Below are 69,590 nucleotides of genomic sequence, written 5' to 3'. Positions count from 1 at the left end.
CCTATCGGCCCCCCTGGCTAAACTTTGCTAGATCCGCCCCTGCACAGTTACCAGCGTCAGCTACGTAGAAAAAGATCCTGGTGTAGAAAGTAATATTAAATACATTCTAACAACAGCTGATCAAGCTTAAACGTGCTGCTGTTGTTCAGCCGCTGGTTTCCTCTTTCTGGTGCAAAGTGGGCCAAAAACAAACAAGAGACGATCAGCTGATCATTGATCATGATTGAAGCAGCAACAGGAGAGGGAGGGGGAGGCAGTCGCTCCATATATCAGTTGTTAAGCTTAACGCTGGAATGCTTTACAAACATTCAGAGATGAACTTACTTCTCTCGGGGATGAAATGCTGGTTTGGTAGCGAGGCTACAAATACACAAAGCCGCTCGATCACGTGACCACACTGCTCCCACGTGCTACGGTTATGAGCTGAGTTACGCTGTATTGCAAGTTTTGTGAGGTGCTTTTCTGATATTTAATGGATCGAATTACATTTTTTATTTCTCTCCGTTATCCGATCCAGTAATTTAGGTCAGTATCGGACCGATACTGATAGGTAATATCGGATCAGTCCATCTCTAATTTAAACCAAATAAATTTGAAGGTTTATGAACATATACTGTGATATCCAGCAGGGGGCGACTCCTCTGATTGGACAGAAGTCTCTGACGAGGTGTTCCTCCTGCTCAGCTGATCTCTGAGCTCAGTCCTTCCGTCCTGATGGGTTTCTGGTCTCAGTCTGACTGAAGTCCCTTTAGCGGGACTTCCTGTCTACTTCTGCGGTCGCTACCACATGACTCTGTCCTGGTTTTTAGTTTAATCCACCTTTCGTTCATCACGCCAATATGGTGAGATTTCACTAACATAAGAGACATGGCGGCGGTCGTGTTCACCTTATAAATTTTATTTTGGCTCCATGAACAGGTGACGATTAGAGGACTTTGGTTTATCTCAGATGAAGGACGCCAAGGCTCTTTCAAGCCACAAGGACGGACGTCACTGAGCCCAGAGATCGGCTAAGCAGGGGGATCACCTCCTCGTAGACTTCTGTCCAATCAGGCTTCAGAGGAGTCGCCCCCTGCTGGACTTTAGAAGGATGCAGGAGAACAGCACTGAAGCCTGGCAGGTCTCTGCTCGGACCGTCACCCTGAACTGCTCTGATCCAGACTCTGGATGTTTGTTTGGACTGTTTCTTCAGTCAGAGTCGTGCAGACTGAGCTCACCTGTGTCTTTGTGTTTGTCCACAGGTACGTGATGAACTACTACCAGACGGGTCACCTGCACGTCATGGAGGAGCTGTGTGAGATCTCCTTCCTGCAGGAGATCGAGTACTGGGGCATCGACGAGCTCTGCATCAACCCCTGCTGCCGTGAGCGCTACTACCGCCGCAAGGAGCAGAAGGAAAGCCTCGAGGTACAACGGGAGCTCGATGCCGACGATGGGGATGAGGACTTTGCGGGCGTCGCTTGCCCAGGCACTCGCCGCCGCCTCTGGGACGTCCTTGAGAAACCCGAGTCATCGCGCGCTGCTCGGACCTTTGGCTCGCTCTCGATGTTCTTCGTGGTGTTGTCGGTCATCAACATGGTGCTCATCTCGCTGGACTTAGGTGAGGACTTTGGAGTGGGCGGCCTCGGCATCGGCGCTCCGCTGCTCTTCGACGCCCTGGAATACGTGTGTGTCGTGTGGTTCACGATCGAGCTGGTGCTTCGGTTCCTCTGCGTTAGGGACAAGTGCCGATTCAGTCGGAGCATTCCCAACGTGATCGATCTGCTCGCCATCCTCCCGTTCTACGTGACACTGGCGGTGGAGAACCTCCACGGAGGATCCACTGAGCTGGAGAACATGGGCCGTGTGGTGCAGGTGCTCCGCCTCCTGAGGTCGCTCCGCATGCTGAAGCTGGGCCGGCACTTGACAGGTAAAAACTCCTCATACCTGTTATTAACCTCTGTCTCTCTTCCACAGCATGTCTTTATCCTGTCTTCCTTCTCTCACCCCAACCAATCACAGCAGATGGCCCCGCCCCTCCCTGAGCCTGGTTCTGCTGGAGGTTTCTTCCTGTTAAAAGGGAGTTTTTCCTTCCCACTGTCGCCAAAGTGCTGCTCAATCGGGGTCATATGATTGCTGGGTTTTCTTCAGACACCTTTCAGATTCAAATACTCTAAGAAAGGATCAGTCTCACTGACTCTTATCACATTTCCAGCTGCTCTGTCTTTTCTTTAAACTCAAATATCTTAACAAAGGAGAAATGAAACGTGTTGGATGTATTCCAGCCGGTCAATGATAATTGTTAATGAGTTACTTTAAAGGCTTTCCTGCTCTGCATGTGCATCGCAGCAGCACTAGTTATCTTTAGGTTTTAGCACAAAATACCACATCAGCACCTGAAAGCCTTCATTTGCACTGTTTATGAGACAGTGGTGAGGGTGCGTATGAGTGACAGCTGGGATAAAGGTGGAGGTGGGAGTACATCAGGGATCTGCTCTGAGGCCCTTCCTGTTTGCAGATGATGTCAGGCAGGAGTCTTTATGATCTCCAGTGAGAGCTTAGAGCAGGTGGAGGTCTGCTCTGCAGAGGTGGAGGTGAGCCTGGAGAGAAAAGGAATGAAAGTTGTAGAAGATGAAACAATCCATGTGTGCGAATGAGAGAGAGGCAGGTGAACATGCTGGAGCAGAGGATGAGTTTAAATACCTGGGCTCAACCGTCTACAGAGAGGTGACGAAGAGAGTGCAGGCAGGTGGAGCGGGTGGAGGCAAGTGTGACAGAAGGACACCGTGAAAAGGGAAGGTCAAAGGATGGAGGTGAGACCTGCTGTGATGGGTGGAGCCGAGCTGAAGGTGTTCAGGTGTTCAGTGAGCAGGCTGGACGTGAGGGACGGCTCAGAGTCAGAGAGGCTGAGATGGTCTGAGCTGCAGGCAGGTGGAGGTTCATGGATGTAGTGAAGGAGGATGTGCAGAGGGTTGGAGTGTGAAATCAGTTCCTGTAAAAGTAGGTGTGAGATCAGACTCGCCTGAAATGGCAGTTTTATTAGAGCGCTGCATGTGACGGATTTAAGACATGATGCAAAGATCCGGGGGGAGAAGAAGAAATGGAAATCCTGTCAGAGCGAAGCCGCTGCTGTGAGATTACAGCCGGGAGGTTCTCCGAGGACAACAAAGACCAGAATATATATAGATTCTCATCCTGGCGAATGAGCGAGGAAGTATGATTACGTGAGCCCGAGTGTGTCAGGCTGACGTACGAGCGCTTTGATCTGAGTGATTTGGGGAAGGCTGATCATCCCTGGACTCAGCTCATGAATAATAAAAGGAAAAGGCAGAGGGAGGAACTTTAATCATCTTAAACTATTGAAATAAATAATACAGAGAAAAGGCAAAGACTGAAGTCGGGCTGTAAAACTGAGAGAAAAATAGGTTACAAGTGTAATCTGCAGGTATAACAGCTGAGGGTGACTAACGGTCTGCTGCACAAACACACTCACTGAGCACATCACACGCCAGAGTCCTGAAGAGGCTTCATCTCCTGTGACCTAAAAACGATCGGGAACCACCGAGGGAACTAAAGATCAGGACTGAAGATCCAACAATATCACCAGGATCTCCAAACCCTGACGTTGTGAAATGAACATTCCAGAAAGCTTTTTATATATATATATATATTTTTACCATATATGTGTATATATACATATATATGGTAAAAATATATATACATACATATATATATTTTTTTTTTACCATACATATATATATATATATATATATATATATATATATATATATATATATATATATATATACATATATATATATATATATATATATATATATATATATATATATATATATAGGGACATGGAATGTCACCTCTCTGGTGGGGAAGGAGCCTGAGTTGGTGCGTGAGGTTGAGAGGTACCGGCTAGATATAGTTGGGCTCACCTCTACGCATTGTCTGGGCTCTGGAACCAGTCTCCTGGAGAGGGGCTGGACTCTGTCTCAGTCTGGAGTTGCCCCTGGTGAGAGGCGGCGGGCTGGGGTGGGTATTCTTATATCCCCTCGGCTTGCTGCCGGTACGTTGGGGTTTTTCCCGGTGGACGAGAGGGTTTGTTCCCTGCGCCTTAGGGTCGGGGAACGGGTCCTGACTGTCATCTGCGCTTATGCGCCGAGTGGCAGTTCGGAGTACCCAGCCTTCTTAGAGTCCCTGGGGGGGGTGCTGGAAGGTGCTCCACCTGGAGACTCTGTTGTCCTGCTGGGAGACTTCAATGCTCACGTGGGTAACGACAGCGAGACCTGGAGGGGCGTGATTGGGAGGAACGGCCTCCCTGATCTGAACCCGAGCGGTGCTTTGTTATTGGACTTCTGTGCTAATCACAGTTTGGCCATAACGAACACCCTGTTCGAACATAAGAGTGTCCATAAGTGCACGTGGCACCAGGATGCTCTAGGCCGTAGGTCGATGATCGATTTTGTAATCGTATCACCAGACCTGCGACCATATGTTCTGGACACTCGGGTAAAGAGAGGGGCTGAGCTGTCAACTGATCACCACCTGGTGGTGAGTTGGATCAGGTGGCGGGGGAGGACGCTGGACAGACCTGGTGCACCTAAACGCGTAGTGAGGGTGTGCTGGGAACGTCTAGCAGAGGCCCCAGTCCGCGAGATCTTCAACGCACACCTCCGGCAGAGCTTCAACAGCATTCCGAGGGAGACTGGGGACATTGAGTCCGAATGGACCATGTTCAGCGTCTCCATTGCCGAAGCTGCTGCATTGAGCTGCGGCCGCAAGGTGGTTGGTGCCTGCCGTGGTGGTAATCCCCGAACCAAATGGTGGACACCAGAGGTGAAGGGAGCCACCAGGCTGAAGAAGGAGGCCTATCGGGCTTGGTTAGCCTGTGGGACTCCGGAGGCAGCCGACAGGTATCGACAGGCCAAGCGGAATGCGGCTCGGGCAGTGGCTGAAGCAAAAACTCGGGTGTGGGAGGAGTTCGGAGAGGCCATGGAAAAAGACTTTCGGACTGCCTCGAAGAGATTCTGGCAAAATGTCAGGCGTCTCAGGAGGGGAAAGCGGTGCTCTACCTGCACTGTGTATAGTGCTGGCGGAGCGCTGTTGACGTCGACTGAGAAAATTGTCGGGCGGTGGAAGGAATACTTCGAGGACCTCCTTAATCCCACTGACACGTCTTCCGGGGAGGAAGCAGAGTCTGGGGATGAGGGGTGTGACCCACCAATTTCCGGGGGCGAGGTCACTGAGGCAGTTAAACAACTCCTTGGTGGCAGAGCCCCTGGTGTCGATGAGGTCCGCCCCGAGTTCCTGAAGGCTCTGGACGTTGTAGGGCTGTCTTGGTTGACACGTCTCTGCAATGTTGCGTGGAGATCAGGGGCAGTACCTGTGGACTGGCAGACCGGGGTGGTGGTCCCCATCTTCAAGAAGGGGGACCGGAGGGTGTGTTCCAACTACAGGGGGATCACACTCCTCAGCCTCCCCGGGAAAGTCTATGCCAGGGTGCTGGAGAGGAGGGTTCGTCCGCTAGTCGAACCTCGGATACAGGAGGAACAATGCGGTTTTCGTCCTGGTCGCGGAACACTGGACCAGCTCTTTGTCCTCTCGAGGATACTTGAGGGTGCATGGGAGTTTGCCCAACCAGTCTACATGTGTTTTGTGGACCTGGAGAAGGCATTCGACCGTGTCCCTCGGGGCGTCCTGTGGGAGGTGTTGCGCGAGTATGGGGTGTCTGGCCCATTGCTACGGGCCATTCAATCCCTATACAACCGTTGCAAGAGCTTGGTTCGCATTGCCGGCAATAAGTCGGACTCGTTCCCGGTGGGTGATGGGCTCCGCCAGGGCTGCCCTTTGTCTCCGGTTCTGTTCATAATTTTTATGGACAGGATTTCTAGGCGCAGCCAAGTGGCGGAGGGCTTTCGCTTTGGTGGCCTCAGAATCTCATCTCTGATTTTTGCGGATGATGTGGTTCTGTTGGCTTCATCGGGTGAGGGCCTCCAGCTCGCACTGGAGCGGTTCGCAGCCGAGTGTAACGCAGCGGGAATGAGGATCAGCACCTCCAAATCTGAGGCCATGGTTCTCAGCCGGAAAAGGGTGGAGTGCCCACTCCGGGTCGGGGATGAGTTCCTGCCCCAAGTGGAGGAGTTCAAGTATCTCGGGGTCTTGTTCGCGAGTGATGGGAGAAGGGAGCTGGAGATCGACAGACGGATTGGGGCTGCGGCTGCAGTAATGCGGACGCTGCACCGGTCAGTCGTGGTGAAGAGGGAGCTGAGTGTAAAAGCGAAGCTCTCAATTTACCGGTCGATCTACGTCCCTACCCTCACCTATGGCCACGAGCTGTGGGTAGTGACCGAAAGAACGAGATCGCGGATACAAGCGGCGGAAATGAGCTTCCTCCGAAGGGTGGCTGGCCTCTCCCTTAGAGATAGGGTGAGAAGTTCGGCCATCCGGGAGGGGCTTAGAGTAGAGCAGCTGCTGTTCCACATCGAAAGGAGCCAGCTGAGGTGGTTCGGGCATCTGGCAAGGATGCCCCCTGGGCGCCTCCTGGGCGAGGTGTTCCAGGCATGTCCCACCGGGAGGAGGCCCCGGGGCAGACCCAGGACACGCTGGAGAGATTATATCTCTCGGCTGGCCTGGGAACGCCTTGGTATTCCCCCGGACAAGCTGGAGGAGGTGGCTGGGGAGAGGGAGGTCTGGACCTCTTTGCTTAGGCTGCTACCCCCGCGACCCGACCTCGGATAAGCGGATGAAGATGGATGGATGGATATATATATATATATATATATATATATATATATATATATATATATATATATATATATATATACACGAACGAACGAACATCCAAGAATACATTGGGAAGATGGCCCCAACTGACCCGAGTGCTCAGTGAATACCTCAGGCAGCAGAAACCCAAGAAAGAGGAGGGAGACGAGGAACCACCATGGAAGGACAGGCCCCTGCACGGTATGTACCACCGGCAGATAGAGGAGGTGGCTGATATCCAGAAATCCTACCAGTGGCTGGACAAAGCTGGACTGAAAGACAGCACAGAGGCACTAATCATGGCAGCACAAGAACAAGCTCTGAGCACAAGATCCATAGAGGCTGGGGTCTATCACACCAGGCAAGACCCCAGGTGCAGGCTGTGTAAAGATGCCCCAGAGACAATCCAGCACATAACAGCAGGGTGCAAGATGCTAGCAGGCAAGGCATACATGGAACGCCATAACCAAGTGGCCGGCATAGTGTACAGGAACATCTGTGCCGAGTATAACCTGGAAGTCCCGAGGTCAAAATGGGAGATGCCCCCAAGGGTGGTGGAGAATGACCGAGCTAAGATCCTGTGGGACTTCCAGATACAGACGGACAAAATGGTGGTGGCTAACCAACCGGACATAGTGGTGGTAGACAAACAGAAGAAGACGGCCGTAGCGATCGATGTAGCGGTTCCAAATGACAGCAATATCAGGAAGAAGGAACACGAGAAGCTGGAGAAATACCAAGGGCTCAGAGAAGAGCTCGAGAGGATGTGGAGGGTGAAGGTAACGGTGGTCCCCGTGGTAATCGGAGCACTAGGTGCGGTGACTCCCAAGCTAGGCGAGTGGCTCCAGCAGATCCCGGGAACAACATCGGAGATCTCTGTCCAGAAGAGCGCAGTCCTGGGAACAGCTAAGATACTGCGCAGGACCCTCAAGCTCCCAGGCCTCTGGTAGAGGACCCGAGCTTGAAGGATAAACCGCCCGCAGGGGCGTGCTGGGTGTTTTTTTTTATACCTATATATATATATATATGTATATATACATACATATATATATATAGGAGGAGTTTGCACATTCTTCCCGTGTTTGCGTGGGTTCTCCCCGGGTTCTCCAGTTTTGTCCCACAGTCCAAAGACATGCTCTTTGTGGGGACAGGTGAATTGAAAAATCTAAATTGCCCATAGGTGTGAATGTGGGAGTGAATGGTTGTCTGTCACTGTGACAGACTGGCGACCTGTCCAGGGTGTACCCCGCCTCTCACCCTATGACAGCTGGGATAGGCTCCAGCACCCCCCGCGACCCTGAAAAGGATAAGCGGGAGCGAATGGATGGATGAATTGTCACATTACATATATATTCAAAGAACCATAACAACTTGCCTTGAGGATCTTTATATTGTGAGGTAGGCCCTGCAATAATCCAGAGAATCAGACTTTGGCGACAGCGGGAAGGAAAAACTCGCTTGGAACAGGAAGAAACGTGCAGCAGAACCAAGCTCAGGAAGGGAGCTGTTGGGTTAGGGGGAGGAAGTCGTGAGAAAACAGGATCAATAATAGTAAGAGGTGTATAAACGCCGTCTGTGACCTCCGTCTCTCTTCCTTCCAGGTTTGAAGTCTCTCGGTATGACCATCGCGCAGTGCTACGAGGAGGTCGGCCTTCTGCTCCTCTTCCTCGGTGTGGGCATCTCCATCTTCGCGACCGCAGTCTTCGCCCTGGAGCACGACCTTCCTGCCACCACCTTCACCAGCGTTCCCACCGCCTGGTGGTGGGCGACCACGTCTATGACCACGGTGGGCTACGGGGACGTGCGGCCCGACACGGCGGTGGGTAAGGTGCTCGCCTTCCTCTGCATCCTGTCTGGGATCCTAATCCTGGCGCTCCCCATCGCCATCATCAACGACCGCTTCTCTGCCTGCTACTTCACCCTGAAGGTGAAGGAGGCGGCGATACGACACGGCGAGATGCTGAAGCGGCTGGCCCGTGGCTCGGTGGGGGAGGCGGGGCCGGGCGTGAACCTGAGGGACGCCTATGCCCGGAGTGTGCTGGAGATGATGAGGCTGCACGGGCGGGAGAGGGCGAGCACTAGAAGCAGCGGGGGTGACGAGCTATGGTGGTAGCAAGAACAGCCCCGCCCCTATGACCTCTGACCCCTCTGAGAAACGCACACACGATGACCCCAGCAGCAGCACGCTGTACATTCGGTGTGTCACGTATGTGTCCAGCAGCAGCGTGTTCCCGTTTAACTCATGAATTTATTTACAAAACACATTTTCTCTCTGAACATTAGTCCCACCCCCAAAGTAAAGCAGGTGGCGCAGATGTCTTCCTGATGCGCAGTGGGTGTAACTCTGCAAGTCTGAACAATACTCAGATGAGCGCACTCAGGCTTGTTCTGATTGGCTGTTGGGTTTGTCTTACACGTCTCAGATGTCTAACATTAAATCTGTGCTTTGATCTTAAGCTACATTCACACGTTTCCCTCAGAGGCAATGAACCTTGTGTTCAATCATCATCGTCACGATCAATAAAGCTTTATTCAAGGATGGTTTGTGATTCATTTCTGTCATGGTGTCGATGTGGAAGGTAAATAAAATACAGACTCGGGGGGAGGAGATTAACTGAAAGCTAGCCATCATTATAAAATTACTCATTACTAACGAACATTAGTATATCATCATCATCATCATTATTATTATGTCATCAGCTGTTATTATAATGTTATTACACTAATATTATTATGTCATTCAATTCAGCCATCTTCAGCAAACACTTCTGCTTCTACACCTCTTTTCAGCTCATCTTTTTGCTTCTTTACCTCTTTTCAGAAGAAATTCTTCTGATTCACCTCTTTTCTGCCAAATGTTTAGCCTTTTCACCTCTTATCAGCACAATTCTCAGCCTCTTCTGCTCATTTGCCATCACCAGTGTGTGAATGTGTGTGTGAATGGGTGGATGACTGGATATGTAAAGCGCTTTGGGGTCCTTAGGGACTAGTAAAGCGCTATATAAATACAGGCCATTTACCATTTACAATTTCAGCACAATTGTCAGTCTCTCCACCTCTTCTTTGTGAGAAAGAGTTTGGCGCAGGGAGATGAGAACCTGCCTTGCGTACCAGAAGGGCCAGGTTCGAATCCTGCTCAGGGCAACATTTTTTTGCTTTTTTTTTTTTCAACTTTTTCAGCTTTTTTCAGCAAATATCTTCAGCCCTTAAGGCATCCACACAGCATTTTCGCAGGAAATGCAAATTTTTCTAGTTATTATTCCTGTCGCTTCCGTACGTTTTTTGAGTCGCAACTACTCCCACAGTTTTTGTGCTATTTATACCGTTCAAACTTTAAAAAAATTCTGCTATTTCTGCTAATGACGGCTATATCTTTTGGTGCTCATAACTTCTATACTTTTTGAGATATTGAATTTTTTTTTGCAATATTTTTTGCCCATTTCTGCCATATTATCAGTGGCCTCACTGATTTTCCTTGCCGGGTTGACCTGTGTTTTAGCTCAGTGAGATAAAAATCCGTTCTCAGACTGGGAGGCCGGGGTTCAAATCCCGCTTATGGCAAAATTTATTTCAGTTATCAGTAAAACTTTTTTTTTAACTCTCTTCAACACAAATTTCATCTTTTTCACCCCTTTTCAGCAGAATTTTCAGTTTTTTCACCACTTTTCAGTACAAATCCAAGCTTTTTCAGCTTTTTTCAGCAAAAACCTCTTTTCAGCAGAATTCTGCTCATTGAACTCTTTTCAGCACAAATACCAGCTTTTCAGCTCTTTTCAGCAAAAACCTCTTTTCAGCAGAAATTCTGCTAATTGAACTCTTTTCAGCAGAAATTCTGCTGATTCACCTCTTTTCTGTAAACTTTTTAGCCTTTTCACCTCTTATCAGCACAATTCTCAGCAACTTCTGCTCATTTCAGCAAAATTGTCAGTCTCTCCACCTCTTCTTTGTGAGAGTGACATTGGAGCAGTGAGATCAGTAGCTGCCTTGAGACCAGAAGGGCCAGGTTCAAATCCTGCTCAGGGCACCCTTTTTTTTCGACTTTCAACCTTTTCAGCTTTTTTCAGCAGAAATCTTCAGCGTAAGGCATCCACACAGCATTTTTGCAGGAAATGCAAATTTTTCTAGTTTACATTGTTGTATTTTGCACAACTCTGTTGCTTGTGAAGCTCGCACACAAGAATTTCACTCACATGTGCTGTACCAATGTACCTGCACATGTGATGTGACAATAAAAGTGATTTGATTTGATTTGAAATCCCCACAACAGTCACCTCGGGGCACTTTGTATTGTAAGGTAAACCCCAAAGAGAAAACCCCAACAATCACATGACCCCCTATGAGCAGCACTTTGGCAACAGCAGGAAGGAAAAACTCCCTTTTAACAGGAAGAAACCTCCAACAGAACCAGGCTCAGGGAGCCTAATCTTAAAAGTAGAGATAGTGTCTGTCTCACACTCAGGATAAACTTAACGTGTCTGGACTATCGTCTGCTGGAGGTCAGAGGTGAGGGTGGACTTTCTCCTTGTGCGCTTCCTCCAGCTGAGAACGTGTTTCATGATTGTTGACAGGAAGCCTAACAGGAGCACTCGGGTGATGCTGTTAATTTGGACACATGATCTGAGTTGTGTCAGCTGACAGTTGTTCATCATGGAAATGTTTCCTGGGATGGTCTGCAGATGAGGAGACGTCCAGGAACACGTGAGCTCAGCTCTCATTGGACAGATTTATTGTTTGTTTGAATTAACGAGCTCTCAGCAGTTTTCTGCTGAAGAATAAAAACTTTCCTGTTCACAGGTGGGACTCATTGACTGAGCCTGGTTCTGTTGGAGGTTTCTTCCTGTTAAAAGGAAGTTTTTCCTTCCCACTGTCACCAAGGTGCTGCTCATAGAGGGTTGTCAGATTGTCGGGGTTTCCCTCTATTATTGTAGGATCTTTACCTTACGATTTAAAGCACCTTGAGGTGACTGTTGTTGTGATCTGGTGCTGTATAAATACAATAGAAATGAACTGAGATGATTGGTGGAGGCTGTGAGGTCAGCACGGTGAAGGTCTGAGTGAGACGTGAGATGTTCACGCACCTCCGTGATGGCTCTGACCTTCCTGTGGCATCATCTCACAGTGGACGCACGCCTCAGCGGCTGCAGCAGGAGGACCCCCGCGGTGTTTCTGGTATCCTGCTGCTTCCTGTTTCCAGGCCACCGCTCTGCTGAGGTCACAGAGGTCGCCTCAAATACCACGGTAACGCCTGAAGTCGTGAATCCAACCGCTGGGTGTTTAAAGCAGCTCTCATTTCTCTGATCTCTGCAGATGGTCAGCATCCTCTGTCAGTGTGACCCACCATCATCATCTCCTTCACCGCCATCAGCCCGCCCTCACTGTCTGTTAGATCAGGGTAAGTCTCTACATTTTTCTTACCTGACTTTATTTTCCCACCTAAAAACCTCCAAACAGTCTCTCAGTGTGACCCAAGTCTGTGCCACAGATGCATGCTTCGCTCCCAGTGTCTCTAATTTGATCTAATTTCATTCCAACTCGCCTGAAGCTGCAGGAAGCCTGCTGTGACTGGTTGAATGCATGCCGTAGGCCGAGAACACCGCAGCATGAGCGTTCAGAAAGCTCGCCACGTGGAAGGTAAACATGACAGTCTGAACACGTGAACATGTCTGTGTGCAGGTGTCTCAGAGGACATGTGAAGCTGCTGCGTTGTTGAGGACACGCTGATGCTGACGGAGGGTTGTTTCTGCAGCACAGGTACAGATCACATGACCTCCTGCTGGCTGCATTCATGGCTGACCTGGATTCTCGGTTTGATGCCAGCAGCAGTGCAGTGACACAGAAACTGGAACATCACATTTGCATTTCAGGCATTTAAGGAGGAAGATCGCAGACATCCACAGAGAGCGGGAGAGACTGCAAAGGGAGAGCAGAGAGACACGGGGTCCAGGAGGGCAGAGGTCACAGCGTTGGGGTTCATCTGAAAGTCTGAGAATTCAGAATTCAGAGAAGAAAATATCCACCCTGCCCTGATCTCGCTGTGACTTAAAAGTTCATCAGTAGCTGAAGTCACGTGGGAAACGAACGAGTGGTAATGAGGCTAAAAGCAGACAAGACCTGACCTGCAGCTCACAAAGGAATCTCTGCTGATGTGATCTGACTCCATGAAGCACCTGAACACCTTTTCAATGTCATCACAGCACCCCGGGTACTCTGCCTGGAAATGTCCAAGGCTAACCAGGCTCAGGGAGGGGCGGGCCATCTGCTGAGAAGGAAGACAGGAAAAAGACATGCTGTGGAAGAGAGACAGAGATTAATAACAGATATGATTCAATGCAGAGAGGTCTGTGAACACATAGTGAGTGAAGAAGAAACACCCAGTGCATCATGGGAATCCCCCGGCAGCCTACACCTACTGCAGCATAATTAAGGGAGGATTCAGGGTCACCTGGTCCAGCCCTAACTATATGCTAAAGTTTGAAGCCTAATCTTAAAACAATCCACGCTGATGATGGTGGTGATGATGATGGTATTGTTATTGGTTACCGAAAGGCTCATTTTTGTTCCTTCATGCATTCAGCTCGCCTTCTCACACAAAACGTGTGAATAACGTGTCGGAGTCGGTTTAATCTGGTGTGATTAAAATCATGAGCATGGATAAAACCTCAGTGTTGTCTCTGAGTTCAGCTTCAGATCATGGCTGTTCTTCAGAAACTCTCCTGCTGACGGTTGGGGGAGGAGCCTGAAGCGAAGCACAGCAAAGCTGCTGAACCTCGGAGCCAGAGGAACGCTGACGCTGTGCAGCTGCACTCCAAACACTGAGGCCGCTGGATGAAAAACAGGAGCAGTTAAATCATTTCAGCCAACAGGATGAAGGTCCTCGCATCTGGAAACACTTTCAGGAAGTCGCAGGCTCTGTTGTCAGAGGCGCTCCGAGTGTTTCTTCGGCTCTCCTGATGATCGGAGTGTCACAGCGGTCGACCTTTGAGCTGTTTTATGTCCCACTGTAATGAAGCACAGACAGTCTCGCAGTGAGGACACGGAGGCCCATTTACAGGAACATGAAGTGTATTCGCCTAAAAACCACAACCAAACTCCAGAAGCTGAGAGCTGAGGGTGAATCTGATGCTGTGTTTGCTCTTCCTCTGCTCAGGTGCAGGCTAATTAAATGCACAGACTCCAGGACGTAGATGGTGACGGACAAGCTTCCCTTCAAAGAGCCGAACAGAATCAGAATCAGCATACTTATTAATCCCTAAGGAAAGGATGTGGGTTACAGTTGCTCCAGCACAGTAACAGAAGCAGACTAAACTATTTAACAGTACAGTATGTTACAGATTTACAGATTTAATAGCACAATATATACGAATCACTCAGTAATAAATATCAGAGACTGACGGCAACATTACTGAGTAGAACAGAGTGCGTGCAAACAGCGTTTACAGTGTGTTACATGGAGGAGTTATACAGGGAGCCACAGGCAGGAATCACTGCCTGTGTCGTTCAGTGGTGCATTATGGGTAATCTCAGTCTCTCACTGAGCGTGCTCCTGTGACTGCCCAGCATGCCATGAAGTGGGTGGGAGGTGTTATCCAGCATCGTCCTTATCTTGGACAACATCTGCCTCTCAGACACCACCCGAATAGGGTCCAGCTCCATCCCTACAGGCTTGTGATCAGTTTATTGAGTCTGTTGGCATCTGTGACCCTCAACCTGCTGTCCCAGCATGCAACAGCACAGAGGATCGCACTGACCACAACAGACTCACAGAAAATCCTGAACGTTGTCCGACAGACGTTGAAGGACCTCAGAGACGACTCTGGCCCTTCCTGTAAAGCGCAGTGGTGTTTCTAACCCAGTCCAGTTTATAGTCTGTATGTACTCTGAGGTACTTATAGTCCTCCACAACGTCCATGTTGACCCCATGGATTGAAACAGGGGTCACAGGTTTTCCTGGTCTTCCAAAAATCCACAGTCAATTCCTTGGTCTTTGCCACGTTGAGCTGCAGATCATTCTGCTCGCACCGCGTGACAAAGGAGTCGACCACAGCCCGGTACTCTGACTCATCACCCTCACTAATGCAGGCCACCACAGAGTCATCAGAGAAAAACACCATGCAGGCAACATCCTGGAGTCTTCAGGAGTACGTCCTGACCCTCTGCAGGTGAGGAAACACCTGAGCTGACCCAGAGCAGGCTGGAGCGACGCAGCAGACGCTGATGTCATGTTTCTTGGACCTGTGTTTGTTCCGCCTCACCATCAGCACGTTCACATGTACACGCTGTGACTGCTGGAAGCTTCTTCTGTATCTGACCTGCTGTAGTTCTGTTCCTTCGCTCAGTAATGGGTTTGTGTTGGTCCCACCGAGGATGTGGGACCACTCTGCGGTGTTTCAGGTGGTGTGAGCTGGATTCAGGTGTGTCCTGAAGGGTGATCCGGGCTGTTGGTCGGACCCTCCTCATCTGTCTGCTCTCTCTCTGCCCCCCGAATTAGCCCCGGAGCAACGAGTGAACAGGCCTCACACGGACATCCTTCCCACTGTCGTCAAAGTGCTGCTCATAGGGGTCATATGATTGTTGGGTTTTCTCTGTATGTATTATTGTAGGGTCGACCTTACAATAAAGTTTTAAAGTGTGTGTGTGTATCAGGATGATGTCACATCCTGTCAGAGGTGTTTATCGAACAGCAAAGGAAGCATTCGCTCGTATCTGAACTTTACTGAGGCATATTTTTTATTCTCACCGACATAAAATGAAAACCATCACTGACTCGCTGTCCTCTGATAACACCCTTCCACCTTATGGTCACTTCCTGAACCAAATCCAACATGGCGGCAGCAAGGACTGAAATTGACCTTTGTCTGTATGTTTATCAGTTCAATATACCTGTGTGTGCGTATATATATATATATATATATATATATATATATATATATATATATATATATATATATATATATATATATACACATATATATATATATATATATATATATATATATATATACATATATGTATATATATATATATATATACATATATGTATATATATATATATATATATATATATATATATATATATATATATATATATATATATATATATATATATATATATATATATGTGTATATATATATATATATATATACACATATATATATATATATATATATATATATGTATATATATATATATATATACATGGTGCAACGATACTTGTATGGATATTGAACCGTTCGATACAGTGCTTTCAGTTCGGTACGCATATGTATGGAACAATACAACATTTTTAATTTATTTTATCAACTTTCCTTCTGACGATGCTGTCTGTGTTGAGCGCTCAGTGGATCTGCGCTCGACAGTGCAGCCTAGGCGGAGTAGTCGAACGCAGATTCACTGAGCGCAGCGCAAGCTAGCAGACAGAAGTTAAGCTCTCCTTACAACATGAACCTCCCCCACCCTCATTCAGATCTGGCGTTTGGAACTATTTTGGTTTTCATGTGACGTATGACCCTGAAGGTAAGCGCGTCATGGACTAAAGTAAAACAGTATGTTGGATGTGCCATGCAATGCTCAATTACATGGGTGGGAGCTAGTGTGTTAGCGCAGTTAGCTCGTTAACGTGTTGGCCGTCCAGCCCCATGCACGGGGCGATCTGCGGTAACTCGTTAACGGAGATTTGCCGTGTTGTGGCGTTAACGTCATTTCAACGAGATTAACCTGAAAGCACTAGTGGGAACACAACGAATATGACTGCACATTTACGCCGACATCATCCTCGTGCAAAGACAAAAACAACAAGCATGCTACTAACTTTAGCCGAGTCATTTAGACAGCTGTTAGCACATGATTCTCCTTATGCTGCTGAGAATATAGCCCAGAAGAAGCGTATAGTAGAGCTTTTATTTTGGAAAGAACCATTTCTCTGTAATAAACTCTCTTTTCCAAAGATGAGTGATTTCTCCATCAGATAGATTTATTTATTTTTATTATTTTGTTGTTTCAGCAACATTAAATTTAAAAACTGTACTTTTGAGTTAAAATATATATTTATAATTTTAATAAATGACAAATTAAAAAAGCATGCGACAGTACAGCCTAGGCTGCACTGTCGAGCGCAGATTCACTGAGCGCTCAACACAGACAGCATCGTCAGAAGAAAAGTTGATCAAATAAATTAAAAATGTTGTATTGTTCGATACATATGCGTACCGAACCGAAAGCACTGTATCGAACGAGTATTGTTGCAACCCTAATAAATAAATAAATATATATATATATATATATATATATATATATATATATATATATATACACTGAACAAAAATATAAACGCAACACCTTTGTTACTGCTCCCATTCCCCATGGGATGGACGTAGAGACCTAAAATTCATTCCGGATACACAATATAACCATCCCTCCCAAACAGTGGTCACAAATCAGTCCAAATGTGTGGTAGTGGGCACATCTGCTATATTGAGATAATCCATCCCACCTCACAGGTGTGCCACATCAGGATGCTGATCTGACATCATGAGTAGTGCACAGGTGTACCTCAGACTGCCCACAACAAAAGGCCACCCTGGAATGTGCAGTTTTGTCTCACAGCAAAATGCGGTCTTTTCGCTACTCAGGTTAAACAAACCCCAGCAGCTGTCTATTGTATTGAGTGTCCACTAAAATAAAAACAAAAGCGTTCTAACATCTCACCTGCTTGTTTTTATTAAGGTATGTACACGTATGTACATGTACACTATTTTTATTAATAGAGATTTCACTACTGAGGTTAAACATGATATATAAGTCACTTAGATCACTTCTAAATGTTAATGTTTGTTTATTTCAGAGTTTAATTTGTTCCTGAGTAAACCGGTTTGGCTGTGATTAAAGTGAAGCTTCATAACATATTACTCACAGTTAAATTAAGAGGGGACGGCAGTAAAAACTCCGGACCTGTGACATCATCAAGTACACTGGCGTTCCAATTGTACAAATCACGAGTCCGTGCTCGCGTTCTCGGCAAGTCCGGTCTCGCCGAGAACGTGAGAAGGGCCAAAGACTGGATAGACTGCTGGGGGATTCCCATGATGCACTGGGTGTTTCTTCTTCACTCACTATGTATTAACAGACCTCTCTGCACTGAATCATATCTGTTATTAACCTCTGTCTCTCTTCCACAGCATGTCTTTATCCTGTCTTCCTTCTCTCACCCCAACCAATCACAGCAGATGGCCCCGCCCCTCCCTGAGCCTGGTTCTGCTGGAGGTTTCTTCCTGTTAAAAGGGCGTTTTTCTTTCCCACTGTCACCAAAGTGCTGCTCATAGGGGGTCATGTGATTGTTGGGTTTTTCTCTGTATGTATTATTGTAGGGTCAACCTTACTATATCAAGCGCGCTGAGGCGACTGTTGTTGTGATTTGGCGCTGTATAGATAAATAAGGACATGCTGGTGGTGATTCAAGCTGTCAGCCTGATGACGGAGGTCGGGCCAGAGGTGTCCTGAAGCAGCAAACAGAAACAAAAACTTGGAGGCAGAACGAGGTCAGGAAGGTCACACACAGAGAGAGAGTCGTGATTGGCTTGTTCAGAGAGGCGAGCAGCAACCCTCTCTGAGGTAGGAGGCTTCACCGGTGAGACAAGCAGAGGATGGAGACGAGGACGAGGGCTCGTCACTTTGTGGGTCATCCTGCTGTTTGACGCTCTGATGAGCACTTTGGGAAGAAAAACAGTAATTCTTAAACTAAAGGATGGAACAGCGTTAATATTTCAGGGCTGAAAGCAGATCTGCTATCAGGGAATGTCACTCCCAGAATTCCCAGTGTTCCCAGAATTCCCAGAGTGGGATGCCTTATTAGCCCCGTTCTGTGAAAGGTGTAAAGCGTTCCGTGGAGCTGTGAGACAGCTGAAGCAGAAGTGTCTCAGACTGGACGGAAACATTCTGTTTCCTGTCCGCGTGGCGCTTTCAGGAGGTGGCCGTGACCACGCGCTCTGAGAACATCAGCTCTTTGTTTCTGCGTCCTGACGACACTCCGGAACTCTGATGACAGACGCCAGCATCTGAGCCGCTGCAGCAGGAAGTCCTGCGGTGTTTAATGTCAGCCTGTGGCAGGAATAAACATCCTGGAGTGCATCATCACAGAGTGAGCGCGGGGAGCAGCGAGCTCCGCCTCCGCCTTGCAGCTGGAGCTGATGGAGAGCCAACAGCAATGGAATCTGTTCACCGTCAGCCCGACAGACGCTGGTCTGCACGCGCTCACGGGTCGACGCGACACAGGATACCTGAACTGGTCCTGGACGCTGCACGGCAAGCAGGAGGCACCATGCTCCGCCCCCGGCTCTGCCCTCCTAGTGCAGGACACTGAAGGACTCAAAGATTTATACCTGGACACAAATCCACAGAGCGAAAAACACTAGAGGCAGTGAGGAGCTCCTGCAAGCTGTGAACTGAACATCCCTCTGATGCTGCTGCTTACATCACTTCCTGTCATCTCTAGTAAACGCCGCCTGTCAGCAGCTGCCGGCTTCACTGTGAGTGTCCAACCGGCACTGTGCCACACCTGAAGCAGCAGGTAAAGGCAGAGGGTCATGCTGGATGTCCTCAGCATCATCTGGAGCTCCGCCTCTTGGCCGACACGCAGACGCCATCGAAGTGGAACCAATCGCTTCTCTGCTGACAGCGATGCAATTAAAGTCCAGCACAGAGCTTCTGTTTGTGCAGCAGCGCCCACAAAGATGCCGACGTGTCAGAGCCGAGCCGTCGAGTGATGGCAAGGTGCCCCCCCCATCTTTGATATACAGGCTGTGGTTGAGACACAGCACGTTTTATATTTAAACGTGAGGGGTGGGCTAGGTCTGAGGTCAGAGCCGAAGCTGTTCTGTGCTCTGAATCATCCTCACTGCGATCGGGTCAGAGTGGCGGAGCATCGTCAGAGCTTCATCGGACGCTGACGGAGGCTTAGCGAGGCGCAGAAGAAGAAAGCTGTAAATATTTGATGGCGCTCGTCTCAGAGAGGAAACTGACTCCTCTCCTTCCTTCATCACAGCTTCTCCTCAGCAGAGCAGCTCAAAACCTTCGTCCTGGAAAGTTGTTAAATGTCCTTGATTTCCACTGAACATTAAAGGGCCCAGGCAGCAGGGTTGGCAGTTTGATTCTCAGCCTCTGCCTGAGATGAAGAGTGTTTGGGTAAGACGCTGGCAGGTTCAAGCTGCTGAAAGGTCTAATTTTCTGTACTTTGATATTTTTCAGAGGATCAGCATGTGTCAGAGACGCTGACGCCACATCAGAGGCACAAAGCACCGTTTCAAGCTCCCAGCATCCTTTGCATGATATTTGCATCGTCTGCTTCATGCTTACATTGTTAGAGTTCCCTGCTAGTGTACTTGTGCATACAAGTACATACATTAATATAGTGTACTGACGTCTTGCGGACTCTGTTTTCATTATTTCAAACATGCTGCTGATTCTTTTAACTCTTTAAAGCCAGCAGGCTTGAACAGGTGCAGCTTTTACTCTGAAGGTCTGTCTGCTTACATCCTGTCTGTTCAGGGGTCATGTCTCTCGTCACAGAGTAAACAGTGTTTCGTGTCCCAAACATTAAAGTAAACACGAGCCCAGCCGGCAGCCAAACTCTGAGTGACTCACGCCGCACATCAAAGTGAAATTAGTGCTGCTCGTCCCTGCGGAGCTCTCTCTGCTTCAGTCCTAAAATATCTGCTGCGATACGCGCCGGCGCTCACAGGCAGAACTTCGTTTCATCATTCGCTGCATCCTGACGAGCACCGGCTGCTTCGACACCACGAAACAGAAGAAGAAAATCAACAACCAATAAAAGTGAGGGTTCAGCCTCCAGTCGTAGTGACATGCTTTCAGTGCCTGGCATTAATGCTGCTTCCAGCCATGTTCACCTTTGCAAACCTAAATCAGCTGGTTGGACGACCCACTGCTAAGAATGAGTCAGTCAATAATTTTCAACATAACTGATCTGTTTTTAATGATGGACGCTCGATCAAACCTGAGGCAGAGGATCGGTCATGCCGACCACGAGTTTACAAAGTAAGCGAAGAACAAGCCCTCTTTTCTCTGTCCACTCTCCAACAGAGAGGAACCTGTTCCTTCAGTGTGCTGGCGGCAGCAGGGCACAGCGTTGGTTCAGCACTCCTTCACAGTCAGTGACTACAGCAGTGTGTGCTCCGGCCCGGCTCTACTTTCTCATCATTTAACTGTTTCCATTCTAAAATACATCTTGATATTCTATCTCGTGTGTTCATGACTTGATTCTTGATGTCAGTCAGCTGATGACTCACCACCATCCGCCTCAGCTCTACTTCTGACCCTGCAGTGACCTTTAGCACAGTTTAATCATGTGACCTGTGCCTGCTCACCTGTAGCAGATCAGGTGTTCAGAGGCGTTAGGACAGAAGCTTCGTGGTGTCGTGCTGCCCTCTGGTGCGTGCATGCAGTCATTGCACTGCAGAGCCTCTACATTACATTTCATTGGTTGGATTCAGTCTGAACTCCATTAGAATAAAAACTCTGACCTCAGGTGATGAAGTCTTCGTCTGATGAACCATTATCATCATTTTTGTGCTTCATCAGCTGCTGGCAAACTTCACGTGGAGACAGCTGTGTACCACTGCAAAGCCTCCGGACCACCGGTCCCACAGCCCGTCAGCTCCTCATGCCCTCGGACTCATGTCCACACTCACCACATAAACATCCTGCATGTCTGCACGATCAGAGTCCACGGGTTTGGTACGGTGGGAGTCACAGCCAGAGGGTCAGAGCATCGAGCAGGACGCCTCCTGCACTCTCCACAGGCATGTGTTCTGGGAGGAGAGCTGTGCGGCCATCATCACCATGATGACCACAGAGTTACTGTAATGTGATCTGTGAATTGTGGAACGTCCTGAGATTTGATTTTCACCCAGGTGTCATCCACATGTCTGAACCAATGGCTTGGTGCTGTTCCAGGGTAGGACAGCAAAGCCCACTTTTCCACTTCTTCCGTGTACAAATTGGCCACGATGGGTGAAACTGGGGAGCCCACGGCACACCCATGTTTCTGCCTGTAGAACTGACCCTTTTATGAAACAGGTGGAATGAGACACAGTTCAAACACACTAGGTCGATGCTGAGAGCGGTCATGTTGCTGCGGTTGGGGTCATCATGCAAGTGAAGAGAGATGTAACATTGTACGAGATCATGGTTTCACCTGCCTGTTCATCTGTCTCTCAGCTTCTCAACACAATCCAACATGTTCTGGATGTGGTGTTCAGAGCTGCCCACCAGCGGGTTGAGGTTGAGCCAGAAACTTGGAGATGTTGTAGGTGACCGAGTTGATCATACAGACAATCAGTCTTAGAGGTGCACCCTGTTTATGTAAACCATACACAGCATTGTTAGTCAGTCCGCTGGTTTCAGTCATTGTGCAGATGTCCTGTTTATAAGGTTGGAAACCTGCAGTCAGCTGAGACTGAAGAACTCACCTGAAGATGATGAACACGCTATGTCACATGCCCAGAATCAACTTTTTCATTCCCAGTTTACTCAGAGGATCATTTAACTTCTCACTCTGCTTTTTTACTTAAAGATTCTTTATCAAATTTTTTATTTTATTGTAATGTTTTGGGTTTTTTTCTAATATTTATTCTTTTCAGCCTTTAACATTTTACTGTGTATTATTGATCTTTATTTTATCTTTTATTCTAGTTAATTGGCCATTTTTTCTTTGTTTGACATCCTACTTTTATTATTTAAAGTTGGATTGCTCCTCCTGGCCTCTGTAAAACAGAAAATTTGTGATAAATAAAGTAACTTTCTTGAATTTCTTCTCCATGAGTCTGTTGGACCTGCTCCTATGAGGACTCCATGAAGTAACAGAGCAGGTACAACAGGGGGCGCCACAGCCCGCAGGACCCACAGCCCACCACAGGTAAACATGTTTTTCTGCAGGAGTCACCCTGCTGTGACACAGGGGTGGGGGTGGGGTGGGTATTTAAAGGCTGATAATGAGCGTGTGGCCTCTAAGACCACGTCGTCCACAGGAAGAGGAGGGGGGGGGGCGTGTGTGCGTGCACGCAGGCTCATTACTGAGCTTTAAACCATGAGACTTGTGCAGTTAGAATCAAACCTCTCTATTGACTCATCTGGACAATGTGGCAGGTTAAACCAGCAGGTGTTTCCAGGTTATTTCCTGATGTGAGATCAGCTGATTTCACATCAGTAACACCTGTCTGAAGCTACCTATGCTAATCAGCTGATCGGTCTTATGGATCTGTTCAATCAGTGTATTCGTCCAGGTGTGATTCAGTAACAGCACTGCCGGTGCTCTGACAAAGACACTCTGCACAGGTGTGAAAAAAAAAAACAGGTGAGTTTATTAAGACAACAAAAGCCTGAATACTCAGGAACGGCAGGTACTCCGGTACGGAGCAGAGGCATTCTTCACACAACAAAAAGTACAACAACACAAGTCCTGCTGGGAGTTCCCACAGGTGAGAGCACCTGAGCCCACACAGGCCCAAGGGGCAGCCCGGCCCCCTACCTGTGCAGGTAAAACCCCACCATGAGACTGTAAACAAACCCAGCTGCTCATTTCCTCGTGAAGCAGAGAGCAGCCACATGTGTGCCTGGCAGCAACCTCACCTTTACCTGGCCTCAAGGTGAGCACCCCCCCCCCAGTCAAACATAAACATCATTAGCATAGCTCAGCTAGCTGCCGGCCTCGCGACCAAACGGAGAAATTAGAAAAAGTCCGAGCGGAGTTTCCGGTGAGTGGCTCAGGTGTGAGTCCGTGCCCGGTGTCCGGGCTCAGTCTCCGCAGTCCGCGGACAGCTGCAACCGCCTCACGGCCTCCTTGATCAGGTTCCCGGAGAGCAGCAGCTCCTGTAGCAGCCGGTGCGGGTCGTCCTCCGTCCCGCCGAGCCGCTTTCGGTTCCAGGGGCGGATCCGGTCCCAGTCCGAGTCTCCGGAGCCGGGCACGCCGTACGGGCTCGGCCTGCCGCCGGCACGCGGCCCGCGGCGGCTCCGGAGCCGCATGCAGCAGCCGGTCCGCGCCTGCGCTGGAGCCCCTGCACCGCCGGCCGCCGGTTTGGTCCCGGGGCCGCCGGCGAGGCCGTGCAGACGGCTCACCGACACCGGCGTTTGGGCGGAGCCGTGCAGCTGCAGCGCCTCTCCGATCCGCGTCACCAGTGCGTCCACCTCCGCTGAGTCCACGGTCACCGACTGCTCCAGCAGCAGGTAGTCATGCTTCCGGCACGGCATGGCGGCTGTCCTCCGTCTGGTCCTTCGTTGTGTTGGTGCGGGTCGGTGCTGTGTGGGTGCTCGGTGTCCTCGCTGCTCTCTCAGTTCATTTGTAAACAATGGCTGACGCGCTGCGGACTGTACCAAGTGCCCGAAGAGGCGGGGGAGCAGGGCGAACCCAAACACAGAGCCGATCCCGACAGCGCGGCGCCGAGGCTCCGGTTTACTCTTAATCCACTCAGGCGCGCTCTTGCTGCTCCGGTGCCAGAGCTCCGGACGAGAGCACCGGAGCCCCGCGAATCGGGGCCTTCCCGTCCCGCCCCCCCGGCCCCGCGCGCATTGGGCCGCTCCGCCGTCGCGGACGTTACATAACGGCGCGTGTGCAGGCAAAACAAACAAAGGCCCGAGTCCGTGTGACACTCACAGAGGAGCATGTGCACACGCTACCCCCTGCTGTCTGCTAGCCCATGCGCGTTCACGAGTCCACTGAACTGTGGGAGCCTTCAGGTGAAGGTGGCACGCGCTTCTGCACCCGTATAAAATCATCCCGGAGTGTTTCCGGTTTGTCTTCCTGTCCCCCATTCAATAAACTTTATTAACATGGCAGGAAACTCAAATCACTGTTGTTATGGTGGAGGTCCCGTGTGTGTGTGCGCGCGCGCGCGGGAACACGGTGTACGTTTGTTTCTGAGAAGTAGCAGCCGGTCTGAACCTGATGCTCCGTCGCCAACGAGCCTCACCACCGTAAAAGGAGCTACTATCACTGCAGACACGTGGTGCAGCAGCCAATCAGAGCGCTCAGCTGAGGTTTCCTCCGTGTGTGTGTGTGTGTAAAAACAGTCACCACTTCCTGAAACAGCAGCACATTCTTTGGCTCTGAGTGTCTTTGGACCATGTTTAAATAAAGCGCGAGCTGTAAAGGAACCGTTTCCGGCTGTGAGCCAATAAAGTTTATTTGAAACGTGTAATCAGCAGAGCAATGATGAAGTCACTCTCAGTTCAGGTGAGCAGGTGAAACACGGGTACTCTTCACCTGTCTGCCGTCCTCTGATGAACGCGCTCAACTTATCACAATCCCGCTGTCCTCACTCACACCTGAGCTTGGCAGCGGGCGTCCATCTTGTAATATACACGTTCTAACATACATGTTCTAGAACATTCTCAAGGTTTCGTTCGGGCCAAGCAGCGATGACCTCACAGTGAGGCGTTGTGAATGATGTTTGAAGATTTTAGTCGTGTCCAAATTCATGGGCTGCATCCTCCTGAGGACCCGGCCTTCGCGGTCTACGTGGCCGGGTCCTCAGAAGGTCGGGTAGGCTGGAAGTAAACGGCTGTGAAATGGAACGGTCTCGCCTTCAGATCTGTGTCACCGCTGTCTCTGTGGAGTTTAATAAACTCGGCCGTCTGCTCCTCGATATCTAAAATATAACAGGACACTGGGGTAAATTCTCGACCGTCTCACACTTCTGTTTAATCAGCTTTCTGTTTGACGTTTATTCAGCTGTGTGAAAATCACCCGATGGATTAATAACGTTTAATCTAATCTAATAACTTTAATCTCAGCCAAACTGATTTACTCACGAACAAATAAAACACTGAGAAAAGCCCAACAATAACATTTTTAGGTGGTCTAAGTGACTCATATATCACGTTTAACCAGAGAAGCAAAAGTCCGCGGTGATCTGAACATGATGTGCCGGGAGTTGTGCCGTTCTCTGCGGCTCCAGTGACCCTCGAGCTCCCGGCTAGCTATCGAGCTGGTGGGTAGAAGACGTCTCTGAAAACGTCGAAGCACTTTTGCAAATATGTGGTGTCTTGATACACCGAGCAGATATTTGATGTTTACACAGCTACTTTCTCATCTGAAAATGTGTTAAAAGTTTATCTTGTGTCCCAGAAAGATTAATAAGAGTAATTTTAAAACTTAGTAGCAGCCGCCATCGCCGGAAACTAGAGTTTGGCTGGGCCGCGCTATGAGTTCTGGGATATGGTAGGCCACGAAGGACACACCCGACCCATCCTTCAAATTCGGGGAAAAGGAGGACGCATTTGTCGGCTGCATTCGGAGGAGTCTACGAATTCGGACAGCCCTCGGCGCGTCGCTGTGACGTAATCGGCCTACAAACCCGTCCTCAGGAGGATGCAGCCCATGAATTTGGACACCCCCTTTGACACAGCACACTCTGCCACCTGTTCCACCTGTGTCCCGTCCGATGATCTGATTGGTCAGGGTTAGGTTTTGACGTTGGAGTGGTTGGGTCCTGCTAGCACCACTGCACTACATCAGTCCCGATGCCTTCATGTTTTCATGCTTACTGCTGACCAATCATAGTTCTCCCACAGATATCCAAGCACCTCCTTCCTGTGCGTCACAGTCACCTGGGGACTGCCCCCAAACTCTGACGTGCTCAAACAATGACGTCACCAACGACAGACTGGCAGGATGAAACATGGACGCTCTGGAAACTGAAGGCAGTGCAGAAACATCTGAAGTCTTCATTCTTATGAGAGACCTGTCAATCACAAGGCCTCACCAGTGAGGTTTCACAGCCAGCTCCGCCCCTTGCTTATTACGTCCGATTTGTAAACACAGACACATGACACGTTACAAGCGTTGTTTGTAACGTGTCAGGTCAGACTGGCTGAAGCCAGATTTGTGTGTAACGCTGGATTTTCAGAGTAAAGGTCGAACCTTCAGAGTGAATCAGTTAGCTCAGCCTGCTGTCAGGTATATCATGTCTATTACATGTTTATAAAAACCAGGTCAGACTGAAAATGAGAGCTCGCTGTGATGAAAGCACGTCCTCGCAGGTGAAAGTTTCACATGGAGCCATGTTCATGCCGACAGCAGAACCTCACACTGTTAATGTGAACCGTGCAATAAAGCGGCGCACCGAGTGCTTCCTGTCTGCACGTCAACACCTGAGCGAGGCTGTTTCAGAGGTCGCCCCCTCTGCTGCAGCCAGCGAGGGTTTGGCTGTGCGCTCCTGTGTTTGTGTAGGATCAGCAGGGCCATCTCAGAGCCAGCTGACATCATTGAAACACCCAGAGACCAAAGCAGCGGCTGCTTCACATCATGAACATGCCAACGGTGACACGGGAGTCTGTGGGGACTGGCTCACTGCTGCATCTGCTGGGCACCAGAGGAACTGCGGGACTGGTGGTTTATTCCAGGCTGGTTTCCTGGAAACTAAAATAATCTTTGTTTTAGCCGTTGAGCTTGAGAAACATGCCAGAGCGCCCCCTAGGTGAACTGCAAGGTTACTGACAGGAAGCCCTGCGGTGTTAAACGCAGTGGTTTCTGGGTGCTGATTGGAGGATTCATTTCAGTGAATTTGTTTTTGAATCCCAGGTTTGGACTCAGTCAGCTCCTGGTTCACAGTGTGTGTTGTGTTTGGTTCCCTCCTGCTGGCTGTGGTCATCGGCTCCCCCCCCCCCCCCTGTCCCCGGAGGATCAACTTTGATAGCAGTGGGAGCGCCGCCAGCAGCTCGGGTTCTCCGAGTTTGTTTCCTCATTCAGAGAGAGGGGGAAGCTCCCCCGCTCCACGAGGAATGTGAGGCGGCTGCACATGGCAGGAAGTAATATCACAGGATTTATGAGTCCCTGCAGTTGTAAACACAGAGAAGGCGAGGCGAGCAGAAAGCAAACAAGCCTCCTTCAGCTTTACTCGGCCGGCCAAAAGTCTATAGACACTCCTCTCTGTTTCAACGTGCACTGAGCCCCCAGATCAGCCGACTCCACCCCACTCGCACTCTGGGGCGGTGAGGTCAGAGCCCAGATGGAGACGGCAGATGATATCTGCTTCCTGTCAGTCAGACCGAAAACAAACATGTCACATGACTCCCATTAAATCCTCTCATTACAGCAGATTAGCAGCTCGCCCGCTCCTCGCTCTGAGCGACAAACATCGCATCATACACACAGAGACCTGCTAATCAGCACCATCCAATCAAAAGCCTCGAATTTCACTCATTAAAACCAGAGCTCAGCTTTCTCAGGCGCTCTGTTAATACAGTACCCTCACAGCAGCCGTGTCATTGGTCAGAGGAGGCTCCAGCAGCACAAACAGGGTCCAGACGGCTAACAGCTACAGCTGCCTGTCAGTCAAAGAGACCACGCCTCTAATAATGCACACAGGTGAGTTTTAGAAACCTCTTCCCCCGCACAGGTGTTATGAAGGTGGAAATCATCCAGAGAAAGGCGCAGCGTCTGCTTCAGACTGTAAACATGTTTATTGAACAATGTCTGTGGGGTCTGACTCACTGCTGCCTCTGCTGGACACCAGAGGAACTGCAGTGAGCTGCGGTCACGCTGAGGTGAAGCCTCTGAGTAAACTCTGTCATTGTGTACGGTGGACGTTTAATGACTGTCATTAAATCGCCGTCGGCCCCGCCCTCCTGCTGGTTCCGCCATGTTTGTACTGAAGTCAGCATTTCCATCAGGCTGAAGCTGAACCCTGTGCTCTGCCACAAGTAAAAACATGGATTACATAACAGTGCATGAAACCGCCACACACACCACGTGCTTTGTGTGTGAGCGTGGATGTACGTGAGCGGTGAGGGGTTCTCCTCAGCAGCCCCGGGGCATTGTGGGATTGATAAACAGAGCTGATATGACTGATGGGGCGACACCTCTACAGTTATATAACACACCCCGGGTATGTATGCATACGTGTGTGAACACACCCTGCACGTTGAGCTTTCCCAGTGACACACACGGTGTCAGATGGAGGGTCTGAGAGGGTGTTCCTCACCTGCTCTCAACGGTTTTTAAGGTGGACTTTAAGGTGGACTGCTCATTTTGTTGTCAAACCCTATCAGAGCAGCTTTGTATGAGTCACAGTTCACAATAATGCTTCTTTATTTGACACTGCTGCTCTATCCAGCCCCTCAGTTCCTGCTCTGTCTGAAACCAGAAACGTACCCGCAGGTTGAGCTGACGACGACTGTGATTGGACGCTTGCTCAGTGCATTTCCACCTGAGGAACGCAGCAGCTCTGAGGAAAGACGCTGGCTGCACGCCGCCACGCAACGCAGTGCCAACAGGTGACCTCACACCTGCACAGGTGGGAACAAGAACAGAGGAAGGAAGTAAAAACACATAATCTGGTCTTCAAAATAAAACAGGAAGTGAACTGAAGACAGAGGAAAAGAAAGACTCAAAGAAACACAAAGCCCTCAAAACAAATACACTGATGAGCACGCGGCGAGCAGCTGTGTTAAAGCGTCACGCTGCACACAAACTGAAGGCCGAGGCCAGCTGTTATCCGCCGGCCTGTTCCTCTGGACACCGACTCGCTTCAGTCTCAGTTTCTGAGAACACGCCACTGCCCCACCTCCCTCTCTTGCAGCCAAAACGGTTGAAGTTGTTTTTGTTATTGTTGAGACTGAGGCGGAGCACATGGGCCAGAGAGAGCGCTGCAGGACCAATCGTCTGCTCGCTGCCAAATAAGGAATCACAACTTTATACAGACAAGTGAAGCCCTGCTTTCAAAGGTCAGAGGGCAAGAAACCAGAGAGACGACAGACAAAAAGTCATCTCATCATAAAAACAAGAAGAACTCAAACTGTGTAATCAGGTTTTTACAGTCATGTTGATCAAACAGCTGCAGGAGCATCTCCCAGCCTGAATTGAACTAATTCATTTTAAGTTATCCAGAAACCAGCAGAAACCAGCAGAAACCAGCAGCACCTGCAGCTCCAGTTCCCACCAACCAACAGGCTAAAGACAGAAGCGCCACCTGCTGGCCACAGGGACACAGTGCAGGTCCAGCATCTGAGACTGCGAGAACAACAGTAACAGAATCATCATCATCATCAGTGTCGTGGTCACGATGATGATGAAGGCTTGGAGCAGCACACGGAGAGCAGCTGCACGAGTGGGCGTCGATTCCCCGAGTCCAGCCCACAGCACCAGCCACTTAAACATCTGCAGCAGCTGGAGTTCAAACCATCTTTAATTCACACCGTTTGATTCTGACCAACATTTCGTGTTGTTTAAACGTTTTCTCTCAGCTTCACCAACATGTCCCGAGAAGAACGTTTTGGCAGCGGTCTCGTTAGAGACCGCCTGTTTCTGGCTAGGGAACAGGAAGTTGAACTTCTGTAACCCCGCCTCCTCAGCTCTGATTGGTCACCCATGCAGGTGCAGAGCAGCAGAGGAATCTGCAGCGTCATGCCATGGATGTGCTCAGCGTCTAAATCCAGACACTCCAGCTGCCAGCTTCCTAGAAGGACTGCAGACAGCGTGCGGGACAGAAATAACCTGCTGCTGAGGCTCCTGATATCATGTGACCCACGCCGAGTGTTTCTAAACACGTGTTGTTGTGTGTGAGCGATCAGATGTGTGAGTATCCTGACGTCAGGGATCAAGGAGGCGGAGCCGCTCTCAGGTCAGCTCTTGGTCCGAAAACGTCTTCTGAGCGTGAACTCAAACGTGAGCTGCCATCGTCACACCCATTTCATCACCTTCATCCATCACTTCATCTTTGCTTCCAGATCTTTCCTTCAGGTCAGAACAGACTCTACGTGTCTCCTGACAGGGAGCCCGCTGTCCTGCCTGGGAGCGTCTCGTGACCTCGCCGCTGCGCCCATCGTGTGCAGCGCTCGGTTCAAGGTTCAAGGTTCTTTATTTGTCACATGCATAGTTATACAAGTATAACACACAGTGAAATGTAGCCTGACACGCTCCTCGACATGTGCAAAAATTGGGGGGGGGGGGGTGTAGAGGAAGAACATTATATATATATACACACACACACATACATATAGTATATACACTGGGTGAATGTGCAGTAGTAGCAGCAAGCAGGTGAATTCTGTACATTAATATGAATAGACATCTGACTATTTTACAGGATAGACAATATCAACATATTTAAAATTAAAGGAATTGAAATGTACATTGTGCCTTGGTTTAGTGTCTGGAAGAGTACTGACTCAGTCAGTTATAGATGATGTGAGAGGGCGGGTGTGTGTGTTTAGGGCACGGATGGCTTGGGGATAGAAGCTCCTCTTGAGTCTCTCTGTCCTTGCCCAGAAGATGCGGAACCTTCTACCAGATTGCAGAAGTTGGAACAGTTTGTTGCCAGGATGGGACGGGTCCTTCAGTATCTGCGCTGCTCTAGTCCGGCATCTCCTGGTGTAGGTGTCCTGAAGCGGGGGGAGAGCAATCCTGCAGCAGCGTTCAGGCGCTCTTGGAGATACGAAAGAGTCCTGGATGGTTTCAGAGCAGACAGGCACGCTTGGTGAAGGTGACGGGAGCGGGGATGGAGGCGTTTTTTGAATCCACGAAAAATAAAAGTAGCCGTGAGCGGATGACACGCAGAGGACGTCGTCGCTGCTCGAGTTTCGGTGCTGTCACATCCCGTGTGAGGCGGCAGTGGCGGGGGGGGGGGTCTGAGGCCAGCTGGCACCCGGAGACTGGGTCAGGTGTCAGAGTTGAGCGGGTTCGCCGCTCTGGTCGGGGTCAACCCAGGACACGTGATCCACTCCTCACACGGGGCCCACGGTTCTATTTTAATCCATTTAAATGTCACATTTGTTTTTAGCTCAAGGCCTTAAACAAACAAACGAGAAACCAGTCATGGTGACGATGATGATGATGGTGTTTAAAGTCCAGCCTGATTATTTTCTGCTGATAATTCTAATAAATAATAACTTTTTATTGATATCATTGGTTAAATATAAACATTTCTATTTCACGTCCACTGTGGAGCGACTCCAGCTGAATAGACGCCATCGTGCACATGGCTCTCTGAGCTTTACCGTTGATAAACGGCGCCCCCTTCAGTGAGGAGGTGACCTTTACCCTGATTACGGTTGCTTCGTTTTGAAGGTACGAGCTGTGACGATGCCTCTGTGCAAAGAAACAGCAACAAAACAAAACTGTCGCCATCCAACGACAGGCGAGTTCTGGAAACAGGTGATATTCTCCTGCCCGTCAGCTCAGACATGCTACACAAATACTGTAATACCTGAAGAGGTACCGCCTCTTCAGGCGAGTCATCAGTGATGTTTCTGTAATTCTTCTACATGAGGAAAAGATTAAGTGTTTCAGGAGGCAGATTAACCGTTTAGTGACAGAGTCACACCTGAAACACCCAACAGGTGGCCTCACCTGAAAAAGTAAGTGAGAATCACGTGAAGGCTCAGAGTGTCAGGGTCTAGCAGGTAAGATCAGAGCCCGCCTACAGACACACACCAAACCGCCAACAGCTTCACTTCCTCCGATGTCCACAAACAAGCCATCTTTTATATACAGTCTGTGGTCTCCAGTTGCGCTGAGGTGAAGACGCAGCAAAGAATGTCCATAGACCCTCCCCCTGGTGTGGCGTTTAAGATGATGTCACAGGTAAAGTCCTGGCTGTGTGGGCGTGGCGTGAGGAATGAACGCGAGGGTCGGAGGAAATCTGTCCAATCCGATTAAAGCCGCCGTGTTTCCTCCTCGACGCTCGGTTACTTAAGTAGGTGAACTGAGCGTCACACCTGAGCTGCACTCAGCTCCGGTACCTGTTTCTCCCTCAGCGTCCGTCTCAAGCTCCTTCTCTGCTGTCCTGCAGGACGAGGTGAGGGCGGGAGGAGGACAGAGAGCTGGTCAGTGCTCTTGTTTACAGATGTAGAACATCTGTCGCTGCAGGGTCAGGGGTCAGAGGTCAGAGCAGCACTCACAGTTTCAGTTCGGCGGTCCTTCGTGGTCAGAGCAAAGCTGGTACCCGAGCATCAAGTGACAGCGGCAGCATGTAATGGTCACCGTGACGCAGACCGTACATTTGATCTGAGCTAAAAGTTTAAATCACCGTCAGTTTCAGTCTTTTATGTGGGAAATAGATTCAGAGTTTGCTGACATTCCTTCATGCAGAGCTCTGCTGGCTGAGTTGGGATAAAAGTTCTCAATAGAGTTTTTGAGCTCAGCAAGGAAACCTGTCAGTTCATGGACATGTATGATGCAGTGAAGCTGTCACTAATGCACCAGTGCAGCCTGCCTCACTTTCCCTGTTGCCAAGTCATGTTGAACCAAGTCAGCGCACTTTGCTGAGCTGCACCTGTGCAGATTCAGATGCAGCTGCAGTGTAATGATGCACTCAGGGAAAGACACTGAATGGCCGCACAGTTTATTAGCTCCACTCCTGCAGCTCCGTCTACATGCGGCTCCAACCTTGTGTTTGCTCTCATTTACTTTTCCTTAGGTTTTGGCAGCATGTCCTTATTTCTAACTTGCATAATTTTGACAGGATATATTTTTATGAAGAGCAAAATATTTAAAGATAAAGTTTATTTTTTTAAGTTTATTTAATCTGGAATAATATTCCTGTCTGTTTTATTCATATTTATGTTTAAAAAACAGTTTGTGTTCAGTGAATGTTTATCTTGTTTGGCCCGCGACCTGACGTGTGCCTTGAGTTTGACGCCCCTGCTCTAAACTGTGCGTGCACGTCAGCTGACTTGCCGCACACGTTGCTCCTTACAGGACATCAGTGTGTTTGAGTCTACTGGTCTCAACTGGAAATAACCAACACGTCTCTTGATACTGGCTCAGCTCCCAGCTTCTGTAGTTGAACCAACGTTTTGGAGAAAAACGATGTTCTGGACATTTTCCAGTCTGGTTCCCACAAACTGCACTGAAACAGCTTTACTTAAAGTGTGTGGTGACATGTTGATGGCAGCAGACTCTGGAGAGTACACCGTACTGGTTATACTGGATCAAAGGCCTGTTCGGGATTACTGGTGTTGTTTTAAATATCGTATCTATCAGAGACATCTTTTACCGTCTGTGTGAATCAAGTGTTGTCATCAGCTCTGCCACCTCAAGGATGTGGCGAGGTCCAGTTCTGCCTCCAGGACAAATGATGAGACCACAGCATCTCCTGTCATCTCTGTGCTGATGGCATCAGGTGTTCTGCTCTTTCAAAGCTTCTGAGTTCTATAAATTGTCTTGTTTGAATAATTGTCAGAAATCAAACAGTGGTTGAACCACAGCTTCCTCCAGCTAAATACAGATAAGACAGGAACTTTTGCTCCTGATCACATGATCTCAGCTTTGTGTGCGTCCTGTCTGACGCTTCAGTCTGAGAATCTGCGCACGGCTCGTTCGAGCTGCTTCTTTCAGCTGCACACTTTCTAACTGCTCATGTAAAGCTAAACAGTTTCATTATGGGTCAATGTGGCTACACTGTTTATCTGTACATGACAAGAAAACCTCATCTGTGTCAAACGAGACAGTTTAGCTCCTCCCACTAACCAGCAGGAAGGTGAAGACCTTTGAAAACGTCCTGCCTGACATCATGCACATGCAGGAGAAGCCTGAGCTCATCATCAGAAACCCTGTTTAACACGAACGTCCAGCACCAGAGGAGTCACATGACAGGAGTCACATGACAGGAAGGGTAAAACGGTCTCGAGGGTTCAGTCTCCTGAGGCTACGTCCACACTGGCCCGGATAGATTTGAAAATGGCGTTTCCGCCTGAAAACGCCGTTTTCAAATCTATCAATGTGGAGGAAAAGCAGCGAGTTTGTTAAATGGAGGTGGAGTCGTTGCTGCGAGTAACACAAAAGTACAAAGTTGCAAAAGCGAGTGAGAGTTAAAGAATTTGAGGAAAAGCTTTTTGGAGCGCGTGCAGACTGATGTTCATCTTTAACAGGGCTGTCAAACAGAACAGCTGCTGTGTAACGCCCTCCGCTACCTTTGTTTAACTGGCCACATGACTGCATCACATGACTAACATGCGTCATCGTTTTAGAAAGTTTGCGTTTTTGCTGTCCACACTGCGACGCGAAGCACTGTTTTCAAATCTTTTTGTTTTCGACAGCGTTTTGAAAACGCCGCGCTTTCGTTCACGGAAAACGCCGCCTCAGTGTGGACGGGACGCCAAAACGGAGAGAAAATGTTTTCAAAAAACGAAAACGCATTACTGTGGACGTAGCCTGGAAGTCGGTGATGCATCTGTAGCGACCTCGCCTCCTTCAGCCCATTTAAATGCGAAGCACTTCAAACCTACCAGCAGGGGCGACTCCTCATCAGCTGACCTGAGCTCAGTGAGGAGTGGCGCCCAGCTCGCGGCCTCGTCGACGCCGCTTCTGCATTTTGGTTTTTGGAGCTCAAAGTGGATTTGTAACCTGAAGTGCACACGTGCAGCTCGTGACCGAACCGATGCCTCGTCTCTGGAGAGATGATGATTGGCCGAGAGGACAGACACATCGATGAACTGCTCCTGAGGACTCGGCGAAGGCGTACAGACAAGAGCGAACAAACGTCTTTTATTCTTTTAAATGTTGGGAACAAAAACTTCAGAATTACAAACGACCCATTAAAAATTCCAACACACAGAGGGTCAGTGAAGGACACACAACCACTTCAGGAACACATACAAACCAACAGAAAACTGAACGCTCTGGTTTGAAAACAAAGAAATGCTTAATGCACCTGAGAGCAGGAGCCAATCAGCAGCCTGAGAGCTGCGGCCTTCAGTCACCAAATAAAACTCGTGTACACTTGGAGAGGCGGTTCCAAAGTAAGAACAAACCTTTGGTCCCGCCCGTCACAGTTTCAGTCCCACAGCGGCTGCGGCTGTCCCGCCATCGACATGTACTCGTCCAGCTCGGCGTCCAATCGGCTCCGGGACGTGGACATGTAGTCGTCCAGCTGTTTGTCCAGTCGGCTCCGGGACATGGACATGTAGTCGTCCAGCTCAGCGTCCAGCTGCTTCTTCGTTGGCACCACCTTTCTGCTGCCACCACGCCCCTTTGAAATGGTGGCCCCGCCTATCCGCAGCTTTACCCCGCGCCGTCTTCGTCCTGCCAGAAACAAAATTGATAGATTTACACAAACAGGAGTCAGCAGGTCAAAGGTCAGCAATGTAATGCCACTCCCTCTTTGGTTTGTTTCCATGGAGACATGATTCACTTTTAGTTTTCCTGCTGTTGGTTCTTGTGCGTTTGTGTCCTGAGAGACACCGTGAAGTTTCTTCATCTCTTTATTATCTGACCCTTTAGGCCCCTCCCTCATTCGGCCCCTCCCTCCTGGGCGGATAAAGGCCCGCATGGTCATTTCCTGTTGGGTGTCAAAGCCAAGCCAGAACAAAGTCATGAGCCTGTAAATATAACCATGCAATGTTCTGTGGAAGCCCCTCCCCCTCTGTACTAGGTACAGGTAACCCCGAGCTCCAGCCATAGAGGCGGTGTCCCGATTCAGGGTCTGCAGCCTTAAAGGCCGCATTTTAAGGCCGATTACGTCACAGCGGCACAACGAAGGCTGTCCCAATTCAAAGGCTGCTCCAAATGCGTCCTTCATTTCCCTGAATTTTAAGGCTGTGGCGGTGTAGACTTCGTGGCCCAACATATCCCAGAATGCATAGCGCGGCGGTGGGTGTGGATAATTTTGCCGGAAAACACGGCGGAAGCGGAGCAGCTGAAGAGTAAACTTTAAGTACTGAATATGATGTCACTTATTTATGTGCGAATGTTTAATAATGAAGAACATTAAAACATGACTGTTGGTCACATGTCGGCAGAGTCATGTGACATTAGCGACGTTTGTACTAACTTGGTTTTAAAGCCTTTCAATATGCGCCGTTCGATAGCTGAGCTTAATCTGACAGAGAATCTGATGATTTTGTGGATAATTAAAGTCGGTCATATATCCACAAACACAACAAGCTGAAAGTCAGTGATGCTGCTCGGTTTGCAGTCCTGTATTATCAGTCTGTATTATAAGTCACTATATTATCCAATATTGGATAATATAGTGTAATATAATAAATCTACCCTACCGCCTACTGGTGTTGGCCAGAGGGGCCGATGGCGCAATATGGCAGCCTGGCTTCTGTCAGTCTGCCCCAGGGCAGCTGTGGCTACAACCGTAGCTGCCTCCACCAGTGTGTGAATGTGGGAGTGAATGAATAGTGGCATTGTAAAGCACTTTGGGTGCCTTGAAAAGCGCTATATAAATGCAATCCATTATTATTGTTATTATTAAATCACTTACGAGTTTAATTTGTCAGCAACTTCCTGCCAGCCCTCTCTCCTTGCTTTTGCAGCCTTTGCAGTGTTCCCTTGCGTTTTAATTAAACTCTGAAACTCCTGAAATCCCTCAATCAAGAGTTCTTGCTCTGCTGCCGAAAAATACCGAGCGCGCTCCTTCGACATTTTCGCCGACCAATCAGAGGGTTGCCGATCAATGTTTCTACTATCGATGCGTAGCCCCTGTTAAGCCACCCAGTGATCTCACATTACTTCATCCAGCTGTACTAATCGTCAACAGCAGGTGTGTTCGGAGAACCGGATTAGCGAGCTCACGGTTAGCGCGATGATTTGGTCTTGGATGTAGTAAGCGAGGTACGAAGAACGGACCCCTGAACATCACGGCACAAGCAGGATTCACTGCACTGTTAATGTTAGCTATGTTATATTGCTGCCTCTGTTCGGTGGTGTCGAGCCAAACGGACTTTAACGTGTGTCTGTGAAGGTTCTCAGTCATCCAGGTCATCGTAGTCTAAGGAGCTTGGAAAGAAAAGCGTCTGGACTTCTTTAAGTTGCTTGAAGACGTTTCACCTCTCATCCGAGAAGCTTCTTCAGTTCTAAGGTCAAATGGTGGAGAGTCCCAGATATAAACCTAGTGGGAGTTTCCCCCCACAGAGGGACAAAAGGACCCCTGACTGTCATGCTTGACTGTCTTTGAGTGAAGATTTAAGGTGATTGGAAATGTAAATAACTGCAACTTGAATCTTTACTCAAAGTAGAGTTCAAGCTCACTGCTGTAATGAATCATAATATAATAATAACTATAATATTGGCCATATTATATTTAATTACCACAGTGAGATGACTTTAGTCTCATGAACAACATCAGCTCATTGTTATTTTCTAGCTAATCTTAAATGACTGTTCAGCACAGGAATGAAGCCCAACAATCATGTTTCAGTCCCGTGGTCTCAGATACTCAGCTAATCAAACACAGCTCATGTAAAAACAAACACATGAACAAAAGATTTTCTCCTTTCTTTCTTTCAAATAAAGCTGTCTGAAATGCTTCCAGCAGTTGGTGTCATGGTTGCATTTCACAGGCCTCGCACTTCTTAGTGGTGCTTGAGCACCGTCAAGGCTGCAGACCCTGAATTGGGACACAGCCAGTGCACCAGAGCAACCGTTAGCCTCTGGCAAAGGGCCTTTGACCTCTAAACATTTAACCTTTGAGGAGGGGAGATTTCAAAGCTCTGACTCAGTAGGGGTCAGCTTAGTCGAGCTACTGGGACACGCCCCCCTGGCGGTCAGCCCTCCAGCTGTATTTAAACGTCTTTGAATTTAACTGGCAGACAGTAGCTGTGCCATCAGATGCACGAATCAGAGCGCAGCTCTCCTAACCCCGCCTAACAGGCCAAATCGCACCAACCTTTTCTCCACAGCTCAGCATGAAGCTGTGCTGAGAAACTCACCTGAGGTCAGCGGTCTCAGCTGGCTCCGCCTCCCGAGTCGACCGCTCAGACCTACTGCTCCTGCAGAGGAAACGCACGCACAGGTGGAGCACAGGTGAGAATTCTACTGCAGCTTCAGTCTAGCGAAGAAGGCCACACACTGCTGCCCCGCCCACTGCGCGCCGTGTTTCAGATACTCACGCCTGCAGGTGGAGGTGACCCGCGCTCTCCACCTGTATTTGTTCATGAAGCTCCAGAAGCCTTGATGCGCAGAGGCTGACGGGCGGCGAGTTACCCGCTGCCAGCCGAGTCGAGTCCAGACGCTCCTCTTCCTCCTCAGGTGACGATGCTCCGCCCTCTCAGAGCTCCCGGCAGCCTGCAACACAGAGACACAGCAGCTCGCTTTTACGGTGCAGTAGCTCGCCATCCACTTGTAAAATCGGACGAGTGTGCACATGCTGAGAACCCTTATGATGACGCAGCGGTGACCCGTGTGGGCGATATAACGAATGCACTCGATGCACCGCGGGTTTTTCACGTACGATGGCAAAAATGACTTTATCGTAACTATCCAGTACAGGTTGCCATGGAATTCTGCACCAAATGCATCATTAACCCCGCCCCCCAACCAGACACTGTTCTACCTGCGCTGAGCGTGCATGTTTATACCAAAGAGGGAAGAAGATTGCGACAGAGTTTCAGACTCGCTGTCATTTGATTTCACGAGGATGTCGAACAAAACCTCACACTGGTTTGGTCCCACAAACACCTCACGACCCCATCGCGCCAGGGATGGTTTCACTGTTTTCAACTCCACGTGGCGGCTGCAGCGTGTCAGACGAGCAGGCCGGTGGTCCTCCGATGAACACCTGGGCCGCCCTTCTTCACAGGTGACCTGTGACCCCTCTGGGACTCACCTGTGGAAGAAGCAGCGATAAGGGAGCTGACTTCATCAGCAGGACCACGGGCAGGGCAGCGGATGCTCTCTGATGCAACCTGGAGCAGGTCTGCTGTTCCACCAGGACTCTGGAGAAGCTGCCGGCAGAGAGAGGAGGGAACGTCAGCACAGTGTGCCTGACCTTTAACTTTGCAGGACGCAGGAGGTCATGGTAACTCACCGCTCGTGCAGGGACACCGTCGATGTTCCTCTGGGGCGAAACGAACCTGGCTCTGATGACTCCATCTGCCTCTGGATGCCGGACCCTGTTCACCTGCCGCCTGATTCAAAAGGATAAAAAGCTTCATTCAGCACGGAAAGCGGAAAAAGCAGCAGCTCCGGTAAAACTGCCACTTCTTGATGTCTGCCTTCATATCGGCATTCTTCAAAGAGCCCACACGCGACCCTGTTCATTTACACAGCTGTTTAACTCACACAGATATCTCCCGTCTTTGAGACGGAAACGCAGATAAAAATTTAATTAATCTCGCTTCGTGGTTCAAAGGTCAGCCGAATTTAAGAGGAGGCCTCAGTGACCTCGTGGTGTTCAACACAGTCTGTGAGCGCTCTCAGTTTCCGCAGGTAACACGGAAATTTCCAATTTCGCTCTGTGCTAAAGCGGCGCTGGCCCGCCATTTTGTGTCCGCGCAAAAAAAGCAGCGCTCACAGCTAACGTTAGCTTCCACAGTTCACCTGTTCAGTTATAATACGTCACCCACGCTTACCTGTATCTGAACGTCCTACCGGGAGAAGCTCACGGCTTAAAACAGACACACCTGTTACTAACTGTAAGGTCACCTCCGCTTGCTAACACTCGTGCTAATTAAGCGCAATGCTAACCCACAAGCTGTTGTTAGCATTAGTTTTACAAAGTTTAGTTTTTACAGATCAGCTAATTCCTCTCCACAGGTTTTAGGTGAGCTCCGGTGAGGCGAGCAACAGCACCTGGTGTTTCTCTCACAGCTCAGCCGCTAAATGTAGAGGCCAAACCGCCGTTAAAGTCACGCTCTGCCCGGGTTAACCGCAGCTAACGGCCCGCTCTGGGGTCAAGTTCACATCTATAAGTCAGCAGCACACACACCTGTGTCAGACTCACAAACACAGAAGCCCACACAGGTGAATGTGTGTAGAAACATGTTTGATCCGCAGGCAGAACTTTAAGGCTCCAGCAGTTCCGAAGGCTATTTCTGCCAATAATTATTATTATTTTGTTTAACCAGGAAGATCCCATTGAGATTAAAAACCTATTTTTCAAGGGAGACCTGGCGACGACAGGCAACAGCAAGTGTCTCACATTTACAAAAATTACTCAGTTAAACTCAGGCAGCAAAAACACGCATGCAAAAATAAATAAAATTTACAAAAAAATAATATAATTCAATAAAATTCAGTTAAAATGACAAACTAATTGAAACAGTTGCATGTTGTGGACTTGGCCTCAAGGATTCTTAGTTTAGATTTCAAACCACTTGATGAGAGTCGTTTCCTGCAGTCCGTTCCAAGCCGAGGGGGCTATGGTCAAAATCTCTTTTGCCAAGTTCAGTTCAGGCGGACGAAGAGGATACGACCAGCATGTTTCACTGCAAGCAGGGAACATATGAAGGCAGCAATCCGATTATTGCCTTATATGTAAAACTGTATAAATGAGAGTTCCTCCTAATGGCCAAAGCAGGCCGTAGAACTCTCAGTGGTGAGTCTGAGATTTACTGTTAGTGATGAACCTCAGAGAAGCACGACACACAGTATCAACACGAAGCATTCATATATAGAATAGACATTTCTATCTGTCTCCAGCACAGATAAAAACGTTGCAGCAACAAACTGCTTCTTTGTATTCAAGAAAAACGCGACTTATTTTGAAAATAAAATCGCAGTATTAACTTCAGTGTTTTTACGAGATTCTCTTCATGTGGTTTGAAGGTGAGCGAGTCATCCAGATATTTCTACGTGTGAACCAAAACATCGAGTCGTGGTTTAAAGGAGAAAACACAGTTAAAGAAAAATCTACAAATCAAAGGTTAAAAACAAACATCCTAATTAAATTAAAGACTGGAAAGGTGGTCATGAGTAAAACATCAGGCTTGGTGGGTGGGGTGGGTTTTTCAAAATTGCCTTCATATTCTTTTTTCTTTTTACTATATAAATAAAACATTAGAAAATATGAGACATTTGAGGCTGGGACTTTGGTTTTCTATTAAAGCGCCATCACTGACCGCTCATGGCTTCAGTTGTGGATGCTGGTCCCCAAAGACGTCCACAGACTGGAGGCCTCGGCCTGCTCGGTGAGGGCGTTCTCCCTGTGGGAGCTTGACAGAGCTGCCGTCCTCGGTGCAGGACCAGTCAGTCTGGGACTGAAACCGCAGAGGTTTCCATGGCAGACGGTCGGAAAGCCAAGAGTTGGCCTGAAAGAGGAAGAGGACGTTTTATTGTGAAAGAGTGTGTGCAGCAGCTGCAGAGTTTTAGAGGAACACACTCTTGTTTTTGTGTCTTTATTTATTGTAGGGCCTGAGTGCAGACAAATGTCACTCTGTCCCTTTTTGTTTCATCATAAAGGTCAGCTGTTTTTATTCTGCAGCTTCAATGTTTCTGTCAAACACGAGAAATGTGTTTCCTCGACTTTCGCCACCAGATGGCGCCAAACACACACACAGACACACACACACACACACACAGGAGGGCTGTGATTGGCTCTCTCACGGCTGAAGTCACGCGCACAAACTTTCTGACAAGGCAAAGCGTGTTTCCGGCAGTATCACAAAATAAAAGCAGCAGTAACTGATGCGGGAAAATGAGTGAAAGGAGAGTTTTTGAAGCTGCATTTTGGAAATATTTTAGTTGAGTTGAGTTTTAAAACGTTTCTTTAACCCAGGAAACATCTCTAATAAGTGTTAATATATTTCTGTTAATCATTTTAATCGTTTTTAACCCTTAATGAGTAAGCTTGCCCTAACGAGATTTGATGCTTTTCTTTGTGACGTGAGAATGAATTTAGGTTCACAATGAAGTAAAACTAGGTCAACTAAAAGAAAGGAAAACTTTAGAACGGGACAAATAACTAAAACTAGACAGCGAAAGCACGATTACAGGTGAATAACCGAATAGCCACTTTTCAATAACATGAAAAATAAAATAACATAAATTTTAAAAAGAACAAAAATCAAACCAGGCAGAAAAATAAGGCAAACTGTAATTATCATTGTATAAAACTTAAATTGACTGTGCAGTGAACTCAGACAACGCACACAGGCAACATTACAGTGACATCGATGACAGGTGGCAGGTGTGCAGGCAGGAAGCACAAACAGGTAAACCGCAGGTAAACGCTCCACATCTTAACAACGCTCAGTTTTGTCTCTGTGCTCTTATTTTGGAAGGCCCCAGAGGTCGCCAGACTTCCTGTTATGTCTGGCCGTCGGGGGAGCATGACATAGCCCCCACCTCCTCCTCCCCCCGGTGAGCGTGCAGACAGTCTGGATGCAGACGGAGTCGCACGCGGACGCGCCGACGGACGAACCTCCGGCCTCACGGACCCGGCAGCGGATCATAGCCGAGCGGAGAGCGCCGAGCCCGGTGAGTGCGCCGCAGGAGCCCGCTGAGAGCTTTTGTAATTCTTCTGTGAACAACTGTTGATGCAGCAGTCGGGTCAGCCAGTGAGCGTCAGGCATCGTCAGCATCTGATGACGTCATAGAGCCACGGTCACGACGTCATGTTGCTTACAGTTTGATGAAAAAATGAAAGCAATCAGTAGTGAGACGAGGATGTGCATGTGTGGTGATCCTGTCTCCTCCTCACCTCTCTGTCTGTCTCAGAGGGAAGTGACGTGTGTGGGGGGACAGGAGTACTTCTGATCACTGACAATACGATCAATATCAGCCCCTGCTCTGTATCTGTGCTCAGGGACCGTATGAGGTCACCTGTGGATCAGCTATAGGATCTGTTCCTGGCCCACGGGCACACCTGAGCGTCCCACCTGTCTGTGTGTTCCTGTCATGTATTTCCTGTTCCTCTGGCTGGTGGGTTCACGTGAAACCTGACAACGACCTCAGCGTTTATCACGGGTCTGTGTGATGTCACCGAGGGCACACAAGCCCCACCCACATAGATCTGTCCGGGGAAGTCTTTTTATGGATCTGATTGTTGAGCCGTCTGAGCAGATTCTGTTTTACTTTATCAGGTGACCATGTCGGTGCTCGGCCCCGCCCCCAGCAGCGCAGACGCCTGCCTCAGCATCGTCCACAGTCTGATGTGCCACCGGCAGGGCGGCGAGAACGAGGGCTTTGCCAAGCGCGCCATCGAGAGTCTGGTGAAAAAGCTGAAGGAGAAGAAGGACGAACTGGACTCGCTCATCACCGCCGTCACCACCAACGGCGTGCACCCCAGCAAGTGTGTCACCATCCAGAGGACGCTGGACGGCCGGCTGCAGGTACGGCGGTGAAAACCCGACAGAGGGCCCACAGGAAGGCTTGAGGCTCAGAGAGGAAGTAGTCACCTTATTTTATTCTGACAGAGTTAGAAAGATAACAGGACTTCAAAGAAAAAGTCTTTAAAGTCTTCAGGCTCCGCCCCTCACCTGGTCTGCACCTGATCCTGTCCTTCCTGTGTCCTCTGTCGGCGCTCCAGGAGCTCCTCACCGCTGATATAATAATAATGATGATGATGATGATGGAGCTGTGAGCAGCAGCCTGGGTGTGTCCCCCAGTCTCTCAGTAATTATGAGACCAGAGGACAGAGCACACCTCAGTCTGCTGAGCAGGTTCACACCAGGAACAGCTGATCCGGCCCACAGCGCACCCCTCCCCCCACAGTCCCACTAAAACATGCGACACCTTCTCAGGAACTTCTGAAACATTCACAGACCCTTTAAACCAAAACGTCCCCACCCCACGAACCGTAAAAGGAGACGTGGTTCACCTGAGGACATTGTCTCCATCCCCACTCCGTCATCCTGTGTATGCTGCTGTTAAAATGTTTCTGTGATAAGTTCATGTTGGTGGGAATATGCTTTAAGGATGCAGGGCTGGGCGGGGCACACAGGTGAGCCGCACACCTGTAGCAGGCTCCTGTCACGGAGCGCTGCTTCATTAAACCTCAGCCTCCATTCGCCGCAGCGTCGCCTGATGAGCGAGCTCTGGAGCGCGTGCCTGTGCGAGGGCGGTGGGCCTGAGCTGACGCCGTTTCAGTCTGAGGGTCGGCATGTGAGCGAGGAAGACCCGAGAGATCAAACCTCGAAGGCATAACCAATAAAACGGAAGCGGTTAGAACCACGTTACAGCGTCGGTGTGACTGCAGGATCCTGCAGAACGTCGCAGGTCTCACATCCAAACAGCAGCAGGAGGAGGAGGAGGAAGGGCAGGCTGGCTTGTTTTGTCTGAAACACAGGAAAGGGGCCGGGTTAACTTAAGCCAGACAGTCTGGTGTGTGTGTGTGTGTGTGTGTGTGTGTGTGTGTGTGTGTGTGTGTGTGTGTGTGTGTACAGCTGTCTTTGTGAGCACCTTGTTAGACTCAGGACCCGTTTGTGGCCCTCGCTTCAGAGCTGGTTTCAGGGCTCAGGTTTGGGTTCAGGGTCGTGTGTGTGTGTGTGTGTGTGTGTGCGTGTGTGTGTAAGCATGCAGAGGACGGGAATGTGGACTCGTCTGGGACTCTGGTGGATTTCATACCGCAGAGTTTCCACACTGTAAGAAATGACGTGCTGCTGCAGACATTGACCCAGAGAGGACGAGATGATTTTGTCTCCCATTAAAAAATCGAGAAGCTCAGCCTGTGGCCAAAAGCAGAGCTTTGTCTTGACTTTTACATCAAATATTTCTGTTTCTGTTTGGTTTCTGTCGGCTCTTTGAGTTCTTTTCTCCTCGTTTCCTAGTTTTGCTCTAACAGGTTTACCTTTTAGAGGTTAAAATCCCAGCTTCATGTGTCAGAGTGTAAATGTTTCAGTCAGTGTTTCGCTCTCACTCTTGTCTTAAACATGAAACTTTTACTTCTTGTCTCATAGTTTTAGTTCAGCGAGTCGACGTTTTCGTCATCCTATAGTTTTGTTATTTGATTGGTTTAGTTTTGGATTTTGAAATCAAACCTTTTGCGTCTGAATTTTTTAATCTATTTTTGTCTTAGTTTTGAATTATAAGCAGTGTTAGTGTAATATCTCACATATTTATGTCACAATCTTTTCCTCAGATATTTGACTTTATCTGATTTTTTTCTTGAATTTCTCCCTTTCAGTCGTAGATTTGCATGAATAACAATAAGATGTCCTTTTATAATTTTCTTGTGCTTTTTGTTTGGTGATTTTTCTACCCGGGCCTCCGTGTAAACCCCTGATTCTCCGTCACCTCGTCAGTTATGTTTCTAAATGATGTCCAACTCGGTCTTTAACGTGTTCGTATTTGAAGGAAAAGTGCGATGTGTGTTTCTTCTCTGATGAGCAGTTTGTGTTTTCACTTTTCGTAGTCAGGAACAAACCGGAGACGTTCCTTCTGAATGTGTCATCATGTGAAAGCTCTCCAGATCAAACAAACAAACCCTGGTATATTTGGTATCTTTGGAAAGTTTTGCTAAAATCTTTCTGTGTTGCTGTTTGCTTGTTTTGGGGTTTGGATGTTGTTTTTGCAGCATGCCTGCTTCTCATAGCTCAGAGAGGTGAACACGGCGACACCTTTGGAAAAAACCCAGAAAACAGGAACAAACATTAGTTTGAACTTAACACTTAAAGTTTAAGAAACAGAGTAAAGACACGAGGAGAGTCTGAACGAGCAGGCGGTCGTTCAAAATGTGGATAAAAGGTGATTTAAAAGAAAGTGCTGTTTCAGTTTACGTTCAGTGTGGGGACCTGGCCCTTTGAGCAGGTTTATGAGGACATTTTTTGCAGCGTGTGTGTGTGAGATTGTTTTGTCTGCAGTCTTATCCCTGCCCTTCACCTGTGCACACAGAACAGACCTCGTCCATCAGATTTAAAGCAGCACATTCACAAACCTGTGGCTTTGAGACGTTTACAGCCTGCGGGGATTTTCTGAGTTTAAAGTTTGTTTAGTGAACGCATCGGTGAGAATAAACATCCTCATTAGGGTTTTCCTACAATTAAGGGACCCGGTTAACACACAGCAACATTCATCATCAAACGTTTTATCGAACAACTTCTAAATACTCGGGACCCGCCTCTCTGTGGACTTCCTGCTCCATAGGGGGCGCTGTCGAGCTCAGCAGAAATGGTTCCACCTTTAGACGTTTCACAGGTTTTCTCCTGCAGTAAACGCTTTTTGTTAGAGACGTCACAGCACTGCGAGGTGCTTTACAGCGTCCTCCATTTTGGTTTGGGGCGTGAAGCGAGCAGCCTCCTGACAGCGTCGCCTTCACCCCGCTGCTCCTGTCCTGCACACCTGGAGCTCCTGCTGGGCTTTAACTGTGGAAACAGGCACCTGTCCTAAAACCTTAGCAGCACAATCAGCAAGCGTTAGCAGCATGCTAGTGTTTTATGGTCAGAATTAGCTTCACTGAGAGGAACTGAAGGAGGAAGAGTGCTTTTATCCAGGCTGGATTCATGGACACTAAAATCCAAAGTCTCTGTTTAGCTCCGCTCACTTTGATCTCACAGCGCCCCCTAGGTGAACTGCAGCTAATGTTTGTCTGAAATAGGACATTCAGGTGTGCCCACACTCAGCTGGGGACAGAATACAGAGAAACGCCCCCTGCAGGCTGGAGCTATGTTGGCTCTGTGTTGGGATCTCACTGGGGCGACAGTGGCTCAGGGGGTTGGGAAGCGTATCTGTAACCGGAAGGTCGCCGGTTCGAGCCCCGGCTCGGACAGTCTCGGTCGTTGTGTCCTTGGGCAAGACACTTCACCTACCGCCTACTGGTGATGGCCAGAGGGGCCGATGGCGCGATATGGCAGCCTGGCTTCTATCAGTCTGCCCCAGGGCAGCTGTGGCTACACCTGTAGCCTCCACCAGTGTGTGAATGTGAGAGTGAATGAATAGTGGAATTGTAAAGCGCTTTGGGTGCCTTGAAAAGCGCTATATAAATGTCTGACCTGAACTTTTTGCAGCGTTCTGAGGCTGAGGTCAGACGTGATGTCATGCTTGTGGTTTGGCATAATCACCTGACACACACGCACAGTGTTTGTGCTCAGCATGACTCAGTCTGCTGTCACAGAGTTTATTTAAGCTTACATGTTTCCTCGCTGACTGTCTGTCTCACCTGTGCAGGTAGCGGGTAGAAAAGGCTTCCCTCATGTGATCTACGCCCGCCTGTGGCGGTGGCCAGACCTCCACAAGAACGAGCTGAAGCACGTCAAGTTCTGTCAGTTTGCCTTCGACCTGAAGTACGACAGCGTGTGTGTGAACCCCTACCACTACGAGAGGGTAGCGTCCCCCGCCACAGGTAACCCTGCACACCTGCTGCCCTCTGTGATTGGTCTGATTGGGCCGTGAGTCATCGGGCTGCAGCAGCGTTTGGTTTTAGGTGTCTTTGCTGCTTTGATGGAAACACGGTCACAGCTTTAAACACTGTGTGTGTGTCTGTATGTGTGTTTCTGTGTCTGTGTGTGTGTCTGTTTCTGTCTCTGTGTGTGTGTCTGTTTCTGTGTCTGTGTGTGTGTGTGTGTGTGTGTGTGTGTGTGTGTGTGTGTCTGTGTGTGTGTCTGTGTGTGTATGTGTGTTTCTGTCTCTGTGTGTGTGTCTGTGTGTGTGTGTGTGTGTGTGTGTGTGTGTGTGTGTCTGTGTGTGTGTGTGTGTCTGTATGTGTGTTTCTGTGTCTGTGTGTGTGTCTGTGTGTGTGTGTGTGTGTGTGTGTGTGTGTGTTTCTGTGTCTGTGTGTCTGTGTGTGTGTCTGTATGTGTGTTTCTGTGTCTGTGTGTGTGTCTGTGTGTGTCTGTGTGTGTGTGTGTGTGTGTGTGTGTGTGTGTCTGTGTGTGTGTGTGTGTGTGTGTGTGTGTGTGTGTCTGTGTGTGTGTTTCTGTGTCTGTGTGTGTGTTTCTGTGTGTGTGTTTCTGTGTGTGTGTGTGTGGTCGCTCCTGTTGGGCTCTGAAGGTTTTGGAGCGTCTCTGTTATCTGCCCTCGTGTCTGAGCAGAAGTCAGACTAAACACCGTGGTGACCGTTTCTATTTCCGAAGACACTCTGGAGCCCACACAGACACACACACAGAGACAGAAACAGACACACACACACAGAAATGCCAGTTAATTAACTAACATCCAATCAAAACCATCCAATTTCTCTCATCGAACTCGCTCCACCTTCTTCTCGGTCTGTTACTATGGTAACTTCACAGCAGCCATGTTATTGGTCAGATGATGTCATTAAATTCTCCAAAAGGCTCCAACAGCACAAACACAGTTGAAATGTCCAGAACAATGACTGTAGAAAACATGGATGACGCGACAGCTCCCCAAAAATGAAGCCAAAACGTCTCTTTCGCCCCCTGGTGTCTGGCTGCAGTATAGGTCATAAACCCCGCCTCCTCCATGTTAGCGGATGGGACTAAATAAATTTATTCTCCTCAGATAATTTTTTCCCAAAGATTCTTTCCTTTGTTATCAATAGTTCTCATCATGCTGATTGATGTCCAAGGGGTCTCCTCTCCCATAAGTCTGATTCTAATTCCTACCGCGGTGATGTTAAATTGGGGTGAAACGTCATCATAACAGCTTTGACTGGCAGCTGCAGTCACGGAGAAACTTGCGTATCTCTGTTCGGGAATAGAAGATAGAGCGTAAGCTCTGAGAGGAGGGCCAGCGTTTACGCTTCGAAAACACGACCGAGTGTTTTAACCTGACAGCCTGAGGTGTTCTTCAGTAAACTGGACTACCCGACAGAAGGACCCGAGGCCCCGCTGCACTTTTTCGGTAAGTTAAACGTGTTTGTCAGCTAATCCGTAACTACCGTCCTTAGCTAGCTCCTGAGACCTAGCTAGCTAAGATGAGGACTCGGCTGTCAGGGTTCGTTTAGCTAATCTGTGCAGGTGAATGAATTTACACCGACTGAAGAAATCAAGAGAAACGCCCCGGGCTGCTCAGTCACTAATTACTGTTACTGTACTTTTATTACAAGTATTTTACTGTAAAAGCAACAGGCTGCATCCTGCTTCAGCTCCTGTGCAGAGCTGATTATTAAATATGTGCAAGCAACAGCATGTTTTCAGTCTCCACATGTGTAAAGACAATAACACCATTTTATTTTTATTTTTTTTAAGCTTGTGCTTCAGTAACTCCTCATTAATAAGTAACTATTGATTAAACTGTAGAAGTGAAAAAAATGTAAGAGAAGAGCTTCAGATCCTGAGTGTGAGGACAGAAGGATCAGCTTTATTTCAGATTTAAGAGATAAACTTTATAATTCAGTTTGTGATGATTCTGATCTCTTTGTGATTACAGGAGCTGCCCTCAGATTCAGACCTCAGCACCACCCAGTGACAGCACAGATCATCCAACATGTTCACATGTTAACTGCAAAATGAACTGATGAAAACAGTGCAAAGGTTAAAGTGCCACACGTCCTGTAGTCAAAGCTGCAGCTTTATTGATAAAGTTAAAGACAAAAAACAAAGGATTAATCACTCATGTAACTGTGTCACTGTATATCAGCATTAACAGGACCTCAGTTTGATGTTTCATAAAGCTGCTGATCTCAGACCTGCACAGCTTCCAGTTTAAACACTTGATGTACTCAGCTGCATGAAGAGCACGTTTGAGTTTCTCTGACACAATTAAATAAAACCTGATGAAGGTCAAAGGTCGTCACTTGTATGTTAAACTACAAACTGGTGATCTGGAATTCTTTCACAGTTTTTTGCAGATAGTGTGAATCACTTTATGGTAAATAACATAGTTATTCATACCCAAGTAACCAGAGAGGATCATATATTTTTAAATATTAAGCCCGGAGCCTCTTGGGAGTATCTGACTATTTATAACATTACACAAACCAAAGGTCTCATCACAGTGTTGATGAAATGCTGGGTGTATCCATCTCCTGGGGCGGGCCTACGTACGTACAAACTCCAAAACACTTGCAAACTAAAAAACACATGCAAACTCCAAAACACGTACAAACTCCAAAACACTTGCTAACTCCAAAACACGTACAAACTCCAAAACACATACAAACTCCAAAACACTTGCAAAATCCAAAACACTTGCAAACTAAAAAACACATGCAAACTCCAAAACACTTGCAAACTAAAAAACACATGCAAAATCCAAAACACGTACAAACTCCAAAACACATGCAAACTCCAAAACACGTACAAACTCCAAAACACGTACAAACTCCAAAACACTTGCAAACTCCAAAACACTTGCAAACTAAAAAACACGTACAAACTCCAAAACACGTACAAACTCCAAAACACATGCAAACTCCAAAACACGTACAAACTCCAAAACACTTGCAAACTAAAAAACACGTACAAACTCCAAAACACATGCAAACTAAAAAACACATGCAAACTCCAAAACACTTGCAAAATCCAAAACACTTGCAAACTCAAAAACACTTGCAAACTAAAAAACACGTACAAACTCCAAAACACGTACAAACTCCAAAACACTTGCAAACTCCAAAACACGTACAAACTCCAAAACACTTGCAAACTCCAAAACACTTGCAAACTCCAAAACACTTGCAAACTCCAAAACACGTACAAACTCCAAAACACATGCAAACTCCAAAACACTTGCAAACTCCAAAACACGTACAAACTCCAAAACACTTGCAAACTCCAAAACACTTGCAAACTCCAAAACACTTGCAAACTCCAAAACACTTGCAAACTCCAAAACACGTACAAACTCCAAAACACTTGCAAACTCCAAAACACTTGCAAACTCCAAAACACATGCAAACTCCAAAACACGTACAAACTCCAAAACACGTACAAACTCCAAAACACGTACAAACTCCAAAACACGTACAAACTCCAAAACACATGCAAACTCCAAAACACGTACAAACTCCAAAACACATGCAAACTCCAAAACACGTACAAACTCCAAAACACTTGCAAACTAAAAAACACGTACAAACTCCAAAACACATGCAAACTAAAAAACACGTACAAACTCCAAAACACATGCAAACTCCAAAACACGTACAAACTCCAAAACACGTACAAACTCCAAAACACATGCAAACTCCAAAACACGTACAAACTCCAAAACACTTGCAAACTCAAAAACACTTGCAAACTCAAAAACACAACGGAAGTGCTCCAGGACACTAGGGGCAGTGTTGAGCTTTTGTTACCTAGTAACTACACAAGCCAGGAAGTACCAATGACCGGATTTGGGGTTTGCAGCCTTAAAGGCCGCATTTTAAGGCCGATTACCTCACACCGACAAGAGAAGGCTTTCTGAATTCAAAGGCTGCCCTGAAATGCGTCCTTAATTTCCCTGAATTTTAAGGATGGGTCGGTGTAGCCTTCATGGCCCAACATATCCCAGACTTCATAGTGCGGTGGTGGTGTGGATAATTTTGCCGAAAAAAAAACAGTGGAAGCGGAGCGGAGGAAGAGTAAACTTTCAGAAGTAAGTACTGAATATTATGTCACTTATTTATGCACAAATATTTTTTTAATGAAGAACATGAAACCATTATTGTTGGCCACATGTCGGGAAAGTTGACATTAGCGATGTTTGTACTTTCAGAATTAACTTGGTTTTAAAGCCTTTACTTTAATAAATATATATATAGTTGACCTTAATCTTACAGAGATTGTGATGATTTTGTAGATAATTAAAGTCAGTCATATATCCACAAACACAACAAGCTGAAAGTCAGTGATGCTGCTCGGTTTGCAGTCCTGAACATCACGGCACAAGCAGGATTCACTGCACTGTTAATGTTAGCTATGTTATATTGCTGCCTCTGTTCGGTGGTGTCGAGCCAAACGGACTTTAACGTGTGTTTGAACGAGCTGACGGTTCACTCGTTAAGCTGAAAGAAAGATGCTTTAATCACAGCAGTCACACATGTGTCCACTGCACCATCTGGAACTCTTCTTGTTTACACTCGTAATAACACAAACACTAAATCCTCCTGTAGCAGTGTGTACACCTGAGACTGTCACCTGTCTGTCTGTCCTGCACTCTCTCTCTGTTTCTTTCTCTCTGATTGTGGAATAAAAGTATGAACATGTGTTTATAAGTTACACTTGTGTTTGAATCCTGCAGCTTATCACACATTTGATTTCCATGTGTGACGACTGCAAGTGTCCAGAGTGAGGACAGACTGAGGGACCCACTGCTGCACATCATCTGTGAGGCTTTGCAGCCCTGATGATCCACCAGGACAAACTCAGCAGTGTGTGAGGAAGAGGAGGAGGAAGAGCCAGCAGCAGCTGACAGATGGAGAGAATAGACAGACTGTTCCCTGTTTGTGAAGGACTGCTAGGAAAGTTTAACATAACTGTCTGTGCTGAATCAGTCTTATTAGGTAATGTTCAAATAATGTGATCATCCCAGTGTTTCCAGTGTGGGAGAAAGTACTCAGAGTACTCAGGGCCTTCAAGTTACACACTATGAAAGGCAGCAACAAGTTTAATGTTCAGAAACCTAAAGTCTGTATCTGCAGCAGAATGGAGCTAAAAGTAAATGTTTGTTTCAGTTCTATGAAGCTTTGAGTATTTTGGATCAGTAGCTGCTGTGTGTGTTGCATCATATTGCTGTAATTGTTTATATGCTTTATATATTCTGAGGTAAGTTGATCTATAGTGTTACATCATATTCTATAAGGATGTTATGTTGTCAATGGAAAATTGTATTTAGTAGTCAGTATAATCTTTTAGTGATATAAGTTTGCATATGGTAGAATACTGCATGTAGTTATTTGTATTAGGAAATATTCAACCATGTATACTTAGAGGCATATAATTAATTGTGTGTGATCTCTAACAGGCTGCAGGCTTGGGGTGCATCCCAGGAATGCACCCCCACGTCTGGGAGCATGAGAGCTCATACCTTGTTTTATTGTTTTACGGCAGGATTAACGTAGCTATGTCTGTTTTAGTTTAAGTGCTTCTTTACATATAGATGAACTGCTGGACTTCCTCACCATGTTATCTAGGGTGGGGGAGACTACCCCCTTTCCTGACCAAGGATGTACCTTTTGTGCTCTCATGACCCTTTGATCAGCAGGACACACACACACACACACACACACACACACACACACCTACTGAAGTATAAATAAAGATTGGGGCAGTTTCTTAGTGCGAGTCTCAGTCTGGAGGCTGCCCTTGCTAGCAAGAAGTTCTGTGTGTTTCTCTTCTCTGAGTCTTTACTGAAGAAGTGTTTTAGAATATTTTCCCTAACATGTGTGTTTGTAGACTTTCTGCCCAGTTTGACCCATTTAGCAGAAGTCAGCCTGTTTAAGGCTCTGATATCTATTCTGTATGACTTAAAGCAGTTATGACATGGTCTGATTTTCTCACCCAATAAAGGAATATTTCATATATCAGTCTACCCTTCATTCTATCAGACACAGTTATCACAGCTTGTACATTTTCTTTTTATAAATATATGTAAGCAATGAGCCAAATTTAGTAATGGCAACATACTGAAGTAACAACATTTGTCTCTGATATATGATACACCTATATATACACTGTCAAAGATACTTGTCTTTGAGTGAAGATTTAAGGTGATAAGACATAACTGCAACTTGAATCTGTACTGAGGCTCAGTATTTGACACAGAGTTCATGTTCACTGCTGTAATAGCTAATAATGATTAATATAATAACTATAATATTGGCCATATTATATTTACATTACCAAAGTGATATGACTTTAGTCTCATGAACAACATTAGCTAATTCTTATTTACTAACTAATCTTAAATAACTGTTCAGTACAGAAATGAAGCCCAAAAATCATGTTTTACTGTCCTGTGGTCTCAGCCTCAGATACTTATCAAATCACACAAAGCTCTTGTAGAAACAAACAAATGAACAAAATATATTCTCCCTCATTTCTGTCAAACCAAGTTGTATGACACGTTTCCAGCGGTTAGTATCATGGTTGCTAGGCAACCTGGGAAGCGCGACAGAGACTAGACCGTCCCATACAGACAAACTTGCCGTTTATTTTGCAAATAGAGCTCAACACTGCCCCTAGCGTCCTGGAGCACTTCCGTTGTGTTTTTGAGTTTGCAAGTGTTTTGGAGTTTGTACGTGTTTTGGAGTTTGCATGTGTTTTTTAGTTTGCAAGTGTTTTTTAGTTTGCATGTGTTTTGGAATTTGCATGTGTTTTGGAGTTTGCAAGCGTTTTGGAGTTTGTACGTGTTTTGGAGTTTGCATGTGTTTTTTAGTTTGCAAGTGTTTTTTAGTTTGCATGTGTTTTGGAATTTGCATGTGTTTTGGAGTTTGCAAGTGTTTTGGAGTTGGGCCACCGTAGTAGATGGCTCTGAAGATTTAAACAGTTTTAGATCCATTACACTCACAGTTTTATGTTAAAATCTCAAAGGACAGCATTATATTTTTGATATTAACAGTAACTCTGGGCTTCTGTAGAGTGTGCAGATGATCTCATCACTGTCTAAAAATGGATAACAAAACCTAAGCAGTGCTGAATCATTCAATAATACAGACTATTAGAGTAACGGATGTGTAGCATCGCTAACTAGCTAACAACAAGCCTCAAACACATTGCGTATTCTAGCGGCTAATCTAGCGCCTTGCTAATCTATGTGTCTTTTTCATAACAGTGACATGGTTGTATTTACCTTAATTAAACAAGTCGTCAGTCGCGGTAAACCCATCAGCAAATAAACTGGAGCAGCCGGGCTACGTAAAAAGTGTAGGGGGCGTGTTTGCGGTCACGTCCAGCAGGTGTGTCGGCGGGAGCGTAACACAGTCGCTCCACATTAAGTCCCTACTGCGCAGACTCTGGCAAGATGGCAGCTTCCAGAGGCGGGATATTTTGGCTTCATTTTTGTAGAATGGGAGGAGGTGCTGTCACGTTGTCCATGTTTTCTACAGTCATTGGGTCCAGATCAGGTGAAGCTAACAGACAGTTAGAAGCTACAGTTGCCTGTGTCACCATCCACCTGTCAGTCAAAGAGGCCACGCCCCTAATATTGCAAACAGGTGAAAAGGATACTGTACTCAGAAATACATGTACATTAGTGGGTAATTATGTCTTCCAACCACCTGAAGCATTCTTATAAACGTATAATTAAAGTATTAAAACAACAGAGGAGCGTGCGTCCGACTAATGGTGTGTTAAACATGTGGCTACAGACAGCTGCATATGTAGGCAGACGAGGGAAGAAGTCATAGGACTTCTTATGTGTTCAGACTCAAAATATGAAGGCTGATACTAGTGTTTTCTCTTCAGTGAACAGGGCCTCTTCACCAAAGATAAAGAAAGAGACAACGCCACCGCCATCTTAACAAACACTCATCTTCTTCCTCCTGACCTCCAGCTTCATCTCCTGAACTGAAGTCAGGGCTCTAACTCTTGAAAATGTGCATAAACATGCTTATTTATTCCCGATATTGTCACAGATAATTATTTTCAGCAGTTTAGACCTGCCGTCTCCAGATAGCTAAACAACAGCTTGTTGTAAGCTAACATCATGGCAAACTAATGTCAGGCTCCAGTGTCCTAAAATCATACTTTCCCTCTGATAAACAGTTTAACTACATTCTCAGACTGTATGAGAGTTTATTCACCAAGCGTCCGTGTCCTGCGACGAACAGCCACTTCAAATAAAGTATTACTAACAGTCATTAACAAGAGTTAACAGTCATTAACAGGAGCTAACGGTCAGCAACAGGAGCTAACAGTCATTAACAGGGGCTAACAGTCATCAACAGGAGCTGACGGTCATTAACAGGGGCTAACAGTCATTAACAGGGGCTAACAGTCATCTACAGGAGCTGACGGTCATCAATAGGAGCTGACAGTCATTAACAGGGGCTAACAGTCATCAACAGGAGCTAACAGTCATTAACAGGGGCTAACAGTCATCAACAGGAGCTGACGGTCATCAATAGGAGCTGACAGTCAACAACAGGGGCTAACAGTCATCAACAGGAGCTGACGGTCATCAACAGGAGCTAACAGTCATCAACAGGAGCTGACGGTCATCAACAGGAGCTGACGGTCATCAACAGGAGCTAACAGTCATCAACAGGAGCTGACGGTCATCAACAGGAGCTGACGGTCATCAACAGGAGCTGACGGTCATCAACAGGAGCTGACGGTCATCAACAGGAGCTAACGGTCATCAACAGGAGCTAACAGTCATTAACACGGGCTAACAGTCATCAACAGGAGCTGACGGTCATCAACAGGAGCTAACAGTCATTAACACGGGCTAACAGTCATCAACAGGAGCTGACGGTCATCAATAGGAGCTAACAGTCATTAACACGGGCTAACAGTCATCAACAGGAGCTGACGGTCATCAATAGGCGCTGACAGTCAACAACAGGGGCTGACAGTCAACAACAGGGGCTAACAGTCATCAACAGGAGCTAACAGTCATCAACAGGAGCTAACAGTCATTAACAGGGGCTAACAGTCATCAACAGGGGCTATCAGTCATTAACAGGAGCTGACAGTCATTAACAGGAGCTGACAGTCATCAACAGGAGCTGACGGTCATCAATAGGAGCTGACAGTCATCAACAGGGGCTAACAGTCAACAACAGGGGCTAACAGTCATCAACAGGAGCTAACAGTCATCAACAGGAGCTAACAGTCATTAACAGGGGCTAACAGTCATCAACAGGGGCTATCAGTCATTAACAGGAGCTGACAGTCATTAACAGGAGCTGACAGTCATCAACAGGAGCTGACGGTCATCAATAGGAGCTGACAGTCATCAACAGGGGCTAACAGTCTTTAACAGGGGCAAACAGTCATCACCAGGACTCGGATTGCTACAGTTGAGTGACTGGGGTACAAACGTCAAACCTGGGGTACAGTCTAAATGTTTGTAATGTCTGCTTTGACAGGTCCTCAGTCTCTCATAAAAGAGGAGTTCATGCAGGAGTGTCTGCAGATCGACCTGCCCCCCCACACCAACCCCTATGGCCACCCACGGCCTGTCGGCATGTATCCCAGCATGCCTTTGTCTCCCCCAGGTCAGTGTGCTGCTCCTTGCTGTCAGCGCGTGCGAGACGCCGTGACGCTGTTGTAACACAGTCGTGTTTCCTGCAGGCAGCAGCTCCATGGTGCCCGCAGCTCTGACTGCCAGGGGGGTCGGCGGCGGTTTGGACGGACCTGGCCTCCTTCAGATCGCTCCGCCTCCTAACCACGGCGGCCAGGCTTCACCGCCTCACTCAAATCCACCTCACACTCCCCAGCCCCCCCATCCCCCGACCCCAGCCTCCCCACATCAGCAGAGCCCAGAGTACAGTGGCCCCCACAAACCTGGTACTGTACCCTAAGTACTATGTACTACCTGTGCTTAGTACTACTTCTGTAGTATAATGAGTGTCCTGTGTGTCTCCACAGCCAACTGGGCAGGTAACAGCCCTGCCCCCTACACCTCTGCGCATAGTGGGCGGGGCAACCAGCCACATCCACCATTGCATCATCATCCTCATCATCATCAACAACACCACGCCCCCAACACTCACTTCTGTAAGACAGCATGTTAAATGTTACTGCTCTATTCAGTACCGTAGTACTGCGAGTACTGCATTATTGCTGAGTACTGGGTCTGTGTTTGTTTCTGCAGGGTCACAGCATCACAGCACCGCTCCGTATCCACAGCCAGTATCCAACCACCCAGGTACCACACCTGTCCACAAACCCCGCCCCCTCACTCTGACCTCACTTTATTAATAAAGATTCAAAACATAGTGGCCGACGTCCCCAAAATACAAAATGTCCCTTCTTAGTGAAGCAGGTCCAAAAAATGTTAATGTAAAAATAAAGTGCCCTGATACTCACACCTATCTGTCTGAATTCCCTGAAACAAAGATGTCCTCACTTACAGAAGTAAAAGCTCAGGTAATAAAAGGTTGAGAAGCACTTTTGTCTCCAGTTTGTCAGGATGTTTGGGGAGCAGGTCCGCCATGTCCTGATCTGTGTCTCGATCCTCAGGTCCAGAGTTCTGGTGCTCCATCTCCTACTTTGAGCTGGACGTTCAGGTTGGTGAGATGTTTAAGGTCCAGTCCAGCTGTCCCCTGGTGACCGTGGACGGGTACGTGGATCCTTCGGGAGGAGATCGATTCTGTTTGGGACAGCTGAGCAATGTCCACCGTACAGCCGCCAGCCACCGCGCCAGGTGAGCGGTCGTTTAGTGGGTGGCACCATGAGAATTATTGCAGTGTTAGTATTTAATGTTGCTGATGTTGTTGCCCTGCAGGCTCCACATCGGCCGGGGGGTTCAGCTGGAGTGTCGGGGGGAGGGTGACATCTGGATGCGTTGCCTTAGCGACCACTCTGTGTTTGTCCAGAGTTTCTATCTGGACCGGGAGGCGGGCAGAGCACCAGGCGATGGCGTTCATAAGATCTACCCTGGAGCATACATCAAGGTGAGCGGTAGACACCGCGAATGACCATCTGAGCCCAGACGGGCTCGGATTCACTAAGGTCCAAACAGACGTAAAACAGACAGACAAAGACGTGTTTGGGGATCGCAGGAAGTAAAGCAGCGAGTCCATCTTCCTTTTACAGATTTGATATTCTTGATTTGTGAAGAGATCCGAGTTTCTCTGAGAGGTTTGTTTGGGCCGTGTTTCTCGATACTTGGACAGCTTTGTTGTAACTTCTTCAGCAGCTTGTTGACAGTTTTATAGGACATAGATTTGTGCATGATTGGACATAAAAGTGTGAATTGGCTACGGTTTCTATCAGGTGGTTTTGGCTCTGCTGGCAGTTTTGCTCTTTGTTAACCCTAGCTCATTATGGCGTGTTCAGTATGTGGCCGTTTTTGCCCACCATGTTCACGCACATTTACACCTGGATGGATCCATCACAGAGAAACGTGCGGTAGGTTCTTCCCCAAGGATATTTGGCATGCAGACTGGCATCGAATGACCACCTCTACCACCTGAGCTACAGCCACCCCGGTGTCTCACCCGTGTACCTGTCTCACCCGTCTGCGTGCCTCACCCGTCTGCCTGTCTCACCCGTCTGTGTTCAGGTGTTCGACCTGCGGCAGTGTCACCGGCAGATGCAGCAGCAGGCGGCAGCGGCTCAGGCAGCTGTGGAGACTCAGGCAGCCGCGGTGGTCGGTGCAATTCCCGGTCCGAACAGTGTGGGAGGAATCGCGCCTGCTGTCAGTGAGTATCACCTGCCCAACACAGCCAGTGACAGACAGGCACAGGTGTCAATAAATTATAACATGAACCAGACGCAGGGCTTAAAAGACTTACCTGCAGAGTGAATCGAGTCAGATTCGCGTTGGACATTTTTGGGCCTCAGTGCGACTTCCTGCTTTTTCATGCATTTAATGTTATTTCACTTCCTTTTTACGGTGGGCGGCCTCGGCCCTCGGTGTAAGCCTCGTGGTTTTAATTTCACATGTTTTAGTTTCTGTGTCTCACCTGTGCTTCCTCCCGCAGGTGTGCGCTCAGCGGCCGGTCTGGGCGTGGACGACCTCCGCAGGCTGTGCATCGTGCGGCTGAGCTTCGTCAAAGGGTGGGGGTGTGACTACCCACGGCAGAGCATCAAGGACACCCCCTGCTGGCTGGAGGTGCACCTGCACCGAGCGCTGCAGCTGCTCGACCAGGTGCTGCACATGCTGCCGCCGCGAGAGCACGCACTCTAGGACCTCCGCGCTCTGCCCACAAACGCACCACAGCAGGGGTCGGTTCACACGGGTTTCAGACAATCAGCCAATCGCAGCGTCTTGTCTCTGCTGTCATTTAAGTTCGTTTCTGTGGAAACCAGCGTGACTCGTTAAAGGGTCAGTTCACGCGAGCTTGGCGTCTGCTCGAGCATCCATGCTGGCCTGCAGTTTATTAGTTCCGCCCCTCAACAGGTGAACTGACCCTTTAAGCCTGATGTCAGAAATCAGCTGATTACCAAAAAAACCTCGTCATCGTCATCTTCCTCCTTCTGTCGGTTTTTAGTTCCTTTAGCTAATTGTCGACCAAAGAGCCATTCCTGTTCCTTTGATGACATCATATCCTGTTTACGTTGCGTTTCTGCTCCGCCTGACGGTCACATTATTTATTCTGTCGTCTGCTTTTTTTCTCACGTTTAACTCATTTAAAGGCTTTTATACTGAAAGGGTGTAAAGCTCTGAATCATCAGCTGTCTCTTCAAATTAAAAGTCTGGTGGATAAAGATCTTCGTCTTTGTTCGTCTTTCACTCTGCATTCAGACACTTCAGAGGAACACTCTCCTCTCCATCCACACGCAGTGATCAGGTAGGGCGCTCCCAGGAAGTCCATCCAGTCGTCAGGACGTTTCATCACTGATCCAGGTGACTTCTGCAGTCTCAGCTGACCGGATGATTAAAGATCTGCGCTGGAAACGATCAAACGAGGAACTTCATGCACGAGAGCTGCTCCACGTAGTGCAGCAGGGAGCTGTAACAGAAAACAGGCCACGCTTGGTCCATAAAAAAGGCCACAATCAGTGAAACGAGTCAATCAGCCTGTACCTGTCCTCTTACTGTTCCAGGCCGTCGATGACCTCACAGCTGTAAAAATCCGCTCTTCCATGATTTCCCGTCTGAGCAGCTTCTGCAGCGTCCTCACGCTGATCACCACCCTGCATCTGTGAGCTGAAGCACAAATCACATCCTTAACTATTGTGAGGTATGACCTCACAGTTTGTCCTGATACAACATCTGTTATCTGCACAGATCAGTGATAATTGTTTTCTTAATGTGGCCCTGATACTCAGTCATAGCCCCCCCCCAAAATGTGCTTTCTAAAAGAAGTCCAAACTGAGTACCTCAAAGATGCAGAGTTCCCTGAGGTTCTTTCAGACACTGCACTGACATTTTGTCTGGTTTTGAGTGTTTTAGGTGCTTCGTGCTGCCAGCAGGACTTCAGCTCACAGCACACCCTCAGTCCCACTCAGCCACTCTCACACGCGTGTTCTCAGCCTATCAGGTCTCCATGCTCCTGTTTTATGCATATCTGTGTTTGCTCATGCACACCGGGTCAACACAGTGCAGTGAAGTTAACCATATTTGCATCATAATCTCATCTCAGAGCATTCAGCAGAGAGATCTGCTCTCTGTTCTCAGAATGCTGCTCACAGTGACCTAAAACCTCAAAATGAATAGAATAGAATAGCTTCTATTGTCACGACACACATGCACAATGAGATCCAGAACATCCGTGTTGAAGAAAACCAACCAAAATGAAAACATGGCCGCCTGTACATGCCCGTACTTACATGCATGCAGCACCCAGTGAGGAAATGGAAGTCAGATGCTAAAGAACAGCAGCACACAGAGGTCGAACACTGCCCCCTGCAGGCATGCATGAGTCCCAGTCTAAATGTGACTGGAGGAGCTGAAAGAGTCAAATCTGACCAGCGCACAGGGTTGGTGGAACCAAATGGCAACAGTGCCGAAAATGCTGATGGACAAAAAGTTTCCAACTGTTACAGAGAGTGATGCGTGAATGACTGCAGCTTGTTGGCCGCCCCTCCCTGAGCCTGGTTCTGCTGGAGGAGTCTTCCTGTTAAAAGGGAGTTTTTCCTTCCCCTTGTCACCATGTGCTTGCTCATGGGGGGTTTTCTCTGTATCATTGAAGGGTCTTTACCTTACAACATAAAGCACCTTAAGGCAACTGTTGTTCTCTGCAGACACACCTGTTACTCTGTAGACTCTCAAATTTTGACTCTTCCAAATAACTCCCACACAGGTGCTCCCGAGGGTTTCTGGCTGCCTTTAGATTTGTGTCTGGAAAGACTTTGGTGGTATCTAATGTTTACCTCAGCAATCAGACAGGTGGAAGGTTAAAGGTCAGGAAAATCATGGATCATCTGATTATCTGATGAAAGCAAAGTCTAAACTTGAAAACGTGAAAATCTGTGTTTCGGTCACTTTGCTCCTTACAGAAAAAATGTTCAAGTAAATTATCTGATGTATTTGTTTCATATTTTTCTACCACGTCACCTCCCATGGCTCTTAATAACAAGAAAAAGAAGAAGGAGAATAGAACCTTTAATAAATATGAAAAGATTGAGAAACTACTTTGATTAACTATGATATGGATCATGTTTATTGTTGCAATAAATACTTGAAACAACAAACAGCTTCTGTGGTCAGATCAAAGGCACAAAGCTGGATGCTATAATGTGTGTATAAGTGATTTACTGATGTAAACACTGTGGTTATTTTGCGGTAATCAATGAAAAATGATCACGATGATCATTACAATATGGCGCCAACAAGGACAAAGAGAGGGCGCCTGTAAAGTTTAAACGTTTCGTGCTCATCCTCTCATTGGTAACACTAAAGTGACGTATTTGCATTTACAGCCACTCGCAGACGAGGTCTCTGCATACTAAGATTCTAGGGCGGGGCTTAGTGAGTTGATCGTGTTTGGACCAGTAGCAGGTTAAGCTTCTTAAAAATATGGATATTCATTAGATTGGGGCGTGGTCTAACAGTGGCGGACCGGCAACAGCGAACATGGAGGTTTAGTTGTCGCCTTGTGTCCGTTAGAGAAGGAGGGTCTCACTGACGCGCATTTTATTTTCACTTTTCCTTTGTTATACTTTGTTTTTTCGCCTTCTGTTCGGGCTTCGACATGGAGATGAAGAAGAGGATTAGTCTGGAGCTGAGGAACAGAAATCCAGCCGAGGCAAGTAACTACAACACTTTAATTTATTTATTTCCTGAAGAAACTGGTGAAGGATGCAGTGTGAAGCTATGACGACGCTGATAACATTCGGCGTGGGCGGCCGTCGACTTTTCCCAACCCGCGGACTGATCTTCTGTCGGTGTTTTTGAACGATTAGACGCGACATGTTTGTGGCTCCAACATGGAGGAAACTCCGCTTGGTCCTGGAGGAGGAATCCGCTGCGTGCAGGCTCGCTCCCTCTCCCGCGCTCACTTCTCGCGGGGCAGCCTCGCGCGAGCCTCCCACAGCTAGCACACGGGCTAACAGGCTAACCTGCCGAGTGCCCAGCCCGCATAACAGAACCGCGGCCGAGTGAGTGCGCCGAGAGCCGCCGCAGGTGCTCGGCGGTACCGAGAAAATGCAGTCGCGGACTGTGGATGGGCTCCGCTGCATTTGTTTGAACGCCCCGGGGCGACCGCTCGGCCGAGCCGGCTCCCATTTTAACCTTCACCGTTAGAGAGTTACTGATCTGCGATGGTCGTGCTGTGATGGCGTTTGCAGCCGGACTCCATTCTCATTTCAGCGTTTAAGTGCACATAGTTCTAGGTCAAGTCATTTTTTCTGCCATAACATCATTAAAGGGTCTCCACAGTTTCTTTGTCGGCACGGGTCAGCTCAACACAGGCGCAGTCTAAAATTGATACTTTGTTCACGTTAAATTGGAGTTTTAACAGTTGTTGTTCAGTCTGCTGTTCCCGCCCTCCTCGCTGTGTTTTCAGGCGCACGAGTGCCGCGCGCTTAAATCTCACAAAAATTGCACGAGGTTCGGTGGGAGGCGGATTTAAACGACGGAGAGGGTTTTTAAAAAGTTTCTCGCACGCACAGCTTTGGTGGGTGAGGTGTGCTCTCCCACCGGTGATCGTAACGGTGAAGCTGAGCGCCGGTTTTCTGGTCACGTACTAACCGCTATATGGATGAGATCCAACGGGAGAGGGGGAGTGCTGGCCCGGGCGAAGAGCTCTGACCGAAACGGAAGGAAAGTGACCCTCGTTTAGTTTTGTGAAACGTCTGAAACCTGGGTTTACTAGATGCCTCCTCTTCACCAATTGCTGGGCATATACAGCGTTACACCACGTGGTTATTCATGTACCTGAGAACTGCCATACCTGCTTACTTGTTCTACACATGCAGCCCCCCCCCCCCCCGCATGCTGGAACTGTGTTGTTGTCTTCGTTGTCATCGAAACATATAAATCATGATGAACCGCGCATGCTCAAACCCAGGGCTGGTGAAGCTTTACGTGTGTTCTTTGATATTTTTATTTCACCTTTGTACAGGTAAATCTCATTGAGATCACTATATCATAGCTAAAGCACTTCTGGATGGATGCAAACTGCATTTTGTTGCCTTGTAGCTGTGACATGAGCAATGACGATAAAGTTGAATTCTATTCTACAGGGTGGGCCATTTATATGGATACACCGCAATAACATGGGAATGGTTGGTGATACTAAAGTCCTGTTTGTGGCACATTAGTATATGTGAGGGGGCAAACTCCTCAAGATGGGCGGTGACCATGGTGGCCATTTAGAAGTCGGCCATCTTTGATACAACTTTTGTTTTTTCAATAGGAAGAGGGTCATGTGACACATCACACTTATTGGTAATGTCACAAGAAAAACAATGGTGTGCTTGGTTTCAACGTAACTTTATTCTTTCATGAGTTATTTACAAGTTTCTGACCACTTATAAAATGTGTTCAATGTGCTGCCCATTGTGTTGGATTGTCAATGCAACCCTCTTCTCCCACTCTTCACACACTGATAGCAACACCGCAGGAGAAATGCCAGCACAGGCATCCAGTATCCGTAGTTTCAGGTGCTGCACATCTCGTGTCTTCACACCATAGACAGTTGCCTTCAGATGACCCCAAAGATAAAAGTCTAAGGGGGTCAGATCGGGAGACCTTGGGGGCAAAATAACTGGCCCACGATGACCAATCCACTTTCCAGGAAACTGTTCATCTAGGAATGCTCGGACCTGGCACCCATAATGTGGTGGTGCACGATCTTGCTGGAAAAACTCAGGGAACGTGCCAGCTTCAGTGCATAAAGAGGGAAACACATCATCATGTAGCAATTTCAAATATCCAATGGCCTCGAGGTTTCCATTGATGAAGAATGGACCCACTATCGTTGTACAACGATAGTGGGTCCATTAGTTGTACCGACTAATGCCACTCTCCAGTGACATGCGGCGAGTGCTACGCTGTGGGCTCTTGCTGAATGAAGCTAGGACAGCCACTGATGTTTCTTCATTAGTGACAGTTTTCTTGCGTCCACATTTTGGCAAATCCAACACTGAACCAGTTTCACGATACTTAGCAAGCAGTTTGCTGACTGCAGCATGGGAGATGGGTGGTCTCGTAGGGTGTCTTGCATTGAAATCTGTTGCAATGACCCGGTTACTGCGTTCACCAGATATCAACACGATTTCGCTCCTCACGTGTTAACCTTCGACATGTCAATGGCTGTGAACAAAGAGAAACTTGTAAATAACTCATGAAAGAATAAAGTTACGTTGAAACCAAGCACACCATTGTTTTTCTTGTGACATTACCAATAAGTCTGATGTGTCACATGGCCCTCTTCCTATTGAAAAAACAAAAGTTGTATCAAAGATGGCCGACTTCTAAATGGCCACCATGGTCACCGCCCATCTTGAGGAGTTTGCCCCCTCACATATACTAATGTGCCACAAACAGGACTTTAGTATCACCAACCATTCCCATGTTATTACAGTGTATCCATATAAATGGCCCACCCTGTATTCTATATGAGGTCTCGTTTTCAAGAAGCGAGGCCCAGAGGTGTGTATGAAGTTGGGTACACACCTGTAACTGTGGGCAGGGAGATGTGTGAGTGTGTAATAGCCGGGCAAACTGTCCCGTCCCCCCCCCCCCCCCCCCCCCCCCCCCCCCCCCAGGGCTACAGTAATTTTTAAATGCGCACACGTCGGAAGATCGTTTATTTAACACATTATATTTTACGGTCACAGACTGCACTCTGTGTGTACGCCACCAGGTGGCAACAGGTGAGTGTGAGGCATGCAAACTGAAAGTTTGAATAAACCTGTGATGTATAATGTGGTGTAAATTTTACTCTTTGTCATGTGATGCGGTGGCGCTCAGGTGGCCGAGCTGGTGGTGGATAACTGTCGCTCCAGCGACGGTGAGGTGGAAGGACTCACAGACGATTACACAGGGCTGGAGATCCTCAGCATGGTGAATGTCGGCCTCAGCTCGCTCTCCAAACTGCCCTCACTGCCCAAACTACGCAAGGTCAGTTCACCCGCAGCTACGACACCTGAACACAGCACAGTCAGGATCGGCGTGTGTGCTGTGATGAGCATCACATGTGACCTCTGATTGGATGTACCTTCTGAATGTGTCTTATGACCTTTGACCCCAGCACTGACCCTCACACTGAGAAGATGAACGATATTCCACTTTTATGCATCAGCTTGTTTCTGCCACAGGAAAGCAGTATTGTGCACTTTGAGATACCGAACTCAAATTTAGGGATATGGCCCACACACATCATCCATCTGCATCCGGATAATAAGGAAATGTCATCCACCGAGCTAGATCCTGGTTAGCAGTACTAACTTGAAATTTCAACTCAGAATTTGGAGTTATGTTTGACTTTATTTGTTTTTCAGTGGTGGAAACAAAGTTTCATACTTTTGGAGATGAATGAAAATATTTGAAGTACTGCTGCAGTACTGTACTACTGTAGTACTTCTACAGAGTCGATAGATGAGGAAAGATCTGGCGGGAATGAGCTGAGTAGTTGTTGTCTGTGTGCTGCTTCCTCCTCTCAGCACGCATGATGATGCATTTCCTGTGTTTCAGTTGGAGGTGAGCGATAACACCATCTCGGGGGGTCTGGACGCGCTGGCGGAGAAATGTCCCAGCCTGACCTACCTGAACCTGAGCGGGAACAAGATCAAGGATCTGAGCACCATCGAGCCTCTGGTACGTCCATTCATTAAGCTCGTTAGGCCGATCGCTAACGAAACACCCGAACCTGTCGATGGGAGACCCTGAAACGTAGCAGCAGATTAAAGTCGGGGATTCTGGCGTTGCTGTCCATGTTTTTGAGGGTTCCTCTGCTTTGTTCTTGTACTGCAGCAAAACCTGAAGAACCTGAAGAGCCTGGACCTGTACAGCTGTGAGGTCTCAGCGCTGGACGACTACAGAGAGGGCGTCTTCGAGCTGCTGCCTCAGCTCACTTACCTGGACGGGTTTGACGAGGAAGACAATGAGGTGCCCGACTCCGAGGCCGAGAACGGTGAGCCGCTAACGCGGAGTCTCTCTGGCTTGACCGAGGGGCGGGGTCTATTTGTTTTTCATGTGCACACTTCGTTAAGCCATAAACGTTTCCGTCCAGTGAGCGCGTGCAGATCTGCTGGTCGCCTTCAGCCGCCTAATTCGGATTAAGGACAGGAAGTGGTCCACGGGGAGGACGAACGTCCTGTTTCTGATGTTAGGATGTTTTGTTCCAGATGAGGATGATGAAGCCGGCCCGCCGGGAGATGACGACGATGAAGACGACGATGAGGATGAGGAAGGCTCTGAGGGAGACGAGGTCGGTCTGTCGTACCTGATGAAGGAGGGAATCCAGGTGAGAGGTCATGACTTACAACTTCATTTATAATGAAGGTAAACAGAGAGCAGAGGAGGAGGAGCCTGCCTCACGGCGTGCTCACAGTTGAGTTTAACGTGTTTTTAACATATTTTAAGGATGAAGAGGACGATGGAGACTACGTCGAGGAGGACGAAGAGGACGAGGAGGAAGAAGAGGACGGAGGTTTGTGTCGCTGAAACGTGATTGGATTCTTTTGGGGGGAGGGGAGTTGTTGTTTTTTTACAGCCCCTGTGGCGGTCGTCACGGTGACTTCGCCGTCGATGTCTGTGTTACAGTAACGATCACATCATGGCGTTTAAACTGCACGCTTAGGCCACGTTTCCCTGGTGACAGCTTTTACATGTGCGTAGTTACCCGATGATGAGTCATTGCGAGTTTCGCTGTCATGTGATTGATGTGTTCAATGAAACCCGTTCAGTGCAGCGCCACCTAGTGGTAAAAACGCTTTCTGCTCTTCTCTCGGCTGAGTGAAGGAATCGTAGTTCTGTCAGGGTTGCTTCCTCCTCAGTGTCACCATGTTATTGATTACTGATTATTGATCAGGTGATTGATGGCTGCTCTGATTTCCTCAGATGAGGACGGCGCTGCTGTTCAGGGCGAGAAGAGGAAGAGAGACGCCGATGATGAAGGTGAAGATGACGACGACGAGTAGTCCAATCACCTTCGTACGCTATATCGTCTGACACCCCCGCCCCTCCCCACCTCCCCCTGACCCTGGCAGGATGTGGTTTTGGAGCTCCAGACAAACAGGAAACTGCGATCAGGCTCATCGCTGTCCTTCACCGCGGTGATGTCACTCCGCCAGCCAGCTGGTCAGCAGGAGGTCGATAACAGAGCTCAGAAATGCGCCGCGTTCCCTCAGACATGTCACGCACAGATATGGAATTCAAGAAAGTCACGAAGGACAAAAAAATAGGAACACCTCAGCAGCTCCTCAGTCTGCTCCAGATTCATCACCTCCTCATCCTCATCACAGACAGCAGGGGGCGGCAACACGCCATTCCCCACTCCTGTGAACAGAATATTTAACAATCCCAGGAACGCCCTTCGTGATTGGTGTTTCTCAATTATGTCTGTGAAGGTTCTCAGTCATCCAGGTCATCGTAGTCTAAGGAGCTTGGAAAGCGTCTGGACTGCAGAGGGCAGAGCTGAAGAAGCGTCTCAGATGAGAGGTGAAACATCTTCAAGCCACTTAAAGACGTCCAGACGCTTTTCTTTCCAAGCTCTTAGACATCACAGCGCTGCCAGACTGTCTACCTAGAGAACGCGGCGTGTTCCTGTCTCTCCTTTATTGATTATTGATCAGCTGGAAGGCGGAGCTCTTCCCAGTCAACCCAGTTCTTCTGACCCTGTGACTCCACTCTACACTACCCATGATTCTCAGCAGCTGATTGCGCCAAACATGGATCCAGAGTTGCCCTCCTCTCTGCTCTCTGATTGGATGACTCCAAAGCTCTCTGTAGTTGGCTCCTCCCCTAAGCTTTTTTTCTTCATTCTTTTAAATTGACTGTTACTGTTTTAACCCCGCCCCCGTCACCTGTGGGTCTGCGGCCTCCCTTCCCACCCCCACGGGTCCCTGTGTAAATAGAAGTGAACTGGTCTCTGTAGGTTCGTGCTGTCGTCCGTTTGGCCTGATCTGTCGTGTTAAGTTTGGAAGCGTGAAGCTGGAGCGATGCTCCTCCTCCGTAATTTTATTTTTTTATTCCTGTGTTCTGATCGTGTTGCTGTAACCAGAGTGTTTTTGAATAAAATGACTGAAATCTCCACGCCTTCTCCTTTCTCGTCACATCTCTTCACGCCCTAAATTATGAAAACAATTTTATTTTTCACTTTAGAATAAAGAA

General features: G+C 48.0%; 5 protein-coding genes across 16 annotated transcripts in view; 3 read left to right on the top strand and 2 right to left on the bottom strand.

Moving 5' to 3' along the window:
- kcnv1 (potassium voltage-gated channel modifier subfamily V member 1) overlaps positions 1-9,447 on the top strand; it is a 16,309-nt gene extending 6,862 nt beyond the window's left edge. Inside the window, exons 3-4 of the mRNA XM_026185940.1 lie at positions 1,242-1,909; positions 8,355-9,447. Of these exons, the coding sequence (XP_026041725.1) occupies positions 1,242-1,909; positions 8,355-8,866 (1,180 nt within the window). The 3' untranslated portion in view covers positions 8,867-9,447. The remainder of the gene's footprint in view (positions 1-1,241; positions 1,910-8,354) is intronic.
- Positions 9,448-23,104: 13,657 nt separating this feature from the next.
- Positions 23,105-24,761, bottom strand: gbp (glycogen synthase kinase binding protein). The gene has a single exon (XM_026184436.1). It carries the CDS (start codon positions 24,008-24,010, stop codon positions 23,558-23,560), a length of 453 nt encoding a protein of 150 aa, XP_026040221.1. The 5' UTR covers positions 24,011-24,761; the 3' UTR covers positions 23,105-23,557.
- A 2,803-nt stretch (positions 24,762-27,564) lies between these two features.
- LOC113031457 (mothers against decapentaplegic homolog 4-like) lies at positions 27,565-62,503 on the top strand. 5 transcript variants are annotated; one of them, XM_026183545.1, is made up of 13 exons: positions 30,322-30,381; positions 30,488-30,605; positions 42,710-42,905; positions 43,511-43,759; positions 47,532-47,706; positions 57,286-57,414; positions 57,491-57,706; positions 57,788-57,916; positions 58,014-58,067; positions 58,382-58,565; positions 58,647-58,815; positions 59,427-59,565; positions 59,848-62,503. In XM_026183545.1, exons 3-13 carry the CDS (start codon positions 42,810-42,812, stop codon positions 60,051-60,053), a joined length of 1,746 nt encoding a protein of 581 aa, XP_026039330.1. In that variant the 5' UTR covers positions 30,322-30,381; positions 30,488-30,605; positions 42,710-42,809; the 3' UTR covers positions 60,054-62,503. The 5 variants fall into 5 exon arrangements, with proteins under 5 accessions (XP_026039332.1, XP_026039330.1, XP_026039331.1 ...); XM_026183547.1 differs by lacking the exons at positions 30,322-30,381; positions 30,488-30,605 and adding an exon at positions 27,565-28,127; XM_026183546.1 differs by lacking the exons at positions 30,322-30,381; positions 30,488-30,605 and adding an exon at positions 39,615-39,676.
- Positions 35,217-41,765, bottom strand: LOC113031459 (uncharacterized). 7 transcript variants are annotated; one of them, XM_026183556.1, is made up of 6 exons: positions 41,549-41,765; positions 39,517-39,616; positions 39,316-39,433; positions 38,600-38,774; positions 38,420-38,479; positions 35,217-35,783 (listed from the first exon to the last, which is right to left on the bottom strand). In XM_026183556.1, exons 2-6 carry the CDS (start codon positions 39,579-39,581, stop codon positions 35,536-35,538), a joined length of 666 nt encoding a protein of 221 aa, XP_026039341.1. In that variant the 5' UTR covers positions 39,582-39,616; positions 41,549-41,765; the 3' UTR covers positions 35,217-35,535. The 7 variants fall into 7 exon arrangements, with proteins under 7 accessions (XP_026039341.1, XP_026039339.1, XP_026039343.1 ...); XM_026183554.1 differs by lacking the exon at positions 41,549-41,765 and adding an exon at positions 40,802-41,094; XM_026183558.1 differs by lacking the exon at positions 41,549-41,765 and adding an exon at positions 40,805-41,094.
- Positions 62,504-62,828: 325 nt separating the features above from the next.
- LOC113031458 (acidic leucine-rich nuclear phosphoprotein 32 family member E-like) lies at positions 62,829-68,863 on the top strand. Of its 2 annotated transcripts, none has more exons than XM_026183551.1 (7): positions 62,829-63,057; positions 66,228-66,377; positions 66,951-67,073; positions 67,230-67,389; positions 67,604-67,722; positions 67,842-67,908; positions 68,319-68,863. In XM_026183551.1, the coding sequence occupies exons 1-7, from the start codon at positions 63,004-63,006 to the stop codon at positions 68,396-68,398; spliced, it is 753 nt and encodes a 250-aa protein (XP_026039336.1). In that variant the 5' UTR covers positions 62,829-63,003; the 3' UTR covers positions 68,399-68,863. The 2 variants fall into 2 exon arrangements, with proteins under 2 accessions (XP_026039336.1, XP_026039335.1); XM_026183550.1 differs by lacking the exon at positions 62,829-63,057 and adding an exon at positions 66,009-66,130.
- The last annotated feature ends 727 nt before the right edge of the window (positions 68,864-69,590 follow it).

Source organism: Astatotilapia calliptera, chromosome 11 (genome assembly GCF_900246225.1).
Source record: "Astatotilapia calliptera chromosome 11, fAstCal1.2, whole genome shotgun sequence".
Taxonomy (NCBI): Eukaryota; Metazoa; Chordata; class Actinopteri; order Cichliformes; family Cichlidae; genus Astatotilapia; species Astatotilapia calliptera.
This window is presented reverse-complemented; position numbering and strand designations above follow the sequence as displayed.

Excerpts from the sequence above, each read along its gene's own strand:
- LOC113031457 (XM_026183547.1), top strand. The coding sequence starts at position 42,810 with ATGCAGACGGAGTCGCACGCGGACGCGCCGACGGACGAACCTCCGGCC. Across the intron at positions 42,906-43,510 it reads AGCGGAGAGCGCCGAGCCCG|GTGACCATGTCGGTGCTCGG; the intron begins GTGAGTGCGCCG and ends TTACTTTATCAG. Across the intron at positions 59,566-59,847 it reads AGGAATCGCGCCTGCTGTCA|GTGTGCGCTCAGCGGCCGGT; the intron begins GTGAGTATCACC and ends TTCCTCCCGCAG.
- gbp (XM_026184436.1), bottom strand. The coding sequence starts at position 24,010 with ATGCCGTGCCGGAAGCATGACTACCTGCTGCTGGAGCAGTCGGTGACC.
- LOC113031458 (XM_026183550.1), top strand. The coding sequence starts at position 66,041 with ATGCGCACACGTCGGAAGATCGTTTATTTAACACATTATATTTTACGG. Across the intron at positions 66,378-66,950 it reads CACTGCCCAAACTACGCAAG|TTGGAGGTGAGCGATAACAC; the intron begins GTCAGTTCACCC and ends CCTGTGTTTCAG. Across the intron at positions 67,909-68,318 it reads GGAGGAAGAAGAGGACGGAG|ATGAGGACGGCGCTGCTGTT; the intron begins GTTTGTGTCGCT and ends TGATTTCCTCAG.
- LOC113031459 (XM_026183556.1), bottom strand. The coding sequence starts at position 39,581 with ATGGAGTCATCAGAGCCAGGTTCGTTTCGCCCCAGAGGAACATCGACG. Across the intron at positions 38,480-38,599 it reads GGTCACCTCCACCTGCAGGC|GAGCAGTAGGTCTGAGCGGT; the intron begins GTGAGTATCTGA and ends TTTCCTCTGCAG. Across the intron at positions 35,784-38,419 it reads GCTGAGACCGCTGACCTCAG|GACGAAGACGGCGCGGGGTA; the intron begins GTGAGTTTCTCA and ends TGTTTCTGGCAG.